The sequence below is a fragment of the Helianthus annuus genome, chromosome 2 (genome assembly GCF_002127325.2).
Source record: "Helianthus annuus cultivar XRQ/B chromosome 2, HanXRQr2.0-SUNRISE, whole genome shotgun sequence".
Classification (NCBI taxonomy): domain Eukaryota; kingdom Viridiplantae; phylum Streptophyta; class Magnoliopsida; order Asterales; family Asteraceae; genus Helianthus; species Helianthus annuus.
The window spans coordinates 128,524,084-128,596,172 of NC_035434.2; the positions used below are offsets into that span (position 1 = coordinate 128,524,084).

Sequence of the window (72,089 nt, forward strand, 5' to 3'; positions counted from 1 at the left end):
TATGATGGTATATTTGTGATGTTTGATGTGTTGATAACTTGATCATACAGGTTATTGATAAGTTGATCATACAGGTTAGGATCAAAATGTGCCTAGTTATGACAGGTTAGGATCATAGTTGTGATGTTTGATGTTTTGATACATGTGCAGTTATTGATCATAGTTGATGTTTGATGTTTTGATAACAAAATTCACAGTTATGACAGTACATGATCTTTACATGATCAAAATGTGCCTAGTTATGACAGTTACATGATCTTTCAACTCAAAATGTGCAGTAGTGAGTGTGCTTAATCAGTGAATGTGATAACAGATTCTAGTGCAGCAGGAAATGGTTGTTAGTGCAACATACCTGAATGTGTTAGTACAGCATACATGATCAGATTGTTAGTGAATGTGCAGCAGGAAATGGTTGTTAGTGCAGCATACATGATCAGATTGTTAGTGAATGTGCAGCAGGAAATGGTTGTTAGTGCAGCATACTTGAATGTGTTAGTACAACATACATGATCAGATTGTTAGTGAAGTGCAGCAGGAAATGGTTGTTAGTGCAGCATACATGAATGTGTTAGTGCAGCATACCTGAACACATTGTTAGTGCAACATACATGATCAGATATGCTTGATTTGGACAGGTATGCTTGATTTTGAACAGGTATGCTATGCTTGATTTCAGAAATCATAATTAGGTTAGATGATTTAAGAAATAAAACAAAATCACAGTGAATTGATTCAGAATTAGGTGTTTATATGATTAAAATCACATTACGTGTTCAAAAATCACAGATTTTTGATTATATAATCATAGATCAGGTTTTTGATTTTGGCGGGAAGGGTTTTGGAAGTTGCAGGGGGTAATGTTGTGTATTAACACAGAGTACAGGGGGTAATAAGAAAGGAAAATTAGTAATTTACCAGTGGGGAGTAATTGTGCGACTTAACAGGAATGTTGGGGGGTAAAATGGAAGGGTAATATAGTAATTTCAACTTAGAGTTAACAGATCTGTTATTGACTTTGACGCCGGGGGGTAATTGTGCGACATAAGGTTGAACAGTGGGGGGGGGGGGTAAAATTGCAATTATTTCCTTAGGGGGTAGACATGCCAATGACCCCTAACCTCAGGGGGTAAAATTGCAGTTTACTCTAATAATAATAATAATAATAATAATAATAATAATAATAATAATAATAATAATAATAATAATAATAATAATAATAATAATAATAATAATAATAATAATGATTTGGCAAAATTACCTATTTACCCTTTGACTCAACCCTTGTTATGTTGACTGTTAAGCAAAATTGACTCCGAGGGGTAAGGTTGCGACATAACCCCAAACAGTGGGGGGTAAGAATGCAATTACTTTCTTAGGGGGTAGACATGCCAATGCCCCCTAACCTTAGGAGGTAAAATTGCAGTTTACTCTGAAATAAATAATAGTCAATGATTCTAATCTTATATAATTAGTTGAGACGAGAATAACAAATCTGGAGATTATTGCCTACTTTCATGGTATCAGAATCCGGAGATCCTCCCTCCTAAAAAGTAAAAACATAATAAAAAGAAACAAAATTTTGAATAATATTTGGTTGATAGAGTGATTAAGATAAATGAAACCAATTTTTAAATAATTATATTCGATTGAGTAGGGATGATAAGAAAAACGAAACGATGTTTTTGAATTTGAATAATATTAAAAAATATTTGAATGGGTAGTTTACATATCTTCCACAATAATATATGGATCTGTGTATATATCTTCATATACGTCCATATATACATACCTGTAGGGACAAGCCTTCCTCTCCAAATTGGCATCTACAATGGCTGAAGCTATGGACTTTAAACAATCAATCAGGGATCAAACCCACGTCTCAACGACACTCGCAGCCCACCTTCTCTCCAAAAAGCACGACTCTAACGTTGTTTTCTCTCCAGTTTCGATTCATGCCGTCCTCAGTTTACTAGCCCAGGGTACCACAGGTCGAACACGCGACCAACTCCTCGCTTTCCTCAAAACAAATACTACCCATAACCTCAACTCTCTTTATTCACAGTATGTGTCCTCTATCTTTGGGGACAGTAGCTCCACTGATGGACCTCGGTTGTCCTCTATCTTTGGGGACAGTAGCTCCAGTGATGGACCTCGGTTGTCTATTGCAAACGGGGTTTGGGTTGACAAAACCCTTTCTCTGAAGCCTTCTTTCAAGCAAGTTGTCGACGACGTTTATAAAGCCGTTTGCAAACAAGTTGATTTCCAAACGAAGGTCAGTCCTAACTTTTTTTTTTCTTTTTTCGTTTTTCTATCAGAACGTAGATAGTTAATTATCCGATACAGTATATTTTGTTTATGGTATATATTAACCAAGTCCAAGTTTTGTGCAACTTTTAGTGGGTAAGTTTTAGATGATGTTTTCTTGGTTTACCTCAATGAATGATCATGATAGTGTCGTTTCAAAGATTGCTCACTATATAATGTTCTATGGATGATTCCTATAATTAGTGTGATATAATTAATCTTTGTTTTTGATTATCGAAGGCTGCTGAGGTAGTCGATGAAGTGAATTTGTGGGCTGAAAGGCAAACAAATGGCCTTATCAAAGAACTCCTTCATGCTGATGAAGTAAGCAGTCTCACAAGACTCATCTTTGCAAATGCCCTCTACTTCAAGGGAACATGGAGGGACCCCTTTGACCGAGAAGCGACAATAGAATCCGATTTTCACCTCCTCGGTGGAAACAAAGTTCAAGTTCCCTTCATGACCGACAACGAATTCAAATTTGTGTGTGAATATGATGATTTCAAAGTACTAGGTCTTCCCTATTTACGAGGTCAAGAAAGACGTGAGTTCACAATGTACTTTTTCCTACCCAATGCAAAAGACGGCCTTCAATCTTTAGTACAGAAAATTGGTTCCACATCTGACTTTTTAGATAGTCACATTCGAGGTCAACAAGTAGAAGTCGGACGCTTTTTGCTACCAAAATTTAAGATCGAATTCAGGTTTAAAGTTTGTGATATGTTGATGGAATTAGGGCTCGTATTGCCATTCACGGGTGAAGATGGTTTGACTGAAATGGCTGATTCGTCTGCTGGTGAAAGGCTTCATGTTTCGAGCATTCACCAAAAATCTTTTATGGAGGTGAATGAAGAAGGTACAGAAGCAGCGGCCGTTACATATGAGCAGTGTTATGGTTGTGCGTCGGATGAAGAGGAGCCCAGGAGGGTGGATTTCGTAGCGGATCATCCGTTTTTATTTGTGATAAGAGAAGATGTGACAGGGGTTGTGTTGTTTGTGGGACAGGTAATTAACCCGAGTGTTGGTTAAAACATATTATCATGAAGATGTGACAGGGGTTGTGTTCTTAATAAGCCATTTCTATTTGTGTTTGCTATTGACTTTTGTATCATCTGGTTTTTGCACTCCTCAAACACACTTATAAAATAAGGCTAAAACTATTGGGACACCAAGGCTGTCTATTTGCACACTTAATGCACACTTAAGGTTTATATACGCTGCGTATAGAGCTATACGCAGCGTATAGGTTGCATGAAATTCAGCGCCTGGCTCAGCAATCACAGGCACAGACAACTTGGGTTTATATACGTTGCGTATAGCTCTATACACAACATATATAACCATCAAAATTTTGTTTGGATATTTTGGTGTATTTGTGTTGTAAATTCTCACCCGGTTCCAATGCTAAATCGCTTAAAATATAAATCGTTAATGTTATACAGTTAATATTATGTACCGTTATTTTTTTTTTTGAAAAACGTATATACGGTTCGAATATATTATATTGTTATCGTTTAAATTAAATTATTATACCACGTCTAGTGCGGTTCGAATACTATAAACGTTTAAATATCATACCGTATTATTTTTAAATACTCGTGTAGGGTTCGAATATATTATACCGTTTGAATATTATATCGTTTAAATTAAAATACTATACCAAGTATGGGTGCAGTTCGAATACTATAACATTAAATATTATACGGTTAAATATTTTGAAGTATTCGGGTACGGTTCGAATATATTATACCGTTTCAATACTATTCCGTTTAAATTAAATTATTCTACCAAGTCTCGGTGTGGTTCGAATATTACATCGTTTAAGATTTTTATACCGTTAATTTTATTAAATTACTCGGGTATGGTTCAAATATATTACTGTGTTTCCATACTATACCGTTTCAATTAAAAAATTATACTAGTTTTATATTTTTTTTAACGTTAATTATTTTGAAATACCCGGGTACACCGTTCCCATAGTATACCGTTTAAATTAAAATACTATATCTTTTGTTATGTATGACGTAGCACGATCTCTCCCCATAGGGCGAGCTACATAAACCGGATCATCCAAAATATCAAACTCAACGTCCAAATCATTTAAATTAAAATGGGAACGTGCATCCAAACCTACGTCAATGGACGATACGCTCTTCGGCCATTTGGGTTGTGGCTCCCGCATGTTCACAGACGGGACAAGATGCCACTTTGTGCTTTTCCTTAAAATTTGTCACGGTTGATCCTTGTTTAAACATGCAGCCTTTATCTTGTTTGTAGGTTTTGTGCGCCTTAATATGCAAATCAAATCATTTGCACCACGCTCGGTTGACCGCCGCATTGGTTGATGAGGTTGTTAAAGATGGCATTAAAGGCAGAAACTTTTCTATGTATTTCCCTTCATTTTCCGGAAATTTGATCTGAATTGCGATAAGGATCGTGTTCTATGATATTGTGAAAGGCAGAAACATAAATAATATATTAAGAATATAATATATAAAAAATGTAACATATTAAAAAATAATAAATAAAAATGTAATATATTAAAAAACATAACATATTAAAAAACATAATACAAATATGAAATTCTAAATAATACCGGTCGTCGGATCCTCCTAGATGTCCACTTAAGCCCGAGCCAAAGTGTTCTCCTCCACAGATGTCCACTACTCCGCTATTCCTTCAACGGGTGGGGCATAGTCTGCCTTCTTTCTATGCTTTCTTTTTGTTTTACTTGCGATTAACCTGGTTGTTTTGATTGTACCATGTCGGGTTGAGTTTCGGGTATGGCGGTTTGTGAACCTTGGGTGTTTAGTTAGTATTGGTAATAAAATTTCAATGCTATGGTTTGTGGTGACTCAAACTCAGGATCTGCACTCGGCCGAGAGTAGGTAGTTATTGGGTTGAGAGTTTAATGTGTTGGGAGTATTCGGTATGCTTTAGCATGGGTTGTTCGTGTCTATGTTGCCCCAAGTAAATTTGATTTTATAAAAATATGTGGAGTTTTATAAAATGTACAAAGTGATGGAGATAAAAGAGAGTTGGAAGTGGGTGTTTGGTTTGAAAAAAATAATAAATGGTATAGAGGTTATATATAAATTTTGAATTGAGAATTAATTAATTAATTAATTTTACTTTGAACACTGTCATGACCATTGGCCATGAAACCCACCACACAAACCCTCCCGCATGTCATGAACTCTCTCTTGCCTCCCCTTTCTCACCCCTTCCGCCGATGCTCCCCGCTCCTCCATGCCGGGTGGCAGGGGTGTTAAACGATAGCATGTGGTCTAATCGAAATCAAAGAAGAGGGGGATAACAATATTGAGAATTAGCACTGAGGTAAATGTATGACTTCAATTATTGTCATAATTGTAAATTTAATATTATGGGACCGGGTATGTAAGTATATCTAATCTAAAAAAGTAGCATGAGGGTATAACATTTGGTTGGTGGTTATCAAAATGTAATATATAACTAGTAGAAATTCTCACGCTTTGCGGCGGACGTTTAGTTCGTCATAATCTAAAGCAATTACATAAATTACTAATTGTTGTTAAGTTAAATTTAAGTTTAACATTAAAAAGAAAAGAATCATTAAATCCTTTAGAATCATTAAAATCATTAAAATCCTTTAAAAACTCATATTCAGAAACATAAAAGTTCTTAACCTTCCTAGAGCATGACTTGTGGTGGCCAATGTATAGAAAAAGAATTTTGTTGTTGCCACTGAATGACAACCCTTCTTATTGACTCTCTATTATCAACTCCCTCAACTCTATTTTTTTCAACTAATAAAGTCTGATGATAATAGTGTAAATAGCACTTTAAATCTGACCAATTTGTATACTATTCCTAAGACATCTCATGTTTTGTTATTATATAGAATATATTATTTATTATTATACTAGTTTAGTTTCCCATATGACACACGGGTATAACAAATAATATTTATATAAAGTTAAAAGCTATAACTAAATAAGATAACATATTAGTGTAAATAAGTGAGAAATCTATACAATATATTAGAATTCACAAAACATATAAAAAATTCATGAATCTCTAAATATCTCCTTACATACAACATTGACTATTTTATTTGTAATATTGTGGACTCTATAAGCATTGTCGGTAGTATATTGTCGTCTCTATAAGCATTGTTGGTAGTACAAACTGCAAGATAATAAAAATGGTTAGAGCGTTAGAAACAAAAAAGTTCCAAAACACGTTAATAGCATACATATCTAAGGTAATATATATCATACCATTTACAATGTCATATAAATGAGTTATTTCATTCTAACGGTCATCGCCTACATAAGAATTAGCCATTTTTATAGGTTTGTTATTTCATGTGTGTTTTATATTTTAATAAAAATAAACTGTGGATAATAAAAAAAACTTGGATTACTATTAATGTGAAATATTTCCTTTTAAATGTTTTTTATGATATTTATCCTGGATAAAACATAAATATGTAAATAATTTAAAAACAAGTAAACAAAAAATATTTTTTCATTCGCATGAATGGTAAATAGGAATCACGCTAACAAATCATCTATGTTTGGATTAAATTCATATGTTTAAACTATTATTTCTAGTTTTTTTTCTATATATTCGTAACATAAAATTATTTTTTATCATTTTTATTTGGATTTTGCAAAATAATATTTAGATTAGATTAAATTCATAGGTTTAAACTATTATTTTCTGTTTTTGCAATATATTATTTATTATTATATTTACAAGTTAAAATTATTCTATGATTTGGTAAGTTAAGTTAAGTATTTTATAAAACTTAATTTAAAGAAACCAAATTTAAGACAATATTTGCTTTGTGTTCATTGCGTAGGGGATTAAGAAGAATAAACACAATTTAAAAAATACTAAAAAGTTGATAATTTAGAATGAGTAGGGCTATTAATAAATAGATTAGAATCACCCCTTTCACCATTTCATCTTGATAATTTCTTCTTTTTCTTCCAAGTCCATCAATGGCTCCTATTTTCAGCCCTTCTATTTTCAACAAGAGTAGCATGGTAATTTGTTTTTTAAAATTTCAAAAAAATACGAGGGTTTGGCATTGCACTAAGAAAGCATTTTTTTTTTAAATAAATTGAAAAAAGCCTTATTAAAAAAGTAAAAAATAGACTGAGTGTTGCACAAGAACCCGAACTTTGATAAGTATTTTAAAAAGTATGGTAAATTTATTTAACTAGAATTGAGACCCGTCGCAATGCGGCGGGGATTCTTTAGTTATGACTAAGTCAATTTAGGACCCGCAGGTTATGTTAAACCTGTCAAACGGGGAAAAATAGACGATGTAAAAACGTTCACCCACACCCGCACGTTGCGTCATGTTAACTCGCAAAATTTAGAATGAAACGGAAAAAAGTTAAACCAAAGACGCATGCTGCGATGCGTTAAGTCACAAAATTTAGAACCAAGCAAAAAGCGAAAAATTTGCGGAAAATGAAAACTGTAAAGGAACAAAGTTGAAAGTAAAAAAAGTTGTGAGGAAAGATTGCAAAAGATAAAAAAAATTGGGTTAAAAGTAAAAAGACAAATAGTTTTGGGTTAAAAGTAATTTATGAAATACTTTTGGTTGAAAAGTAAAAAAAATCAATTTTTTTTTGGAAACCTCCAAAGCCAAGATTACGACAACCATATGCATAACGGTTTTTTCTTTGGAAAACCCCCAAAGCACACGCCGCGTTGCGGCGGGGCGTAAAACGGTGTCAAATAGAACTAATGTCACACAACGGTTATCGACCACCAACACTGACTCGACCTAGGCTCTGCGTGTTGTGACGAACCTGTCAAACATGAAAAAATAGAGGTAAAAATGTTGAACCACACATGTACGTTGCGTCGTATTAACTTACAAAATTTGAAACAAAACATAAAAAAGTTGAACCACACTTGTACGTTGCGTCGTATTAACTCGAAAAATTAAGAACTATAAATAAACCGAAAATTTGCCAAAGATGAAAAAGTAAAAGTGACAAAAGTTGTGAAGTTAAATTGCAAATAATGAAAAGTTTTGGGTTAAAGTTAAAAAAACAAATTATGTAGTGTTAAAATTATAAAAGGTAAAAACCTTTGGGTTAAAAGTTATGAAAAGTTTGGTTTAAAGTTAAAAAAAACAAATTATGTAGGGTTAAAATTACAAAAGGTAAAAACCTTTAGGTTAAAATTAAAAAACTCTTAAAGCACATGTTACAAGTAGTTATACACAAAAAGTTTGCTTATTTATATATACTAGAATTATTACCCGCCGCATTGCGGCGGGGATTCATTAGTTATATATCATATTAGATGAAAGTAAAATGTTTCTTATATAACCGTGAACCTGTGTGTAAAACAATAGAAAAGAATAACCAAGTTGATCTCTGACTCACGCGTTGCCACAGACCTATCAAACGGGGGAAAATAGACGCGCTGCAACAGGCCTGTCAAAGGGGAAAAGACAGATGAAAAAACGTTGAACCCCACACGCACGTTGCGGCGTTAAAACTCGGAAATTTAGAACGATACGTTAAACGGAAAACTTGCGAAAGATGAAAAGTATAAGGGACTAAAGTTGAAAATTAAAAAGTGTTGGGGTTAAATTACAAATGATGTAAAGCTTTGGGTTAAAAGTAAAAAAAAACTTAAAGGGGTTAAATTGCAAAAGATATAAACTTTTGAATTATAAGTGAAAAAATCAAACTTATCAAAGGGTTTAAATAACCAAAGAATGAAACTTTGGACTCAAATTGACCAAGATTGAAACTTTAGGGTTAGAAAGGAAAAATCCAATTTTTTTTGAAAACCTCCCAAAACCAATGGTACAACTTCCATATGCACATAAATGTTGCTTATTTATAGTTTATAATTTATAATAGGTTGGGTATCAAGAAACACAATTATAAAAGTAAAGTCATAATAAAAAGAAACAAAATTTTGATAAAAAAAGTATCTTTAAATCGTTTAAAAAAGTATGAGATAAAAATTAAAAACATAACAAAAACAAGAGTTAATTACACAAATGGACCATGTGGTTTATAGCTAGTTTTGCCTTTGGATACTAACTTTTTTTAACACATTCAGGTTTTAAGGTTTTAATTTTGTAACACCTTTGGTTACTCAAACCAAAATTAGTTAATTTTATCAATATAATATAATGACTAAAATACCCTTCCATTTTTTAAATTTTATCAATGTAACACCTAATTTTATTTAAGTTTAAATCAATTTTACAAAAAAATTTTTGAATTAAAATTATTTTTGTATATAACAATTTTAAAATTGTTCTCACTGCTACACAGAGTTTTCGAGTTGAACCACCACCTTCACTATCCACCATCTTCTCCGTCTTCACTGACACTCTCCATCACCTTGATCATCTCCGCCATTATAACGACCACCGTTTCAACCTCGACATCACATCATCTCCCGTTCATTGACATCACATCGTCCACCATTTTCGTTAATCCTCCGTTCTCCATCATCATCATCAGCTTCTGCATTTAATCTACCATCCTCCACTGTCACACAGAGCTCCACGACAACCACCGTCTCGTTCACAACACTTTACCATCGTTGTCCATCATCAGTTGATCATCATACATCACACACCTCCACCATCGTTAACCTCAGTTAACCTCAGTACGTTGAGTTTTCGGGTTCGAGTTTCCGAATTCTGAGTTTACAAGCTAAGTCTGTTTTCGGTTTTCGGGATAAGCTCTACTCCGATCACTGTGCACCTTTCGTTTCACCAACGTACTCTCATCACCATTCAACATGAATCATCATCATCCTCGTTCACCTTCACAGCCACGAAGACCTCCGTCAATCACCATTTCGCTAAACTAACACTACCGCTACACCTCCGTTCACCGGTTAGAAACCTGCAACACATCATCGTCATCCTCACCTCTGACGGCCACTTTCTATCTCCGATACCCAGAATTGCTGCTCATAACCACCAGCTCCTCTCCGTCCATTAACAACCATCATCCCCGTCGAACCACTTCCAACCTACGCCGTCGAACTACTTCCAACCTATGCCGGCCACCACGTAATCAATGCTTGTAGGGTTTATTTAATAATCACCGTTTCGAAACATATAGCTAGTCAAAACATTTTAAAATTGTCATAGACAAAAATAATTTTAATTCAAAATTCTTTGTGAAATTGATTTATACTTAAATAAAATTAGGTGTTAGTATCAAAAAGTGTTACACTAATAAAATTTAAAAAAATAAAAAAAGGGTATTTTAGTCATTATATTGATAAATTTAACTCATTTTTGTGTTAATACCCAAAGGTGTTACAAAATTAAAACTATAAAATGTAAATCTGTTAAAAAAAAGTTAGTACCCATATATGAAACTAGCTATAAACCATATGGTATATCTGTGTAACTAACTCTAAAAAGAAACAAAATTTTGAATAATAATTGTTTGATAGAGTGATTAAGATAAATGAACACAATTTTTATTCGATTGAGTAGGGATGAAAAGAATAAGGAAACGATGTTTTTGAATTTGAATAATACTAAAAAAATATTTGAATGGATAGTATACATATCTTCCACCATAATATATATCTTCATATACGTCCATATATACATACCTGTAGGGACGACTGGACGAGCCTTCCTCTCCGAATTGGCATCTACAATGGCTGACTCTACGGATTTTCAACAATCAATTAGGGATCAAACCCACGTCTCAACCACACTCGCTGCCCACCTTCTCTCCAAAAAGCACGACTCCAACGTTGTTTTCTCTCCAGTTTCGATTCATGCCGTCCTCAGTTTACTAGCCCAGGGTACCACAGGTCCAACACGTGACCAACTCCTTGCTTTCCTCAAAACAAATACTACCCATAACCTCAACTCTCTTTATTCACAGTATGTGTCCTCTATCTTTGGGGACAGTTGCTCCAGTGATGGACCTCGGTTGTCTTTTGCAAACGGGGTTTGGATTGACAAAACCCTTTCTTTCAAACCTTCTTTCAAGCAAGTTGTCGACGACGTTTATAAAGCCCTTTGCAAACAAGTCGATTTCCAAACGAAGGTCAGTCTAACTTTTTTTTTTCTTTTTTGGTTCTTCTATCAGAACGCAGATAGTTTATTATCCGATACAGTATAGTTTGTGCAAGTTTTAGTAGGTAAGTTTCTAGGTTTGCGTCAATGATTGATCATGATTAGGGGTGAGCATAAAACCGATTTAACCGAATCCTAACCGAAATAACTGAAAAATCTGAACCGAAATAGCCGAAGGTTCAGTTATTTATATTTATGATAACCGTATGTTGCGGTTCAGTTATGGTTATTCTTATTTTAGTAACCGAAAATAACTGAACCGAACCGAATGTTTTAAACATGTCCGAATCCATAGAAGCATAGGTTTTTAAGTTAGTGCTTAAATGTTGAACCATGACCCAATCCATATGTTTTTTTTTTTTTTGTGAAGTGTTTAAGTCTTTTAACCATGGCCCAACCTCACTGAATTTAAAACTCTAGCCACTTTGTGTTCGTATGTATGCTTCCACATAACACGTGTCTACATTGAAGCCCAACTTTAGAAACAATGTGGTAGTGAAATATAGTTGACGAGCTTTAATTGTGTATATATATTTTTTTTTGCGAATTAAATTTGTATGACTCACATATTTAAAGCCCAACTTTAGAAACAATGAAAAATCCGACCAATAACGGAACCGAAACCGCATTAACCGCCAATAACCGAAACAACATTAACCGAAACCGAACAATTTTGATTTTTTGATAACCGAAGTGTGCGGATATGGTTTTGGTTTTGGTTTTGGTTTTAGGCAATAACCAAACCGAACCGCAACATGCTCACCCCTAATCATGATAGTGTGGTTTCAAATATTGCTCACTAATTAAATATTCTATGGATGATTCCTATAATTAGTGTGATATAATTAATCTTTGGTTTTGATATGGCTGAAATATTATTTATTGATTATCGAAGGCTGCGGAGGTAGTCGATGAAGTGAATTTGTGGGCTGAAAAGCAAACAAATGGCCTTATCAAAGAACTTCTTCCTGTTAATGGAGTAAGCAGTTTCACCAGGCTCATCTTTGCAAATGCCATCTACTTCAAGGGAACATGGAGGGACCCGTTTAACCCAGAAACGACAAAAGAATCCGATTTTCACCTCCTTGGTGGAAACAAAGTTCAAGTTCCCTTCATGACCAACAATGAATTCAAATTTGTGTGTGAATATGATGATTTCAAAGTACTAGGTCTTCCCTATTTACAAGGTGAAGAAAGACGTCAGTTCACGATGTACTTTTTCCTCCCAGATGCAAAAGACGGCCTTCAATATTTAGTACAGAAAATTGGTTCCACATCTGACTTTTTAGATAGTCACATTCGAGGTCAAAAAGTAAAAGTTGGGCGGCTTTTGCTACCAAAATTTAAGATCGAATTCAGGTTTAAAGCTTGTGATATGTTGAAGGAATTAGGGCTTGTATTGCCTTTCACGGGCGAAGATGGTTTGACTGAAATGGCCGATTCGCATGCTGGTGAAAGGCTTCATGTTTCGAGCATTCACCATAAATCTTTTATGGAGGTGAATGAAGAAGGTACAGAAGCAGCGGCTGTTACATACGAGGAGGTGTGCGGTTTTGCGTTCAATGAAGAGAAACCCAGGACGGTGGATTTTGTGGCGGATCACCCGTTTTTGTTTGTTATAAGAGAAGATGTGACAGGGGTTGTCTTGTTTATGGGACAGGTAATTGACCCAAGTGTTTTGATTTAAACGGTTGTTGAAATCTTTATTATCATGAATAGATTGTCTTTTGTTTTTTTTGTTGGACTCTTAAGCCATTTCTTTTTGTGTTTGCTATTGATTTTTGTACTAAAAGACTATTGCATCTTAAGCCATATATTTAATTCAAAATAGTGATTGTTGCTGCTCGTTGCGACGGAAATGGTGGATGTGGTTAAATCTCATCTATACATCATTGCTGCTACGTTACTTGATAGATCCATCCAACTGAACCCAAACTCAAGGAGCAGTCATAAATAATTATTTTGTAGATGTTTTTTTATTCTGATTTTTATTAAAGTATTATGAATTTACATTGAGATAGTTGGTAAACGGGCAACACGCTGCGCCGCTACCCCTTTTTGAATAGCAAAACTAAGCCTTTTAAAAACTACGTCCATAGATCTCGGGGTCATAACATTACTATGCATGACCCTTTGAACTCGACTAAGTAGTTCCACAGCCTCTGGCGCCAGAAAACCAAAAATATCAAAAGCAAATGGGAAATTGGTTATGAAGTCGGTTATGGTTCAGTTTCAGTTAATTTCGGTTATTAATAAAATTTTTTTTAACTAAAACTAACCATGTTGGAGTTAACTTGCAACTTTTTTATAAGAGAACCAAGACTTCATTTTTTGTTAAACCACCGATATGAGATCTCTTTTAATAAAATAAACTATGTACTCAGTGTTATACAGAAGATTCATACGATCATATAACACCTCAAAACTTCTTCAAAATAAGGGCATCTACGTCAACATCGTTTTGTTATTAACATACTTTTTATCTTAGTAAAAAAAAACCTCTACATGGTTATCGTAAAACATAAATCCACTATATCGAATTATAAGCTTAACATTACAAGTTCGGTTCGGTTTCGCTTATATCGGTTAACCAAAGCTTCATAACCGTAACCATAACCGATTGGTCGGTTAATCAATGCTTCATTGCCATAACCATCGGTTATGCTGGTTATCGGTTAAAATCGGTTCGGTTATATCGGTTATGGTTCGTTTATCGGTTATGACGAATAATTTGCTCACCCCTACATGTAATTATGAGTAGAATCAGTTTAAATTAGGGCTGTTCACGAGCCGAGCCGAACCGAGCGGACCTTTGCTCGTGCTTGGCTCGTTTACAAACCGAACCGAGCGGAGCGGCTCATTTAAAACCGAGCATCAAATCAAGCGAGCATTTTTCGAGCAGCAAAAATTCCGAGCGAGCGTCGAGCGAAGTTCGAGCGATTTGGACAACCGTGTCGCCCAATTTAAATTTACTGAAAGAGATAGTGACAATGTTGGGTCTCAAGTTTTTATGTCTTTAAAAACATGCACATTTCATGGCATAAAAATTTTCTTGTGAATAACAATATTGTGGCTGACGAGGCGATGATCATATTGCACGAACAATTATGTTGAGAGTCGGAGACGATCGACTTAGGGTAACGACATGAAACATTGAGGCGATGAACAAGCTGTCGTTTATCGGTTTAGGGTTTAACTTTTAGTTTTGATTTTATTTTTTTTATTAGTGTGGTTGAGCTAGTACGTATAGACATAGTTGTAAATTTGTATATAGTTAACCAAAATCTAATAGATTGGTACATATAAAACTATAAATTTAATTTATATTTAAGTATATATGTATGTGTAAGTGTGTGTATATTTTATATTTGTGTATATATATGTGTGTATATACATGATTATAGATGTATGTGTATATGTATATGTATATGTATATGTATATGTATATGTATATGTATATGTATATGTATATGTATATGTGTATATATACTAATTAAAATAATAATTCGAGCCGAACCGAGTCGAGCGAACCTTTGCTCATGCTTGGCTCGTTTACAAACCGAACCGAGCAGAGCGGCTCGTTTACAACCGAGCGTCAAATCGAACGAGCATTTTCCGAGCAATTTCCGAACGAGCGTCGAGCGAGCGACGAGCGGCGAGCGATTTGAACAGCCCTAGTTTAAATAATCTTGAGTTTAATGTAAATATTTAAAATCATTGTTAATAAATTTCAATGAAGGAGTATTTTAATTGCTTTATTAAATATATAAATGTCAATGATTACAAAAAAAAAGTTGAATCACGTATATTATATTTTTTTTACAAGAGAATAAATTTTTATTCAATTTTCCACAAAAAACTTGCCAAATTACATCAAAATAGAAGGTAGACGGGCAACAAGCTGCGCCGCCACCCATTTCTGAATTGCAAACCTTAACCTTCCAAAGACAAACCCCTGCCCGCCTGGGGTTGAACAATTGCTGTGGATAACCCGTTGGACCCTGGTCAAAAATCGGATAGCTTCTGGCGCTAGGGAGCCAAATGTATCAAAGGCAAAAGGGACAAAGACATGTTGATTCTCTGTGCAAGCTTTAGCGTGTTTATCCACTTTCTTTGATTCTGCCTTTCTTGCTGCTTGTCCAGCTACAAACCTGTTTTCCCTTAAACCAACCAAGGGGAAACTCCCGTAAGGTCCACACAAGCATGTTTCCCCCCAGCCCAGCCAAAGACAAGCAGACCCGCTAGTCGCAGAGTAGATCTCCCTTCCATAGGGTCCGTGAGAAAATTCACAGGAGCCTCTTTCTTAGCAGAAATCCCAGCTCTTCTTAGTATGTCCCACAAAGCATCCCGAACCCAGTCATGCCGATATTTGAATCCAGGGAGATCTTTACAATGAACTGCGTGTTCCCCATATTTATCCATACAAGCTTTACGACATATCGGGCAGGTTTCATCTTCCGGGTACATAGGGATCATCAACCGATATTTGAGAATGGCTCTGTATTCTACTGCAGACATGCATTGTCCCAACCCCTCAATCGGGATGACGGTCAAGAAATCCTGAGCATGGGGACCCTTCAGGCACTCAAACACCGCCTTCTGGCGGGATGACAAATCAAAAACTTCTCCTAGGCTTTGAGCGATTTTGCTAAACAGAGCATTCGCCAAAGTTTTTTGTGGCTTCGAGGGGGCGGTGTCCTTATTAGAGAAACCGCTAATATCCAAGTCTGGGAGAGAGACATTTAAACGTTCAAGCGCCTGCTGATAATCCGAGTCAAGCCCGACGACCCCACTATTTCGAAGGATATGATCCTGTATATTATATTGAATCCAACCAAAGTTTTTAAACCTTTAGCACCAACTGAACCCTTACATAATTTAGTCATCTTGAACCCTGGTTTCTCGACTTCATAAATCATAATCGATGTAGCATTTATCACAACTGTAAGTCTGTAACCACCGACCCATCGGGCTTGAGCTCAAGGCTGAAAGTGGGCAGCTAAGTGATGCGGAAAGATTGGATCACATCAGCAGTAAAAAGAGGCTCCTGGAGATTAATTTGGTTAAGCGGTTTGATCTTGTGCAAAAGACGAGGGTTAAATGGGTCATGGAAGGGGACAAGAACAACAAATTATTTCACGGTATGATCAAGAGTAACGAGGCGAGGTCAAGAATTAATGGTCTCTCGACTAATGGTATGTGGGAATCAGGTCTAGAGAGAATTAAACCAGAAGTTTTCAACTTTTTTGCTGACAAATTCAAAGAGCATGATGTCAAGAGACCAACGTTGGTGGATCTGTGGCTGAATTCTTTGTTTGGTGAAGACAGATTGGCTTTGGAGTGTACTTTCTCTAATGAGGAGGTTAAAAACGCCGTTAGGGCCTGTGGCAACGACAAGGCGCCTGGACCCAACAACTTCACTTTTAAGTTTCTTAAAGCCTTTTGGGACATTTTAAAGAGTAAATTACAAAAATCGTCCTTTATGTTTACACTGGATTGCAAAGTATGTCCTTTATCTTTAAAGTTGACGGGATTTATACTTTATGTTTGCAAAACCTTGCACACGATGTCCTTTAGCCATAACTCAGTTAAATTTTAATGCTAAATCAAGGAATATTGGTAATTTTACTTATATATATATATAGGAAAAGTGTAAAATACAATATGGCTAAATGTACATCACGTAGGACAAAGTGCGTGATTATGTGTATAACGTGCGTGATTAATGTTTTCCAACATGCGTGATTTGGGTTTTTTAGTTTATAACGTGCGTGATTTTCAAATGAACGTGCGTGATTTTCAAATGAACGTGCGTAATTATCTGTCGTGCGTGATGTACGTTAAGCCATATTATACGTTAACTGGCCTCTCTCTCTCTCTATATATATATATATACACTAATTACTTTCTCTCTATCCCTCATATCTCTCTCCTCCTTAACTCTTTCTCTTAGCCACACCATCATACCACCACTACCACCACTGCACCTCCACCCTTGCTGCACAACCCCCCCCCCCACGCCCAGTCACCGCCATCCCCTAACCCCAACCTACATATTCAGATTGGAATAAGCTAAACCAAACACCCTCGAAATGGGGTTTTGGGGAAGTTGAAAGCTCAGACGAGACAACATGAGAGGAGGCAGTAGAGGGAAGGGTTGGGTGTTAACCCCCTCTGCAGCCCATGATCTCTAATTTCCCCTAAATATTCAACACCCCTTCTTCCAGATTACATCTGGGATTGAACTCGGATCTTCTGATATTCATATCGGTTGTTGTCTTGAATGGGGATTGTGCTTGTTGACTGTCTTACTCTGCTTCTTTTCTTTTACCGAATACCACCGATCTATACTCCGGTACTCCGGTAGCCGTCATCTTCTCTGCCTGGAAGTCACACTCACACAAACATGGCTCCCTGTAAAGTCCTATGCTGGTATTCTCTCTCTTTTCTAGAGTTCCGTACATTATGTACATTATGTACAACACGCATCGAAACTTGTACTCCGTGTCTCCGTCCCCAGCCACTGCCTTATCTCTCGGAGTCCAGGTGAATTCTAACAACATATCCATTTCATCCTTCTGCGTAATGATTTCATTCTTAAAGTTATCGTAAATATTGCAAGTTAGGAGCATAGGGTTCCATTCGAGGCTGAGTTGTTATGTCTATTGGATCCGTAAATTAAGAGCATAAGGTTTGAGCTGTCTTTTCTGTTGGATCCACCGAGGATAGTTGTGTATGTTCAGAGGAAGAAGAGGCTGAAAGTAAACCTATTTTGCCTTTCATCTTTTCGTTTTTGAATGAATGTTTTAATTTTTTTTTGTTTTATTTATTAAATATATTTAAATAAATAAGTAAAATTACCAATATGCCCCGATTTAACATTAAAATTTAACTGAGTTAGGGCTAAAGGACATAGTGTGCAAGGTTTGGCAAACATAAAGTATGAATCCCGTCAAATTTAAAGACAAAGAACATACTTTGCAATCCAGTGTAAACATAAAGGACGATTTTTGTAATTTACTCTATTTTAAAGTTTAACTTTTAGGAGAGGTACTGAAGTGGGTGTGTGTGTGTGTGTGTTTTCGTTCGAGCTTTTTAGGTTAGGGGTTAACATTTCCTACTTTTTAGATGGGCTTTAGATTGTGATTATTATCATATGTGTATGTATCTGTTGCCCTAGGGTGTTATATATGTTTTATTATGCTATGGTACCCTGTCACCACGTATTTTATGACCGGTAGATTTATATTCCTAAATGTCTAGTTTAGATTGTTTGCATGCAGTTTGGTTTTGATCCGGGGGTCGTTTTTGGAAGCAGCCTCTCTATCCATATGTGTGAAAGCACCGGATCGATGACGAACATCAAACATTGCACTTGATACAAGACATGAAGAACAAAATAGGGTAGATGAAGAAGAAGATGCAAGACAAACTCATTCATTTCAATACAATCATCACAGATTACATACCAAACGAGTATACATCATCTTCTACAAGCTGGTTTAGATCACAAAGATCTAAACCCTAGCTTTCTCTCACTAACACATAGTCTCTCTCTCTCTAGAATTCACACCAGGAGAATCAAGTTAGGAGAGGAGCACCAAGCTTTCAAGAGTTGCCCTAATCTACACAATACACACATATATATAGGCTAGGGACTAAACCCGGACAAAACACATTGTCCGGGATACAAAACAATACAATAACCGAAACACTAGAAAGTCGTCCGAATGCCTTCAGCAATTGATAATCTTCATTATGATAGACTTTAACTTGGAGTTCTGCTTTGGTTGACACAGAACGGATAAGCGACAGTTACCCGGCTGGAACTGCACTTACAGTCTCCCCCTTAACTATTGCATCAGTTCTGTGTGGCATCGATAATCTTCAATCACCGGATACTGCACTTACAGACTCCCCCTTGACTGATGATATCATGCATGCTTTCAACTTTAGCTGAGACTTGATCTTTTAGGTAGAGCACAGCGATCTTCAACCCTTCTAATTAAAGACTTGCTGACGATCACTTAAGGCCGCTTTGAGAAACCCGAAGAATCCAACATCAAACACTGTAGATCCTCCCCCTCAAACTACTCCCGAATCAAATTAACGCGAACCGACCTACAACCACATGTAGGAATATCGCTCGATACATTAATCTTCAAACCTAACCGGTAGCAGAAAGAAACATTGGATTTCCAATGCCCAACCTTGAACACTTCAAACTTCACAAAGACATGAAGCTCAGTTCGATAAGTTAATAACCAACTGAACTTTGTAAAAGTACATCCACCATCTTAATCAGAGTCTTCAACCGAGTGTCTGAAATCATTTCATCTCGAATCTTCAAGATCCAATCTCGTATCTTCACAAATCCACCAATTACCCGATGACTTTTGTCTCTGATCTCCCCCTCAATCTAAGAACCCCTATTTCGAGAATCCGATCAGTCACCCACTTGGAAGAGGTACCAAGAAGACTAATCTTCTCTACTCTAACCGGCATACGATAAAGGCATGACCTTCAACTACTTGCCAAACGAACAATTTGCTTCATCACGTCAACACTTGATTGAACCTCGAACAAACTTGACAAAACTCAATCTTACACGAGCTCTAACTTGCTTCATGTTTTAAACACTTCGCCACTGGTAAGATTAACACTAAGTTAATCTCAAAGATAGTAAACATGAACTTGTTTCGATGTAGCACTACGAGCTTTTGGTTTACAAAGAAAATAGGAATTTCAAAATTTTTACTCCCCCTTTTTCTTTGTAAACAATACAAAAATCCAAGCAAGTTGTATTCTCTTCACCTCCTCACTTGATCCGGACAACATAAGTACCATAAAACTTTTCGATAATCTGAAACCGACTTCAAGTTTCCAAACTACACATAATTCTGACTCTTAGTTAGTTATCCGGTACCCCAGGTAACCCGGAATAACTAGAAAAACTCGGAATATGCACAACTTGAAACTTCCGAACAACACAACCTTCTAAGTTCAGCTAAAAATCCGGTACCCCAGGTAACCCGGAATTCTAGAAAATTCGGAACTCGTAAAACCCGAAAGCTCTTGAAACCTTGAATCAGATCATCGGAATAGTACTTAGAGTACAAAGAAATTCAGAACAAGCAAAGAAATCCAAAAAACCCATAAATGAACAAAGTCACCCAAAATCCATAAAGTCACCGAATCTGGAAAGCCCATATTTCCATTACTAATACCATTCTTGGACTGAGTAATGCAACTAGTTCCAACTGAAACATTCTGAAACGTTCTGGCGTGGTTGCTGTAAAATGACGATGTGAATTCTTGAGTCGTCGACGGAAACCTAGTTGTCGGAACTACCATATATCACGGTCATCGTCTCCTCCGTTCACCATATCAGAACCACTTTTAACTATCATCAACGACCACCAGAAATGAACCAACACCCCACCGATAGGATTCTACTGCCGTTGACGTAAATGACACTTGAAAAACCTTTTCACGATATTCAAAACCCGGACATCAGTTGAATTGCTGAAGCTCGGAGAAACAGCGAAACGCGGAACGATTTATTGATTTGAAAACTCTGATCGGTTTAATCACAACAGTCTGAGTTTAGTGTTTGGATCTGCTACAAAAGGACTTCAAACTCGGAAGTTTCAAAACACAAAACCTCCGACCTCGGAACTATATAAAAGGTCGGACCATTAATAAGTCGGACAAGCATGAACAAAAGTCGGACCATTAAAGGTTTCAAAAGTCGGACAAGCATGAACAACAAACGGAACATCAGGAAAGCTGTGACTAACAACGTATGTTGGTCCAAAGCTGTGACTAACAACGAGTTTTAAAGTCAGGAAAGCTCGGACAGAACCTCAGAAAACTTGGAACATCAGGAAAGTGTGACTATGCATAACTGTTTAAAACTCGGAACTAAAGAAACGATGAAAACTAGGATCACGAAGAAACTAATAACAATGTTACTAAAGCTCGGAAACAATGTTGAACTGTTTAAAAGTCGGAACAATGCTCAACTGTTTAAAAGTCGGAACAATCCTGAACTGCTTAAGAGTCGGACCATTAACATGAACTCAGAACTGTTTAAAAAAATCGGACCATTAACTCGGAATTGTTTAAAACAGGAAATAAAACTCGGACTTGACTGTTGAATGATTAAACTCGGACTTGACTGTTAACGAACAAAATGCACAAGTGATTCAGAGTTTTGAAACTCGGACAAAAATTAATGTTGAAGATTAACAACACAAAACTCGGACCCTTTATCTTTGTGAACTCGGACATTTATGTTGAAGATTAACAACACAAAACTCGGACCCTTAATATTAAACTAGGAAACTCGGACAGGGTCGGAAAATGACATTCGGAGAGAAGCTGGTTTGATTAAAAAAGCTCGGACTCAATAAGGAAGACAAAATTCGGACTAACAGAATGTTTTAAAACCTGGACCTACTTGTATCTGCGAAACATGAAGAAGAAACTCGGACCTATTTGATTAACACAAATATTAAAACTCTGACCAAAACTCGGACCAACATTTGATTAGAAACTTGATTAACACAAATAGCAAAACTCTGACCAAAACTCGGACTACATTTGATTATTTAAGAACTCGGAACAAGTAAAAGTCGAAACATTCATGTTAAAACTCGGAATAACATGAACAGAAAGTTAAAACTCGGAACATTTATGCTCTTTATAACTCGGAACACTTATGCTCTTTAAAACTCGGAATTTTATGCTCTTTAGAACTCGGACATTATCACCACTAAGAAGAGTTCGGAACACCGAGTTAAAAAACTTATCACCAAATCAAACCTTTGACCCTTCCGAACTTACGGAGGAAAGAAAGAATTGATTTTCAAAGATTTTAACATGAACACGCAAAAGCACTCCTTTCATGATGGATCAAAAAGGTAAAAATTCAAATCTTCTTCATCTTCTTCCTAAACACAACCAAGTTTCGCGCCAAGAACATATACTAAAATCATACAAACAAGTAACACTATTTGTCTAATCAACCAATTTGAAACACACATACACACAAACTTTCAACCAAACAAAGCTCAAAAACACCTCAATCAATCAATTTCCTTCAAGATTCATGAACCCCAACATCAAGAACACCAAGTTCTTGAAGCTAAACACAAAACCCCCAAATTTTCTACAAAACCCTAACTTCAAAATGCTTTAAAAACATCAACTAATATCAGCAATTTGGAAGAATACACAAAGATTCAAGCATGGATTTATCAAGAAACATAAACACTAAGTTCAATCCAAGCCCTAGAATTCAAAATTCTTACCAAATGTGAAACCATGGAGATGTAGAAGTCAAAGATTACATACCTTGAAGAAGAAGACTTAATGTTCTAATCACAAAGACAAAAGATTTTTCAAGATGAATGTAGAGGTATAGAGGTGAAGGAGAAAGGGTGAACTAGGTTTGGAGGAAGGAAAATCCTCTGAGGTTTGAAAAAGAGAACAGTGAAAGAGATAACAAAAAAATCGGACAAGGTCTTATGGGTTTAAAAATCGGACCCTCACGGTTTGAGTTACAAAACCCGGTCACGGTTTTTGTACTTAAAAAACGGAACAAGGAGATAAAACTCGGACCTCATTAAAAATTGGACCCCTTTTATTAAAAGTTGGACCCTTTTTTTTTATTAAATCGAAAACTCGGACCAAGTAAGGTTATATGTTGAGAAGTTGGACCTAATATCAAAGGTCGGTCCACAATTTCTTTCAAATATCAGACCAAGTTAGGTTTTAATTTCCACTTATACCCTAAACTTCTCTCAACTCAACCTTTCAAAATGTGAAGTTTTTCAAAGAACAATTCTTTCCCTTGAGATGAAACAAAATATCACTGCTTGGTACAAAATTTTATCAACTTCCTCACCTGATGAAATTTCTCACACACTTAGATGAATCTCACACGACCGATTTTTCAAGAGAAAAATTTATTTTAAACTTTCCAAACTAGATATTTGATACTTTATTAAATAATTTTCACAACCCTAGAGTATTTTTAATAAGACAACTCGCACATAGAAACAAGAAACCAAAATCTTTTTGTGGTTTTTCAATTTTTGACTGAAAAGGAAATTAAACCTAGAACGTATTTACCCTAATTATCTTTTTGTGAAATCGGAGCAAAGGAATCATATCGGTTTTACTGTCAGTACCCAACACAAGAACTATAGCATTTAGCTTTAATCTTTTAGAATGATGTTGACAGTTCAAGACGTTCAGCGGTATTGTGGTCCACTTAAGTTTTAGCACGCTTTCGAACACTGTTTTCGAGATATGGAATTAAGTGTATTAATAGCTGACAGTAACTATGTTTACCCACCTTAGAATATACTCCCGTATCAAGGTATGCGCGAGAGATCATCTTACTGGTGAGTATACCATTTATCATCTGTTTTAGATGTATAAGCTAATGTGAGATACTCACTTATTTGGGATTGAAAACAAGTCCTTTGTGATAGAATCACTTATTGAGGAGGAACTTGAATTTCATATGCAAAGGGCACAGGAGCAAGTCCGTGAACAGGTTAGTACCATCGTACAGACAAAGAGACGAACTTGACTCCCGCATAATTTTGTGGGACATGTGATTGTTTATCACTTATTTGGGTCGAATGCATCAAGAATTAAGGATATTTACACGTATGTATGGTATCATGGAAGATCTAGACTTGCGTCCCCGTTATTTTCGGTAAAAGAAACAACCATGATACCCAGATGATAAACAACATAAAGACCACGTATCTCAGAACCTCGGCAATCTATCAAACGAAATTACGGTACCAAGACCATATATCCGAGAGATGTGCCACACAAGTTACGCAGTTCATTATGTTTATATACCAAAGACAGGTTCTTATTTACGCGTAAAACCTACCGAAGCAACGTATAATGAAGCTGTCATAGTTAACGGTTAATTTTATGCATATAACCATAGTCCTACACCAGATACGACTAACCAATGTACTATCATTTCCCTTATATCTCAACACGACTTCATTTTAGATTTTTCATATGTTTTTGTATTTTTCTGAAAACTATCCTACAACTAAGTAAAATATTTTTGGAGTTTTTCAATTTTTCGAAAGCGGTAAGAATTGTACAGAAAAGATAAAATAAAGTTTCTATGCGAGTTTAGAAAGCATTTTACTCTGGGTTGATCATGCCAATCATTCGGACCAGATTTTCAAATCTAGCCCGATCGAATGTTTTCGTAAACAGGTCGGCAAGATTATCCAAGGTGTCTACCCTAACCACTTCTATTAACCCCTTCTCAGCACAGTCGCGAATAAAATGATGCCTAACATCTATGTGTTTAGTGCGTTAGTGATTAACTGGATTGTTTGTTATAGAAATGGCAGAGTTGTTATCGACAAGGATAGGAGTTCGAGTAAAATTCAAACCGTAGTCCCTCATTTGCTGCTGAATCCACAAAACCTGAGCACAACAGCTTGAAGCAGCAATGTACTCAGCCTCGCACGTGGATAGAGAAACGACAACTTGCTTTTTACATTGCCAAGAGACAAGACGATTCCCAAGAAGTTGTGCGCCGCCAGAGGTTGACTTTCTGTTCATCCGGCACCCTCCGAAATCTGCGTCAGCATAAGCCATCAAATCCAGACCACCTTCAGCTGGATACCACAATCCAAGCTTAGGCGTCCCTTTCAGATATCTGAAAATACGCTTGACTGCTTTCAAGTGAGACTCCTTCGGAGTTGATTGGTACCTAGCACACAAACAAACAGAGAACATAATATCTGGTCGTGACGCAGTAAGATACATCAGTGAACCTATCATTGCTCGATATAGAGTCGGATCCACTTCAGGATCTTTCACATCATCGGGTGAAAGCTTGAGATTTGTCGGGAGAGGCGTGTCATACGGTAAGCTATCTTCCAATCCAAATCTTTTGAGAATCTCGTGGACATACTTTGTCTGATGCACGTACGTCCCGGTTTTTCCTTGACTCACTTGAAGACCTAAAAAGAAGGATAACTCGCCCATCGCGCTCATTTCAAATTTTGACTTCATCACAGCCTCAAACTCACGACACAATTCTTCATTTGAAGAACCAAAAATTATGTCATCAACATAAATTTACACGATCAGAAAATCTCCCCCTTTCTTCAAAATGAACAGTGTGGAGTCGATTGCACCACGCGAGAACCCATGCTCCAAAAGATGCTTTGACAACGTCTCATATCATGCTCGAGGGGCCTGATGGAGACCGTAGAGAGCCTTGTCCAACAGATAGACCTTGTTGTCTAACCCTGGAGCTTCGAAACCCGGTGGTTGGGACACATACACAGTTTCATGCAATTTTCCGTAAAGGAAGGCGCTTTTCACATCCAACTGATAGACTTTGATACGCATGTGTGCAGCAAAGGCTAGAAACAAACAAATAGCTTCCAGTCTTGCCACCGGTGCATAAACTTCGGTATAATCAATCCCTTCCTCCTGATTGAAACCTTGAACAACCAACTGTGCTTTGTTTCTGACAACGACACCCTTATCGTCTTTCTTGCACTTGAAAACCCATTTCGTGTTGATTGCATGCTGGCCCTTTGGAAGATCGACCAAATTCCACACTTTTAACTTGTCGAACTGAGCTAACTCTTCTTGCATCGCCTCACACCAAGAATTATCCTTCAGAGCCATTTGATAGTTCTTCGGCTCTATTTGAGAGATAAAACATTCATGCAGGCTAAGATTGTAGATTTCCTCTTTCTTGATAGCAGAGAACAGACATTGCATCTCTGAAATACTTCTTCGCGTTTGTACTCCCGCATTTGGATTCCCAATAATATTATCAACAGGATGATGGATATTTGTTCTTGGAACTGGGATTGCCGGAGCTTGAAGATTGTTTCCCAAATTTGATTGAATCTCCCCCTCAGCATTTGCATTACTACTAGAAGCTTGACCATTACCAGAAGACGCATTAACATTTGGATATGCTGAAAAGTCAACGTATAGATCTCCACTTGTAGTTTGAGCTGCTGCATTGGGGATCTGCTCAGCAACAACATCATTTACGATCGAAGAATCAACGACTGGAACATTCGAAGACACATTAGTGGGAATACTTGCTCTCCAGCTCGCATCCACTTCATCTTTGTTCACAAGATGTGTGTATACAACCTCCGAATCTTCTTCTGAAACATCAGGAAGATCAAATGAATCAAACAATTTATCATAATCATAACCGCTTTTGGGACCGAATTCGGACGGTGGAGGATCAAAACTCAAAGGAGTTATATCAAACACGATCTCCACTGTTCGCTTCTTGATGTTATAAATGCGTTTGTTTGGAGTTCCCTTGGCGTATCCCAAAAAAAAACCCCACTTCACCAACTTCTCCCATTTTAGGAGTATCTTTGGTGCGTTTGATAACACATTTAATCCCAAAAGGTTGAAAACCAGATAAGTTCGGTTTCCTGTTTTCAAGCAATTCATAACACGTTTTATCTTCTCTTTTGACAGTAAGCACATGGTTTAACACATAATATGCAGTGTTTACCGCCTCGGCCCAGAAGAAAATCGGCAATTTTGATTCAGAAAGCATAGTGCGGGCCGCCTCAATCAGGGTACGATTCTTCCGTTCTACAACTCCGTTCTGTTGAGGAACATATGGAGCGCTGAACTGATGAATTATTCCCATTTCCCGACATAACTCATCCATATAATGATTTTTAAACTCAGTGTCGTTGTCACTTCGGATTTTCTTAATAGGAAGTGAATAATTTTTCTCAAGTTGTTTGAATAAGTCTCTTAAAATACTAGCAGTTTGATCCTTTGTTTTTAAGAAAAATACCCAAGAGTAACGTGAGAAATCGTCAGTGACAACTAAGCAATAAGACATCCCACCAATGCTAGCAACATGGATCGGGCCGAAAAGATCCATGTGAAGCAATTCAAGTGGTTTTTGGATTGAGTTAACTGTTTTCGGTTTATGAGGCTTTCGTTTGATTTTTCCTTTTTCACATGATTCACATTTGTTGTGCATATTGAAACTACGTAAAGGAACCCCCAACACTAAGTTGTTTTTCACTAAGTGGTTCATTTTCCGCAGATGCACGTGGCCCATTCTCCTATGCCAGAGATACGATTGATCTTCAGTCGCCTTTGAAAGTAGACAAGTCACTGGAGCAGACGAGTTAACCAACGGGCGCATGTCCATGACATATGTGTTATTCACCCTTGGAGCCCTCATGACGATCCAATCTTCAGGAACAACAAATCCCGGACGCAAAACGAAGCAAGCTTTATCAGTGAAAAGCATCGTGTACTTGTTATCACAGATTTGAGAAACCGACATCAAGTTATGCTTCAGTTCTTCAACGTAGTTCACTTTATGCAGTGTGATTTTTCCATTTGACACAGAGCCGGTGATATAACCACCCTTTTCACCGGCAAAATTCACATAACCACCACGTATTTGTTTAAAATTGTTCAATAACTCTTTATTTCCTGTCATGTGTCTGGAACAGCCACTATCGATATACCAAATATAGATAGCCTTCTTCAGCTGCTCCTACACTCCCCAACAAGAAAATTTAGTTAGAGTGTGGGACCCAAGCCATGATGGTCTTGGGTCGTCCTGATTCGTCAACATAAGAAAACTCTTTGAAATATCCATCATCGCCTCTGTGTCCACCATTTCCATTTCGGAAATTGTTGGAATCAGTCCCCGCAAATCGTGGATTATACGGAGTTGACGATCTGTTGGTATAACCAGAGTTTCCATACCCTCGGCTTCCATAGTTTTGGTAACTGTAATTTTGATTCTTGGGTGGCTCAAAATTCCTACCAAATCTAGGAGCATCTTCGTGTCTTGAGAATGATCATGGATGATTATCCGAATGCGGTCTTTGATTTGGAAATCGGGGGGGGGGGGGGGGGGGTGACGCATTTCGATCATTCACGAATCTGTTCTGTGCATGAGGTCTAACATAGTTGTTGTTCGGACCTCCAGAGCGTTGGTCATTCTCAACTACTTGGAAAGTAACATGATTTTGTCGTCTGTGAGGGGTTTTCTCACGAGTATCATGTCTTTGAGATGTATTTTCCAATCTGTCCCCACGGTTAATAACAACGGGTTTCTCCTCTTGATCATGATTTTGTTGTGATTTAACATTTGGTTTGACAACTGGTTTTACTTCTTGTTTAATCACCTTGTTTTTCTCAACCTTCTGATTTTTACCATTTTTCTTTTCAACATTAACTGCTTCATTTTGTGGCTTTTCAACAAAAGGTTTCTTTTGATCAGGATCGACAAGAGATTTACCCCTGTCATCTGGACAGTCTGCTGCTAACTGTCCTTTCCCACGACACTTGTAGCATTTGCGAATTTTCGCAGCATTCTTTGGACGTTCCTCATGAGTGGTCGAAGATGATGAGTCGTTGGTGGAATTTTTCAAAATTTGGTTCACAAACTGAGAGTTGGAACCAGTTTTGATCTTTACTTCTTCTTTGATAAAATCCTCCCCTTTAACAAACTCAGTTTTAGGGATATTTTTCAAAGCCTTTTTAGATTTCCCACGTGACTTTGGTTTTGAGTTCACATTTTGAACTTGATTAAGCATTTCCAAAATCTTATTGCTTATCAAATGTTCAATGTTTTCAGATTTACTTCATTTTTCTTTAAAACTCCACTCATCTTCGACTGATCTGAGTCAGTAACTTCATCTGGCTTAGATTCTGACTCACTTTGCGGTTCAACCGTCAGAGGAGTCTTTGGCACAAAATTTGCCAATTCAGGGTCAATGCTTGGCATTGATGTATAGTTATGGTTTACCGGTGGAGGCACCTTAGTATAACCAATGCCGAACATTTCTTCCTCAGATTCTTTGAGACGTTTGCTGTTAATACAGAAATTCATCACTTCGGATGAATCCCTGAACTTTTCAATCTTTCGTTGCAAATCTAAAATCAGATTATCTTTTTCCAAAATGATTTTGTTCTTTTCCAAAACACAATTTTGATTCATTTCAAGTTCAGATTTTAATTCCTGATTTTTAAGATTTCCCTGAGCCACAAGTCTCTCAAATTCAGAGATATCATTTTTCAGCGCCTTTATCTTAATTCGGTGTTCTTTATTCGAATTAGACAAAACAACAATGAGTTCTCTGGATTTTTCTAAATCTGCAATTAAGTTTGTGTTATGAAGTGCATATCTATCAATCTTAGTCACAAACTCAACACATCTAGCACATCGCTTATCTACAGAAGATGATTTTACCTCAATGCCAGCCATGAATGCACAAGCCTCGTTTTCTACGGAGTTTTCTTCCAACCTTTTAGCTTCTGCATCCGCAAACTGCTGCATTTCAGCTGTGGAGATGTTGAATTCAAAGCGTTCTCCCTGTTCTCCATCTTCTGTCTTGTTAGACTTTTCAACAGTCTCTTCAATCGAGGGATCTTCATTTTCAGCAACATTCCCCGAGTCCAATTCTTCCCCAATAACCTCAGCTACAACTGCAAGTTCCTCAATGCTAGTCTCTTCGACAATCTCCTCACACACTTCTTCGTTCACAATTTCAGCTATAAATGCTTGCGACACAATAGCTCCCGAAATGTCTTCCAAAGCACAACCCCAGTCATAAGGCTCAGTCACATTCTGTAGAGGTTGAGCCACCATAGCATTGTTTGTTGAAGGTGTAAGATTTTCAGACCCACTTGAACGAGCACTTGAGTTAGAGGTAGCAGTTGATGCATTGTTGTGAGGTCTTGAATTATTTCCTCGTGAGTTGTTGTCTCTATCAGATCTTTCCATTTTCGGCTTTCGACAATCACGTGCGAAATGCCCATAGATACCGCAGTTGTAACATTTTACTTTGGACATGTCGACTCCCATTCGAGTCTTTGTCTGACCTCCTATGAACTTCCTACCCGTCTTCAACAGAAACTTCTTCGCTCTACGGACTAACAGTGCCATATTGAGTTGTAGATCAAGTTCTTCCATTTCGTCTTGATCTATCTGATCAAAGTCCTCATCGAGACTTGACGGTTCAACGAGCTTTCCAAGACAGAAGTTCTCGTAGGCAGTCATGAAGGACGCCAACAGACTCATATTTTCTTCAATCATCTTCAAACAGCTTGCATCTATCTTGGGAATGTTCAAACTTGTTCCTTGAGATTTCTGAGCTCCACTAGAAGAGTACATCCCTTGATTTGAATTGGTTGTTCCACCTGAACTGTCATTGTTGCTTATGAAGGCGTGTTCACTTGCAGAACCTTCATTCTCCGAATACAAAGCAACACCAACTCCACCATTACTACCCTTCTCCTTTGGTTTTGAAATCAGATGCTTGATCTTCCATATTCCAAGCATAACCCCTCAGTTTCTGAACAACTTCTTTCAATGAGAGCTCCTCATAGAGAACACCCTCTCTAATCAATGCGGTGTACATATTCCATTCTCTGGAAAGACAATTCCGAAACTTCTCAACCTTCTCAAATTCAGTGTAGATACCCTCTTGACTTCTATCAAGTTCGCTCAGCAGATGATAAAATCGGTTCACTGTGTCATCAAATGATTCATTTCTTAAAGCCTTGAACACAACGAATTGAGTCTTCAAACGTTCGAGACGTCGCTTTTTGTACATTTCGTTTCCTTCATAGCGCTGGATCATATTATCCCACAACTCCTTCGAGTTACTTCTTTTACGGAACGTATGAAGTATAGATTGCGACATTGCCATCGTTATCATTGACATAGCTTTCTCTTCACAGTCAAAAAATCTCTTTTGGTCGTCAGTGAGTGCCAAATACGTATCAATCGTCAACGTACGTACTGGAGTAGCTCCACATCCTTTAACAATACACAACCAGATTTTGATGTCTTTTGCTCGTACATACCTTTCAAAACGCTCCTTCCACTCAGGAAAATCAATCTCGTTTATCAACAAAGGAGGTTTGTCGCTACTTCCTACCTCAGCATTGTGCTTGAGGTTTTGCACCATTGCAGTCAGATTGTTGTTTGCCATCTCAGAAAACAACAGTAGGCTTCCAAGCAAGAACAGTGTTACTGAAAAGATTTTCTAAGTCTAAACTCGGAGAGAAAACACGGAGTGAAATGTCTGAGCTTTAATCAAAGTGTGAAACCCGGATCACAAAACAGAAATAAAACACAAACAGAAGACTCGGACACTACACTGTTAGCAATTTAAACCCAGACCACCTACTAAAGGATGAAAAAAAAATCGGATTCCTAAGAAAACACAAAGTTCGGACACTTAAGAAGACACAAAGTTCGGACTCCTAAGAAAGCATAAAATTCGGACAACTAAGACACAAAACTTGGACTACTAACCTAAGGAAAATTCGGACTCAAGGATAAGGAGAACCAAAAACTCGGACTGGACAATCTAATAAATAAAAAGGTAAAGTTCGGACTAATAAAGATACTAAATAGAAATTCGGACTAAGAATATATAAAAAATTTGGACTTCAAGTTTAAAAGTCGGACTCTACAACTCAGACCTAAAGACAAAATAAAAGGCCAAACAAAAAAACTCGGACCAAGGTTATAAAACAAAATAAAAGGCTAAAAAACTCGGACCAAGGTTATAAATTCAGACTATAAAACTTCAACGAAAGCTCAGACTCAAACCTAATAACACTCGGACCTAATAAAACTAAATAAAAAAAAAGCTCAGACTCAAATGAACTAAGTTAAAAGTTCGGACAAAGAGATCTAACCTAGGGCATATAAAATTCAGACAAAATAAAAGTAAAAACTCAGACTACTAATAAACTAAAAGGTCACACCTACTAATAAACTAAAAATAAACTCAGACTAAGAAGATTATAAAAATTCGGACACTAGAAAAAACTTGAGGATATAAAATTCGGACTAACACTAAATTCGGACAATAAAAAAAAGTAATAAACTCGGACTCAAAATAAGAAAATTATAGAATTCGGACACTAAAAAGAACCAGAAACTCGGACCTCCTAAGGTTAAAAGTCGGACTATCTAAAAATCAAGCTAAAATTCGGACCAACTTTAACACCTAGAAAAAAATTCGAACTCTATGATAATGAAAATATCGGACAGACCAAATCTAAAACTCAGACTAAACTTCGGACTAACTAAAAATTCGGACAAGGATTTCTCAAAACTCAGAGGAACCAATCTCCGGACTATCTCCCCAATGTGACTTCACACTAGTTCAACAATACCCCGGAGACACAAACACAGAATGTAAACTACGGACAAGGCTTCCAAAGATCAAACTCAGAATCTTTTTCGACCTTCAAACTCTGTATGAACAAGAGCCAAAAACCCCTGTAAAACCCAGATGAAGAATAACACTAAAAATCACTAAACTACTCAAAATCCATCATCAAATCACTAGATATGAATGAAGAATCATGAATAAAACACAAAAACTCACTAAACTCTCACTAAACCCTATCAAAGTATGAACTTTTCTCACCAAAACCTTCAAACTAAGAACACCTACAGTAGTATGAGCACACTGCTCTGATACCACTTGTGGTTCCGAGTTATGTGTGGTTCCGAGTTTGTGTAAAACTTTTGTTTTAACTCCGAATTTTTTATGTGTGATTCCGAGTTATCAGAAGTTTTCAACAGGTTACAGTTGTTCCGAAGTTTCAAAAGATTACTGTTGGTCCGAGTTTCAAAAGTTTATTTACAGTACCGAGTTGAAATTAAAAGGTTCAGAGTTTCTTCTCTTCTATGTTTCCGAGTTTTCTCTCTTAACATTACGTTGTTCCAAGGTTCCGAGTTTCTCCGAGTTTTAACAGTGACAGTGATTGTTGACTGTTGATCCGAGGTTGCTTTTTAAACTTCAAGTTTTATGTCCAAGGTTCTTTGGTCTCCGAGGTTGAGTTTATCGTTTATATGGTCCGAGGTTTTTCAAGCAGTTTGTTTAAGTAATGGGTCCGAGATTTTCAAGCAGTTTGTTCAAGTCATGGTCCGAGTTTTTACAAAAGTTTTTTTTAATGTTTCCGAGTTTTTGGAGTGTCCGAGTTTTTAATGAGTTTTACAAAATCATGGGTCCGAGTTTTTACAAACAGTGTTCCGAGTTTTTAAACTGTTCAAAACAAGAGATATAGAGTTTTAAACTGTTCGTCATTATGTCCGGCTGTTAACTTCTGTGTCTCTCACTCGGGGTTTCTTTTCAACTGTTTGGGACTGTCTGAGTTTCAACTCACAGTCTAAGGTCACTTTTATATATATATTAACTGTGTGTTTTACCTATGTGACAGCAATTTTTGCTTTTGCCAGAAGTTGAATATTGACGTTTACTATGTGTAAACTGCATACTGCAATTATAACTAATGCATGTGTTTCGTTTTTGTTTTGTTTTCAACAGAAATGGCAGAACAACCTCGTCCAATTCGTGAATTTTATCGTAATCATAATCAAATTGCCTTGCTAAACGAAAAAGTTCGTGGTGGAGCCGAATATACTGATATTATACGTTTTCTTCGAAATTCAAGAATTGGTTTCGCGATTTCCGAGAATATTCACCAAGTGCAAGCGTATATTGATGATTTTTGGCGTACGGCTCGGATTGTTGATGATTCTATCGAAGCTACTGTTTCTGGAAGCTCTATTGTTATCACGGAGGCAGTTATTCATACGGCTCTACGTTTTGGTGATTTAGATCATGGAAACGCGTGCTATGTGCGGCAAATACGTGAACGTGGGGTTAGATCTTTCGGTTACGTTGCTTCTTTTACCATGAAGGAGATCTTGAAGGGATTGATTATTGGGCAGTGGAGATACTTCTTTCATGTGTTGATGCAGTGTCTGTCTGCACAAAAATCGGGAACTGATACGATGGGTCATGATCTTCTTTCTGCGATGATTGGATTAACTTACAACCAGCCGTACAATTTCTCACTGATGATTCTCCAAGCTCTCAAACACCAGATTGGTCTGAAGGCAAATGATAAGCGTTTGATGATTCTGTATCCTCGTTTCCTTTGTCTTATTTTTCGACATTTGTTGCCGAATCTTTCGTTCGAAGGAACTTTACCTGCCTACGCTCAAGCACCAATGCCTATTCGTATTTTCACTGACTGTGCCAGAGTTAACGAGTCCAAAAGGACTAATGCTCATCCTGTTACGACTTCCTTGTGTGGTGCTATTCTTCAGGGAAACTACAATCCAGATCATGATCCGAATTGGTTAAACATTAGAAGTGGTGTTGATCAAATATTTGCTGGAGGTATGCAAGCACTTGTTGAAAATGCTCAAGAGCACGTGGTTGTTCAACCTCAGGTTGATCTTCAACAACCACCAGCTAATCCTCCGGAACCGGAACCGGAACCTGAACCCGTTCAAGATCCAGTGATTTCTGAACCAGTTGTTGTTGCTTCTATGCAAGAAGCTGTGTCTGTTCAAGCTCCAGTTTCTACGTCTTCGGCAACAGGGGTTGCTGTAGAAACTGATGATGTGATTTTAGAGCTTGATGCTGCTTTAGATGCGGGTCCGTCCTCCCGTACAGTTGACAAAGGGAAACGTCCTATGGAAGAAGTTATTGTGGATGAATCCATTGATGATATGCCATCCGAAAAGCAATACCTTAGTTTAGTAATGAAAGAACTTCAAAATCGTCTTTCACCCTCCGAGAGAGAAAAGCTAGAGTTATTTCGAGCTAACGTTGCTTCTCTCGGTCCCTCTTCCGAGTGGAGTATACGTTTAGCCAGTTGGAATGATAAAGCCAACGATTTGGATTCAATTGTTTTTAGCTCGTCCTCTTCTGATGATGATGATGAAGATCGTCGCCGTCCTGCTACTGGTGTTGTTCGTGTGCCAGTTCCTCTCAGGACGTATAAGCGACAACGTGTTGCTGTTTCGGCTCTTCAGTCGTCGAGTCCGATGGTTGCTTCGGTCATGGTTACATCCAGCTCTGCTCCATCAGACTCCAGAGGTCTTCTTAATATGGAGTTATCGGTAACTCTCCCGTCACTATCTTCCTCTCTTCCATTCACTTCCTGTGTGGAAGCTACCAATATGGTTACTTCTCCTCAACCAGTAGTGCTGATGATGTCGTCTCCGATTCCTGTAGTACCGCTATTTGAGTCGTTATCATCTCAAACGGGTACGGGCAATTTGTTTGCCCTATCAGGAAGTTCTTCTTTGCAAGCTCCAGAGACACGGCGAGCAGGTCCGAAGGTCGCTTTCGGTCGAAGACCGCCGACAGTGCGATCGAAGAAAGGATCTCTGCGTCCTCCAGTGATACCATCCTCAGGTCCTAGGCCATCCAGTGCACAGCCGTCTGGCTCAAGACCTCCTGCCCCTAGATCTTCTACAGTTTCTGCTTCGAGACCATCAAGTTCAGGTCAAGAACAGAACTTTCAGGAGTTTGTTCGTGGCAAGTTTCAGGAAGCAGCCAAGGTCATGGTTCTACACAAGAATCAGATCTCTAAGCAGCCGAAAGAAATTGCTTTCTTGAAGAAAAGGGATGCAGAACGAGACCAGCAGATGGCTCAGCTTTTTCGTCTAACCAAGGATCAGAGTGTTCAGTTGGGTAAGTTCCTAACTCAAGATGCATCAACGTCTGCTCGACAACAGACCTTGGTTAGTACTACGGATCGGCTTCTCGGGATTGTGACAGATCTCGTATCACTCCTTGCTTCTCAGGGGGAGATTTCGGCTTCGGATTTTCAGGTTCAGGCTAAGTGCAAGATGGATGAACTAAAGAAAATTAGAGACGATCTTGACAAGGACAAGGATCCCAACGCGTCGAAGCAGGGGGAGCAGTCAAGGAGCGCACGTGCTCCTGAAGCTGCAATCCCGGCTCATGTTAAGGGGGAGTCCTCAGGTGCAGCTGCAGGGGGAGATAAAGGCCCTGTAGAGGCTGATGCAGGTGCCATTTCTGATTCTGAGTTAGATCCTGCTGCTGAATTGGTTTTGGGAGCTGGTGAAGTGGTTGAGGAAATGGTTGAAGATTGGCGAACCGACGACGACTTGGCTGGTAAGTTCAGTTTCATTGAGACTGCGAAAGGCAAGAGCATCGAGTACGACTCCTTACCGGTCAACAACGATGTTATCGGAAGCTTTGTGTTTGGCTGTGAAATGCCCGAAGAAATCTGTAATCCTATACGAATTCCCGAAGAAGTCAGTATAGCAGCTCGAAAATGGTTTAGAAATCTTCCAGATGATACTCAAAGGAAGAGGTACTTATCCACAAAAGGTGAGTACTCGGGACAGATTCGAAGTTGGGATTTCGATGAGCAGCACGACCTGGTAATGATCAAAAGGACAGATGGGGTTCAGTACTTCAGGCCAAGGGCTAAAGATCTTCAGACTCTTCTAGCACGTGATCTTCATCACATTGCTCAACTCGATCTCAACAACCATACAAATGTTGCTAGTATCAGAGGATTGATTCCTCATCTCGTTGCTGAGAGTCGAGAGAGTAAGTGGAAGATGTTCAAGCCAGCAGTCGGTCGAGGAGTTAAGTACTTAAACAAGTTCACCGGTAAAGAAGAATGGAAGATGGTTTATCCCCCAGCGAGTTGCCTTCGTAAAATACCTATGCGAAAGTTCGATCTCGATAAATTCGACAAAATAGGTTATTGGTATCTCCATGGGAAGACTGGAGAAGCTGTGATTACTGAAAAGAATGTGTTGGTTGAGATTGCTAAAATTTTGGATCCAATTTGGCTTGCCAACCTTAGAGAAGCACATCCGAAGAAGCTTCGGCGCCTGCCTCTAAAGTACAATGAAGAAGATCGTGTTCTAGCGGACCAGTTCATCAAGGTGGTTCAGTTCTGTGTGAAGAACAAGGTCTGGGCAGGAAGCCGCTTCACGAAGAGAGTATGAAGATCTCAAGAGCAATGAAGACCATGCACTGATCAAGGGGGAGTTTGTTAATGCACTTTAGGTGATAAGTGCATGTCTCCCAAGTTATAGGGTCTTTATTGTACATATGTTGAAATTAGTCCCAAGTTTATCCTAGGGACATTTTGTCCAAGTTTTAGGATGGTTTCTTTAGTCAGAGTTTTTGTATGGACTTAGGTCAGAGTTTGTTTGTGTAGCTTTTGTCTGAGTTTTGTCTAGGCAAAAGGTCTGAGCTTTGTGCTACATGTTTTGTCCGGGCTTTCTAGTTAGTCTTGAAAGTCCGGGCTTTGCCTTGTATATATACTTTAATGTGGAATAGACAAGGTAACGATTCTGTGTGAAATTCTGTGCACCTAACCCTAATCATTGTGTTTTGTCTGGTGGATGCTTTGTGTGAGTGACGTCATTCATATTCATCTTCTTCATCAAGAATACTCAGTGTATTCTTGATTTCTCTCTCAAATCCTTGAATACTAGTGTTTCATCTGCAGTGGTTAATCATCAGGTGGATTCCGCACACCTGTTGGTGGCTTTAGCTGAGTGAGATCTTGGATTAGGAGGCCTTACAATATGGATAGAGGAAAGGTTTGTCTACATCTCACCCTCCCTAGACCCCACCAATAAGCTATTGGTGGGATTTACTGGGTATGGTTATTGCTGTTGTTGTTGTTGTTGTTATAATACTCTGCGGAAAATAGGCCCAGATTTTTCTTTTTGTTAATATTACCTAATAAAGGTTAATATTCCTAAAATCTATTAATCCACATAATCGGATTAATAAAACAATTACAAACACACTTTTAGAAAATTTCGCCATGACCCGTTTGCATCACGACCAATCCTTACGAAAATAATACCTGCTTATTAACCAAGGTTTTTATAAAACAAATATAACCCACAACTACATTGACATACTAGCACTTGGCTAAAATAAACATTGAAGTTAAACTCTAAAATGCAAATAACTAAGTCAATTTGACCCAATAAGAAAACCCATATTACTTAGTGAACAAGGCATCACTAAATCTTCACATCGTTGACCCGCTTCAAAAACTTGATCACTTTCGCCTTCCTACCACCCGAATCTGTCATATAACATTACCATACTGTTAGCCTCAACCGAGAAATTATATATTCCTACGGTAAGCATAATTATGACTAATATATATAGATTGAACCGAATTATTAGTGAATGACTTGTGAGATGTTTTCTTCTTTCATGATTCTGGTTCAAATCACCCCGTTGATTTTCAAGACGTATCACCTACATTGAAAACACCAAAACATTAGCTTTTGTTAAGTAAGGACTCATAATATGATTTTGTATCAAACATAACAGAGTATTCAATGCTCATAATGCCCAACGAAACAATATCGAGCCACCACTTCATTATCTCGAGTCACGCATTTTGTGACTTTCTCCATTCTAATATGGATGCCCCTCTTTTTTATATCTCATGTATGTCCCTGCTAATATAGAATCAAGGAAACTTCAAAGTAAACCATTATCGAATTGATTCGGTCAATATAAATAAAATGGTAAACTACCACATATCTATGTTGTAATTCATTAGACAATATATACGATTATCAACAATCATTATTATCTAACATACTCTTAATAATTCATACATGTATTCATAACATACTCCAATACGTTATATAGTTTTCACGACACAAGTGTCATTCATTCATAAGCACTACTAAATGAACACATGTTTTTGCACATGCAGGTTACAACACCCATGACTTTTTAATTTCGCATACACATCCATATTCAAGGAATCACTCATCTCAACTCTTGTAATATATATAGCTACATAGAGTTTAAAACAACAACATAATCACATCCCATTGGTTCATTATAAATTCCCTAAGATTATGCAAGTACTATAAAATTTATGTTTTTCACTCAGCTTTATGCAGCTGTAGTAATTCAGTATTTTCCCATATTTATAGTGAGTATTTCACTTCAAACGAAAATTATTATTAATGGTGACTCCGAGACCTTTCCGTGTATATAAAATACGCCCCGAACGGACATTCGGTTGATTTTCTATGAATTTTTAAAGACTAGCAAAAATCTGGAAATAAGCTGAATTTTTAGCATTTGGGTATCTCGACCCATTAACAATTTGTACTCTTTCTTGATGGGTTAAAACCCCCAAAACATTGCTAAAACAATACGTTATTGTTAAGTTAAACCATATTCAATAAGTTTCATTAAACCACCTTGACTATAAGAAATTTAAGCCAACAATAAGACTATTTAAATCAATGTGACTCCAAACATACTCGAGTCACTCACCTTTGCCCGTAGGAATGTTGTTGCTTTATGACCCGTTGGACCCGTTGCCATCTAAACATTATGCCACCTATCTTGACAACAAATCAAACTTGCGAATCATTAGAAGACGTAACATGGGCATTTATCTCATAATACCTAGTTACTTATCCTCCCCATCATCAAACATGTGTTCTAAATCATTCTTTTACCCCAAACTTGTTAATTGGTTTATCAACATCCGTTTGACCCGTTATAACGCATTTGTGTTTAGTCATAACATACCGGTCATTTTCACAATAATTTCATCGACTAACCAATGTGTATAAGTTTGGGTTATAATCCAACCCAATTAACTCATTCACTTAAGTGACCCGTTTGGATGATCAAGTGAAAAAAACATTTACATATGTACTTTATGTTAATCTCATTCACCATTAGATTCACCAAAGCTTTATGTTTACAAAACACTAAGTTATTGTTAGCAAATCATTAGAAATCAAGTAAACATGGCAAAACTTTCAAAATCTCACTTTTATTTTGGTTTAGGCATTTAATCAAACACCTTGCGGGCATAAACTATATTCCACCATTTTTACGCTTATATGAACTCTCATGCACCCAATTCATCATTAAAGATGTCTACTTTCTTTGTAATTCTCAAATAGTATCATCTTTTATGTTTTTAAACAAAATCATCATTGTTTTAGGATCGTTAGTTTCTACTCAGATTTTGGTCAGCAACTTCACACATGGTTTTCATACATCTCTACCCTAATCACCAAATCTTGAATTTTAACCCAAATCATAACATGTAACATGAATCCATAACTCAAAAGTTACAATCAATCAGTTTAGCATAAAGACTATGGTTGTTCAACACCAAAATTACACACAATTAACCCTAATTTCGTGGTTTGAACAAAAAGCATGAAGAACACTACTTTGAATTTCATCAAACAACATATGAAATCACTTACTAGAGCCTTAGAATCAAGCAAAGAAGCCATAATCGAGACTTCAACCCTCCAATTTCGTGATCCTCGTGTGAAATCAGTCTCCTTCTCCTTCTTCCTTGTCCTACGTCGCACAGGGGTGACCTCCTGGTCACGCCCTTTTCTTTTTCCCTTTCTTTTTTTTTTGTTTTTATTTATCTAAGGTTCTAGCATATTCACTTTTGGCCCTTATGTTTTGGTTAGTTATCTAGTTTGATCAAAGCATTATTTTCACTAATAGATAACTAATATTTTAACTAGGTTCAATATACCTAGTTACAATACTTCATGTTAATATCATAATGAAACATGATAACCGAAATTTAGTATTTTTGGGGTGTTATAAAATACTATTTCCACCAATACAAACTTACTTGAAAGATTATATATATTTTAATACCATGAAAAATAGGGATGTTACAAGTCTACCCCCTTAAACAGGTTTCGTCCTCGAAACCGAATTATATTCTACATTAGGATATTACCCTAATAGTTTAATCACCATCCCACTTGTTTGCGCCTTTAAGCTTAAGTAAGGAGTTATTCTATTATTCAACTATCATTAAACTAAAGGTGTCAATTAAATGGATTTCACATTTAAAATTTACTTACGTGTACGATCAAGTAGAGCATTCATCCATGCTCGTTTGAGTCCCGTTGCATACCACCTATGCAACTCTCACACGCCTTCCATCTTTCCACCTGTAGCATCTCTATTTAAACGTATTTAAAACACATGTTCATATTAAACACGAGTTCTAACATGAACCCCTTCCTTTATATGAGGTTATTCAACCTCTAGTCCATACTTATTTCAATCATGGTAACACCTCTTAATTCCTTTATCATTAATTAACTTTTTGTTCACATCTTATTCCACCTCCAAGTATTTATACGTTTTGAAAACGATTACTAATTATTTTACATCCACATGTCGTGAAAGTAACTTTTCAACCATTACCCAATTACTTAACATTGGTTTTACATGTTACAAATTATGGGAATTAAATCTTACTTGACACTCCTGAGGTACTTATCCTTATTATCATTTCCATGAAGTCCTTAGACATCAATGTTATTACCCCATGATGTCCGGACACTTCAGGTATACACCCGTGAAGTTCGTATACTTCAAGTTATCATCTACCACTACTATTATTACAATTTATCATTCTAATTTCTCTCTTTTTAGTTGCATAATTCATTCACATAGGATCTTAACACCCTTATCATTCACATAATTAGACATATTTATGTATTATCTTCTCCTTCATTAAAAAAATATCTATATGGGCTCATACGTACTTACCTACATTCATATTCCCATATTAATTGCCCGGATGGTCCCTGTGGTTTCACGTTTTTTCATGTTTAGTCCCCATCTTTTGAAAATAGCAGGTATGCTCCCTATGGTTTGTTACTTTGTTACTCGGATAGTCCCCTGAGTAGATGTCAGTTAGTTTGGAAATAGCAGGTATGCTCCCTATGGTTTGCATTTGGTTACTCGGATAGTCCCCTGAGTAAATGTCAGGGGACTATCCGAGTAACAAAATGACAAACCATAGGGAGCATACCTGCTATTTCCGAATGGTGGGGACTAAACGTGAAAAAACGTGAAACCATAGGGACTAACCGAGCAATTAACTCTACAATTTATAAACAACTAAACACTTTTCCATACTTGCGTACTTAATAAGTAGAGGCCCTTCGTGTGTACTTACAAGTATGCTCACTGCACTTCTGTGTACTTAATACGTATACATGTCTCACAACCATTAACACTTGTAATTTAATTATTTGCCTTAGATTATGAGATATTTAAACCCTAATATTATTCGTGAAGTCCTTCACTTCACTTTACTTCTCTTGGAGTCCTTACACTCCAAGTATTATCTGTGATGTCCACATATCATCCCGTGGACAATCACCATTCATTCCATGATGTTCGTAGATATATACTTTATGTCACTTTTATTACATTCGTTAAAATTGTCGTTACTGACTAAAACCAAGTTTTAGTTCAACGTTTTTTTAACTTGTGTCAATTACTCGCATCAAGGAATTGACGACCAATTGCTTTCTCTTTACCAATTTTATTTTACGTGGGGAATCGTAACTGATTCCCACGCCTTAACACAATTGACCAACACGCCCTTTTTAATTTTACCCTGTAGGCTATTTCTTTAGGCATTTCTTTTTATCCGTGACCCGAAGGTCACATTGGTCCTGTAGACCCTTGCCTTTAATTATAACCAGAAGGTCATGATGATCCCGTAGACCACCCTTTACCCGTGTAATCCATTAAATGTATTTGGTGTCACACATCCATTTTATGTTTTGAAAATTATTTATTTTCATGTTTGAAATCTTTTAGGGTCTCGTGAACCTCTAGATCATTCGTTCTTCTTATTGTTATTTTCTTTTGTCGGCCCGTCATGGCCCTTTATACCATTCATTCTCATTTTTCCTTTGTCACATAAGGCCCTTTAGACAGTGAGTGCCAAAATTAATATTCTTTCTCCTTCCCACCAAGCATGGGCATTTAGGTCATCAATACAATTTCTATTCTTTTCCAATCATAGCCCATGACTATGTTTGATCATTATAGGAAATACCTCCATTCTATGATTCCGTGGGTCATTTATACCTTGGTTTACATGCGAATCCATCATTCATGGCCTTATAGACCATGAATGAGGATTATCATCATCGTTTCTTTCTTTTCCCTTTTTATCTTTTCTACGATCATTGTCCACGACTATGATCGTTTTCCACTTGGGCAATACCTCCATTTCTCACGCTCCCATTACCCGGTTTGCGTTTACGTTTACTTGACCCATTATGATGTTTAAGCACTTAAGCTTAAACCATCCACATTCTTTTCATGGGATTATTCCATTTCCATTAACCTCGTCCTTACTACATTGGACGTATATGCGTTTATTATAAGAAGTTCATGGTATCATGTGTTTACTAGTTACTTGGCCAAGGTAAGCAGTCAACACATGGTACGTATGACCTTATTATAACTAACACATTACTCCTATATAAGTAAATCCTTAGTTCATGTTCGTGTCTCCGATTTTGTTTGGTAATACCACTTTTTATTGTTATTTATCAATTATTAGTTTAACCCATTTTCGTCTCAAAACATGTAGAATGTTTTCATTTTATAAAACTTTTATGCAATCGCATTCATCAATGTAATCGTTACTTTTCCTCAGTAAGATCTTACTAAGAATATCTACTTGGATGGTCACCCTCGTCCGAGTTTCTAAATCAGAAGTCTTTTGTACTTTAATTATTCACAATTGTGAATGATGCATATTACCCGCCCAATTTCTCTTGGGAGCATCACCCTGGATGGGTATCTCATCCAGTTTTCCCAAGCCTTAATTCCGTATACAACCATCATTAATTACTTGAATGTTGCATACTATTATTCATATAATAAATTAAAGTGTGCACCTGGGTGATACTCGCTCTGATGAGCTTTCATTGCCGTTCGTCCTTTATTCGGTATCATCACTTGGCTTAGGTCCTTGATGAGCATGCCCTACTTCATACTTCCGACCCTTCTACCATCACGTCGTCTGGTGGATCATAAAATTCCTGCCATCTTCAGATGCGAGAAATCATACCACTGAAATATTCACAAAATATTAGTAACATTACAATTTAATAAGATCCTGTACGATAATACAAGGCATTCTATATTACTCGTTAAAACGAGTAGCTCGTTATCAATACCGGTAAGTTAGTTAGGCCTTAGGCTGCCTTAACCGTCTTTGGCTTCGTGATCAAGTCTCGGGTCAACTTTCATCTCCCCATAAGAGCACTAAGGTTGAGTTTGAATACCACTTCATATTCAATTCTCTCAACCCACGGCTCTGATACCAACTTGTAACGCCCGACTTGTTAAAAACAATATTATAATACTTTGTGGAAACTAGGCCCAGATTTTTCTTTTTGTTAATATTACCTAATAAAGGTTAATATTCCTAAAATCTATTAATCCACATAATCGGATTAATAAAACAATTACAAACACACTTTTAGAAAATTTCGCCATGACCCGTTTGCATCACGACCAATCCTTACGAAAATAATACCTGCTTATTAACCAAGGTTTTTAAAAAACAAATATAACCCACTACTACATTAACATACTAGCACTTGGCTAAAATAAACATTGAAGTTAAACTCTAAAATGCAAATAACTAAGTCAATTTGACCCAATAAGAAAACCCATATTACTTAGTGAACAAGGCATCACTAAATCTTCACATCATTGACCCGCTTCAAAAACTTGATCACTTTCGCCTTCCTACCACCCGAATCTGTCATATAACATTACCATATTATTAGCCTCAACCGGGAAATTATATATTCCTACGGTAAGCATAATTATGACTAATATATATAGATTGAACCGAATTATTAGTGAATGACTTGTGAGATGTTTTCTTCTTTCATGATTCTGGTCCAAGTCACCCCGTTGATTTTCATGTCGTATCACCTACATTGAAAACACCAAAACATTAGCTTTTGTTAAGTGAGGACTCATAATATGATTTTGTACCAAACATAACAAAGTATTCAATGCTCATAATGCCCAACGAAACAATATCGAGCCACCACTTCATTATCTCGTGTCACGCATTTTGTGACTTTCTCCATTCTAATATGGATGCCCCTTTTTTATATCTCATGTATGTCCCTGCTAATATAGAATCAAGGAAACTTCAAAGTAAACCATTATCGAATTGATTCAGTCAATACAAATAAAATGGTAAACTGCCACATATCTATGTTGTAATTCATTAGACAATATATACGATTATCAACAATCATTATTATCTAACATACTCTTAATAAGGGTAAGGATAGTGTAAAAAGGGCCTAAAGTGTGAAAAGTGTATTATAACACTATATATAACACTATATAACACCATATAAACACCGTATAACACTATGTAACACCATATAAAACAATATAACACTATGTAACACTATATAACAATATATAACACTATACATCTATCAGAGACATGCTATCAGACAAACTATAGTGTTATATTTGTTATATAATGTTATATAGTGTTACATAGCGTTATATGGTATTATATGGTGTTACATATTGTTATACGGTGTTTATATGGTGTTATATAGTATTATATATAGTGTTATAATACACTTCTCACACTTCTCACACTTTGGGCACTTTTTACAGGATCCTCTACCCTCTTAATAATTCATACATGTAATCATAACATACTCCAATACGTTATATAGTTTTTATGACACAGGTGTCATTCACTCATAAGCACTACTAAATGAACACATGTTTTTGCACATGCAGGTTACAACTGTCACACCCCTAATTTCCACGTGTCACCGGCGGGCCCGATGGGGGTATCGTGACGTAGTTGATATCGTCATAGTCAAACAACACAATATTTAAATGCACAACGGAAGCAAAAGATAGATTTATTTCAACCAAATAAAATTGTAATATCAAGTATCACAACAGTTGAAACAGATCCACAGGCAGATCAAAAGAAAAAGGAAACTTGTTCAACAGATTTTATTGCATCCAAGCTTGCGAGACTCTAAATGATGCTAAAGAGAGGCCAGCCTATTACGCGTAGTACCTGCACTTAACCTTTTTGGAAAAATACGTCAGTTTACACTGTTAAATACAATTTAACTGACTCATTTTGAAAAGGTTTAAAATTGATTTGAATGCACATGGCACAAAAAGATTTTTATAACTTGGGATAATTATTTGAATATAAACTTGTAAAAGATTTACATGTTTCTCATGCGTCCAGTAGCCCGGGTTGACACCGGGTTAAGGATCAATAGACACACCACATGGTATAGTCCCGCAGCGGTTAAACGCAAAACCGGCGGTTATAGCTTAATATTTATTTATGCACTAGCGGGTGTACGCCTACACCCGCATGCTTAGGTCGTGGCCATTTCGTAAAATGATGCCAAGGATATCCGGGACATGGTCATTAACCTCCCAAAGGCTTTAAGCAAACAAAACAATTTTTAACGGGACATTTCAATGATCTAATCTCCATTTGATTAAAGATTCAATGCCCGACCAAGCGGTATTTTATATACCGTACCCCAAGCCCATATAGGGAAAATAAGTTAAAAGTATTTACCTGAGTAAGTATAGTCACAATAAGCAAGTGCAAATAGCTTTTACTGGATCTCCTATTCTGGAACGAAGGTTTATAATAACCTATTAGAATCCTAACGGGTCTTTGATTTAGCCTAAGCTTAGACCGGTTAGTCTTAAAGAAAGATACGGTTCAAACGCATAATAAAGCGAAGACCGGTTTAGAATGTGGTTTTGACCCGACATGCTTGCATGCTTGTTTAATATGGGTAATTTAAACACATTCTGGATTTTGAGACAAAAACGATATGGTTTGACCCGTTTCGGCTACTATGTGTAAACTAGTTACATAAGCCGATCCGAACGCGGAAAGTGCGCAACGAGTAACCATATGAATCATATACAAGTTCCCTGAGTTAATATGCACTAAATATGTTGTGATATCAGTAAGATATCTTCTATTATGCCCAAAATGATTTTAAACTCAAACTATGCCTCATAAGGGCATTTTGGTCATTTTAAAGGGTATAAAAGAGTTTAATTTGTAATCTGAGTTACAGGTCTGATTTATATAGTAAATATACTTAATTTAACAAGTTATAACAGTAGGGTACCATATATATGTGAAATTTATTAATTATAACCATATTATGCACCGTAGGGGCATTTTGGTAATTTCACATAAGCCTAAAAAGTCAAAACTGGAAATCTAAGTTTAAAACCTTTGTTTACCGTTATAATATAAAAATTTACTAAATATATCAGTAGGTATCAAACCTTATATATATAGACTAGTTTTGATACATACTATGTCGTTAAAATGCTTAAAAATGCGATTTGGAGCCATTTCCGGGTTTTGTATAGAAAGCTGATATTTTTATAATTCTAGAAGGCTCAAAATAATTTATTTACTAAATTAGACCAGTAGAAAAATGTTTGAGGTCAAAAGGATCTATAAAACTCATTTTATAGCCCAAAAGGGCAAAACCGGCAATAACCAAATTAAGCTTAGAACTCTAAGTTATGCTCAGCCTAAAAATAAATAAAAATCTTCAAAAATCCCAAAATAATATTTTATATCAGTAGGTAAAAAGTTTGATATTAAAATTTGGGTTTAAATAGGCTATATGCTAATTACGCCATTTAATTACTAAGAAGGCTTCTAATTACGCTAATGAGCATAACTCTAAATCTAGACCTCAAACTGATGTCAAATTTTAGGTACAAGTTTATAAATTAGTAACCAAGGTGTCTACTCTTTTATATTTTCAAAAATCATAATTTAAGGTGGAAAGGGCATAATAGTCAACATTTAGGCAATTAACGGAAACTTGCATAATAATTAGACAACTATTGAACCAAGTCGTATAATCACAGAGGGTTATATTAACATGTAACTAGGTCCAAAAGAAGCTTTTAAGGCAATCCTAAACTTGGCTTAAACGGGTCAGAACTGAAAGTCAAAGTATAGGTCAAACTATGAGACTTTCAGTTCCAAACCGAGCCTAAACTGAAAATTGTCGAGTTGAACATGTTTAGACATGTTCTTACATTAATTACCAAGTTATATTAATGATAAAACAGGTTGTATGGATCCTACATTGCTAATTATGCATTAATTTGAAATAAAGCTTTCTGTTGACTTTTTGTAATTAGCTTTGACCCGACAATTGACATAGTTAGAGTGGGAATCTGAGAATACCCTTTTAAGGGTTTATTACCCACATAATTACCTACTTATAGGTATTTTTAATTCGAGATTTGACTAGATAATTATTGCTTAATCTCGAAGTCCAACCTTAATTATGACGGTTTGACTTTTAGCTAAATAATTAAGCTAAACTGAATTAAAGAGGATTAATGACACTTACAAGAGTCCTAAGTATGCTTAGTGATGCTAAGAAGGTTTGTTGCTGATCAGAGGAGCTACAGAAAGTGTCTTGAATGAAAATGAAATGAGCAAGTGAAAGTTGCAACATGAAGACACTTTATATAGTGAACAACATTGCATGATCTTCTTACACATAAGTCTAGGACTGAAACCAGATGTTTCCATGTGTCCCTAAAATGCCAAAATACCAGTTACAAGTCCCTGAATTCGAAAACCACCCAAGTAAGGCGGTGCAACAGGCTGAACAGGCAGCTGTCCAAAATCTGCAGCCAGCGACAGGCTTACGGACCGTAAGCTGAAGCCTTTGCGGTCCGTAAGCACCTTCTTGCGGACCGTAAGCCTATACGGATACGGTCCGTAACCGACCCTGGTCTGATGCGCCCAGGTATGCTTCTTGCGGACCGTAAGCCTGGACCCTTACGGTCCGTAACCGATGGTCTGGGGACAAAAATTTTGCAACTTTCAAGTCTTGGCCATGCAACTCTTACAAGTCAGAATCTCATGCTATCCTTTTCAGTTGAGGGTCCCTTTGCTCAGCCCTTGCATGCTTTGCATGCACTTACACTACTTTGGCTCCTTGTGCAAGGTTTTTGAAGTGTCGGAATATCAAGAATTCACCTTTGGATTCTTATGAAGGTTGGCCATACCTTATTAAACTAAATTCAACTTCTTTTGAACAAGAATTAAATCAGGATTTTGTAGTAACATTTTTAATAACCTAATTCCCATATAAAAATGGAATTTTATTTATTTAGAAACAACCGGCTAGATGTGTCAGATGTTCATCATAATGATTTAAGGATCTTGGGATTTATAACTTGGGTCGCTCAGAGGTATTTTAATAACATGTCGCCCTTTTTAAATCCTACCTTACATTTTTTATTCGATCCGGGTCCCTGACACGTTTGTTTTACATGACACGTGTCTTTATTTTATTGGGTATGATTTTACAAGGTGGTACATCCTCACCCCCTTAAAAGAAATCTCGACCTCGAGATTTACGGAAATAATTGAGGGTATTTTTCTTTCATTGTGGAATCTAACTCCCACGTATATTCGGGACCTCTACGGGTATCCCATTTCACCTTGACAATAGGCACAAGATTCCTTCGAAGCTTCTTTACATGTCGATCCTCAATCGACAAAGGTTTTTCCACAAATTTTAAGCTCTCATCTATGTGCACATCTGTCACACCCCGATTTCCACGTGTTTCACCGGTGGGTCCGGTGGGGGATTACCGTGATGTAGTTGGCAACAATATAGTCAAACCACACAATATTTAAATGCACAGCGGAAGCATAAAGATAGATTATATTTCAACCATCAATAGTAATATCCAAGTATCACGAATAGTCGAAATAAATCCACAGGGGATCAAAATAAAAATGGAAATATTGTTCAACAGATATTGGCATCCCAAGCTTGCGAGACTCTAACGATGCTAAGGAGTGGCCAACCTATTTCGTACAGAACCTGCATTTAATCTTTTTGGGGAAAATACGTCAGTTTACACTGGTAAATACATTCAACCGACACTTTTGTAAAATGTTTATTAAAATTAATTTGAATGCACAAGGCATAAACTCTTTATAACTTGGGATAATTTATCAATTAAATCTTGTAAAAGAATTACATGTTCACTATGCGTTTGGTCGCCCGGGTCGTGCCGGGTTTAAGGTTAATTGACACACCACATAGCATAAAACCGTGGCGGGAAAACCAACGGTTATACCTTTATAATTAAGGACACATTGTCGGGTGTACGCCTACACTCGCGTGTCAAGGTCGTGGACATTTCGTAAAATGCTGCCAAGGATATCCGGGACATGGTCATTAAGCTCCCAAAGGCGTAAAGCCAACAAAACCAATTTTTTTTAAATGGGTCACATTGATAATACCCAACTACTAATGAGTTGGGGTCAATTGTGTTGGTGCACTTGTGTCTGTACTTTGTCTGTATTTTGTAATGATATAAAACGATGTCTTTTGTTAGTCTTGTTTACGTCTTTTGTTGGTTTGTATATGTGTTTTGATGTAAGTTTGACCAAGTCAACCATCCTCCTGGTTTGACTTGGCCAAACAGTTAACACACGGTTTGTAAGTTGTTTGTGTCGAAGGATGAGTCATCGAAGGATTGTTTATATCCTTCGATGAGCTCGAAGGATAACCTTCGATGGATGTAGATGGACCTCGAAGGATATACCATCCTTCGAGGTATATGTGGATCCTTCGGTAGGTGTCTGGTCGATAGATGATCCTTCGATCAGTCTTTCTGATCCTTCGACCAGACAATCTGTTATGAGTATATATAGTCTTGTAATGGGTTCACTTCATAGTTAGACAGTGAGACAGATAGACAGTAAGACAGAAAGATAGAAAGTGTGTGTGTGAGTGAACTAAGTCTTGTAGAGAGCATTTTCAGTTTGGTCAAGGGCTGTAACCGTGTCCACTGAAATACAAGAGAAAACTTTGATATCTCGTGTGTCTACCTTTCTCTTTGTAGCTTGTGTTCTCATATAAACTACCGGTTTGCACTCTAGCTTGGATTCCGCACTTGCTAGTGTGTTAAACATAACAAGGATAAGGTTTAACCTCGACCTCCGGGGGACCTACAAGTGGTATCAGAGCCGTGGCTCTTTTCCTTGTTAAAAACCGAGTTTATACAAGAGTTTGGAGTGTTTGGACAAAAACTCACATGGTTTAGCACCCGTTTTTAGTGTTTTTCTCACATTTCTAGACGTAAAAACGTGTTCTAAACTAACCGGGTGTGTTGAAGGACGGGTTGGGTAACTTAAAAACTTGTTTTTAAGAAGTTTGGTCATTTCCGGCCAAAATTCCGGCTTACTCCGGTGACCGGTTTTCTGGATAAGAACCTTCTTTTTTAGGCAATATTTTATTGGTCAAATCTGAGTTGGTAGAAAGTATGGTCTGAACATACCTTCTGCCGAAAGTTCTCTACCAACCAATCACCTTTTCACCAACCTGTCACCTTTTGTCTGCTGTGTTCGTATAGATCGAAGGATATCCTTCGAAGTCGAAAGATTATCTTTCGATCAAAGGAGGTTCGACAGATAATCATCCTTCGAACATCCTTCGAAGTTTGTGACTTATCTTTCGATCCAAGGAATCTTTTCGAAGGATATATTGTTCGATCTACAGTTCTTATTCGAAAGATAAGGATCCTTCGTTTTGGAGAATCTTTCGAAATCATTGTTCGAAATTCAACAGTGATCTTTCGAACACTGTTGATCCTTCGAACAAGTATTGATCTTTCGATCCTAGTCTGTTTGAGTTTAACAAGTTTGTGTTTTTCAGGTCTTTCGATCAAGGATCTTTCGGCTGTCTGTTCTCATTCAAGATATTAACATAGTTTGTGAAAATTAAATTTAAAAAAAAGGAAAAACTTGTTTTTCAAATTTTAAATCAATTTTCACTTAATATATTAATTGTTATAAAATGGGAACAAATGGTCAGTGGGATCCAACCGCATGGACTCAAACAACTTTGACTCCACAATCATCAACTACGCAATCATCAGCCACGCAATCTGCGTCAGATTTCAACAAAACTGCATGGATGCAGGCTATTGCCCCACCTCAAGCTGCAATGATAACTGCAAATCAATGGGCATTGGTCACAAATCAAAGCAGCAGCATTCAAGCAATGATGCAGAACGACAGTGAAACTGGTACAAGCACAAAACCGCCAAAGCTAAATCACATCAATGATTGGGGATGGTGGAAAGAAAGGCTGAGAACTTATGTTCAGGGGCAAGGTCAAGATCTATGGATGTGCTTTTTCACCGCATTTGACAATGATTTGGAAGTTGCAGGATCTAATCCAGAAACTTACAGCACTATGTCTGATGATGATAAGAAGAAATTTGAGTTAGAAAAGAAAGCGTTCATGATTCTCACACAAGCTCTTCACAGAGACATTTACCACCGGTTTGTTTACTGCACGACTACTAAAAGCTTGTGGGATATGCTAACGTTACGATGTGACGGAAATGCTCAATCTAGAAAGATCAAGCAAGAATTACTGAAGAAAGAATTTGAAGGATTCACGTGTATGGAGAATGAGACTTTGGCAGAGTTATCTACAAGGTTCCATCACTTGTTGAGCGAGATGTTTGCTTTTAGAGTCACTGCCACTCCACAAGAAATGGTGAAGAGATTCGCTGATAGCTTACCAGCAAAGTGGAGCAGTTTTCTTGAAATTCTCAAAGAAAATGGTGTTCTAGACACAATCACCGTTTATGAGTTAATTCAAAAATTGGAGAACAAGGATGTAGAAGAAAAGCTTAAGGCAAAAAGAACACTAACTCCTCAAAATCCAGAGATGTACTATGGGATTGCAGGAGGTATCAGTGGAGAAAAACCAGCCTCTCAACACGCGAAGCTTCAAACAGCTTTCATCTCAAACACCGGACCTTCCACAACAAATCAGTTTGATCCTTCAGCATACACGATGATGTATTCAAGACCAGATTCTTCTTCTCAACAACAGTATGTGCAACCGACAGCTCAGCAATTCACACCACCGCCTTTCTTAGACCCAAGCAGAGCTCAGCAGCAACAACCGCAACAGCAAGGGTTTTACGGAAGCTCTTCAAACTTTCAAGCCACTTCCAATCCGAACACAGTCAGATTAGACACTTCCAACTTTTCCAAAGTCACTGTTGAAATAGCCAAGGAGCATATGGAGATGTTGAATACCTTGGTTAGTGCTTATTGTGGATTAGTCGCAGGTCAGATTGGGAATATCAATCTAACCAATGAAGATTATCAGCAAGTGGATAAAGAAGAGTTTGAAATGATGGATATCAAATGGGCTCTTGCTAGTGCAATTCGAAGAGCAAAGGAGTTTATGGAAAGGACGGGGAGAACCAACTTGGAAAGCAACAACAACACCAAGTATGGTTTTGATAAGAATGCTGTCACTTGCTTTAATTGTGGTGAAAAGGGTCACTTCAAGCGGGAGTGTCAGAAGCCACCTAAGAAAGGAAATCAGAATCCCTTCAGGAATCAAGGACAGCCACAACAGCAACAGAACAACAATTCTGTCAGATCAATAGTTCCTGTTGGAGGAAATGCATCTGGATCCACAAACACTAATCCCCACAGAGGATTGGTCGTTCAAGCTGATGAAATCTGCAACTGGAACCTTCAGCTCGGAGAAGGAGGAAATGGTGGAACAGCATGTTATGCTAAAGTGATTGAGAAGGTAATAGAACCCGTGTCTGCTGGTGAATCTTCAGAAGATGAAGATAGTTCGGGTTATAGTGGGAGCATGGATGGAGAATCACTTGATGCTGGTGATTTATCAAGTGATGCTTTAGATTTGGAAGTTGATGAGCTTTTGGCTGAAGCTTAAGCATTATGCAAGAGGAGATCTATTCTCTGCCAGAAATCTGCTGGAACTTCCGAGAAGCTTGCTCAGTTTTTCTCTGAAGATGGATCTTTTTCTTTTCATACAGCCTTTATGGCTCACGTAGAAGGTCAGACTTCTCAGGTATGTGATACTAATTCTGACTCTATTTCTGTTCCTATTGAATGTACAAAGTGTTTAAAATATGCAGAAAAGGAAAGTCAGTTTGAAATCACACACAAACACAATCAAGAATTGATTGTAGATCTTTCTAAAGCAACCGAAGCTAACTTGTTTTTAACCAGAAATGAAAAGGAATTTAAAGCAACAATTGCATCATTAAGACATGATGTTTCAGAATTACAAAAGGCTGTTTTGCGAAAACAACATGCTAACAATAATCTTATTGACACAATTGAAAAGCAAATGGTAGAGTTAGCAACAGCTCGATGTGAATGTGAGACAATTAAGCAGAAACTGGAAAGCTATTCCAATTCCCGCTATGTATTGGATCACATTATTGACGTTCAAAAGAAAAAGGGGGATGCAAAATGTATTGGATTCAAATCATGTCCTCCCCCAATGAATCACAATTACTCCAAATTGCCTGATGACGAGGATATGCCCCGTTTTGAACCTACTGTGCCACTTGGTCTAGATGACTTTGCAGCAGGCCTCGGGTTCACAACTGGTACATCATCCTCGGGTCAATCAGAATCTGAGAATGTGACAGATTCATCGTGTGCTAAGGAACAGAGTCCTCCAATTGTTGAGGATGCTGATTCTTCGGACGATGAATCTGAAGAAATTGTGAAACAACAGTCTAACTCGGTTACAACAGATATTCCTATCGAGAATCACATTCTGTGTGATCCACCAGTGAAACCGAGTAAGACTGAAATGTCAAAAGCAATGGAGTCCCTTGTAGTTAGCCCTGAAGGGAATAACTTGTTGTATACGCTCAAAGGAGATAGCAAAATCTACTCTAACGAAGATTTTCCAATTAAAAATGTAAATCAAGATTTAATTGAGCAAATTTTTGAAGGATGCACTGATAAGTTTTTGGGGAACAAAAGTGGCAAAGTTACCGTCACTCAATGTGATCCAATTCCGTGTGAACAAATTAGAAAACAATACGGAAACCAAAAACTACCAATTGAGCGAAAACAACAAGTGAACTCCGGAAAGGGTAAGGTACAGGGAAAGAAGGCTCAGAACAAGAGTGTTCAAGCACCTAAAGTTCAGCAGCCTAAGACTGAACAACCAAAGGTTAAACAACCTAAAGTTGAACAGTCTAAGGCTACTCAACCTAAGGCTGCACAACCTAAAATTCAACAATCAAGGGTTGAGCAACCTAAGGTTCAACAACAAAAAGTGCAAAACAAAAGAGCTCCTGTTAAGAGACAAGAACCAAAAATGAACTTTGTTGGATCCACTGGTTCAGACAAACTTGAAACATTTCAGGATAAATCTAACGTTGATTTTGTAAAACAAGTTAGAATTTTAAAACGAAATGATCAGAATAATTACACCCAACACACCAACGGATGTGATTTAGGTCCTAGTACGTCTAGATCACAAAGTTCATTGTCTGGTTCTCCGTCTGGTCATCAACATGTTTCTCTGAGGTTTGTAGAGCGGAGAACGTGTTTTGAGTGTGGCACAGTTGGGCATATTGTAAGATATTGCCCATACCTGCAAAAGCTGAAGTCAAAAACGAGTGCTCCCCAAGAAATCAATTACCAAAAACGACCAGTTTCCCCGAAACAAGACCCACGTATCTTGAAAGAAAGGGAAAAGAAGTTAAAGCAAAAGAATCAAAAGGTAATTGAAAAGGCCTTAAAATCAGAGGTCAAAGAAGAAAAACCTGTACGAGCAAAACCTGAAACTGTAAAACCAGTAAATGCTAAAACAATAAATTCAAATACTGGTAAAAGACAAACAGCTTGGAAGCAAAAGCAGGTAATTCAATCAGGGGGAGCACCACAGGTTCTTTTTCCTAATCATCAAGTGACTGAAATCACCTTCCTTGATGATCAAGGACGACCCAAGTCCACAAAGGCTTGGGTCCCCCTCTCAAACTGATAAGTTAGTTGCATGTGCAGGCGGCTCCAGGAGGAACTATTAATAGTCATTGGATTGTTGATAGTGGGGCTTCCAGGCACATGACGGGCGACTATCGTCTTCTTTTCGATGTGCGAAGTATAAGAGGAGGTTATGTCGCGTTTGCTGGAGACAAAGGAGGGTATATCACCGGCGAGGGAATGATCTCAAATGGAGTTGTGAGTTTCGACAAAATCAATTATGTGCAACAGTTGGATCACAATCTCCTGAGTGTTTCTCAGATCTGCGACAAGAAGTTCACCGTGCATTTTGATGATGCCGGTTGTTATGTGCTGAAGCCAGGATTCAAGATTCCCGAAGAATGGATTCTCTTATCAGCACCAAGAATTAATGATTTGTATGTCCTTGATATGAGCCAAGCAATAACTAAGTCCAAACAAGTTACTTGCTTTATTTCAAAAGCCACTGAAAAGGAGACGATCTCTTGGCACAGACGGATGGGTCATATTCACCTCAGAAAAATGAATCACCTTGTCAAAAACAATCTGGTGAGAGGTGTCAATGTGAAGAATTTTCAACTTCAAGATGTCTGTGTGCCGTGTCAGAAAGGGAAGCAGATCAAGAAATCACATCCATTGAAGAAGGTTAACACTGTAAACATGCCACTCGAACGTCTGCATATGGACCTTTTCGGCCCAGTCAAACACAAGAGTGTGCACGGGGAGGTTTTCTGCTTGGTAGTCACTGATGACTATTCAAGATTTTCATGGGTTGACTTCATGGTTCACAAGAGCGAGACTCCAGAAATTCTAAAGAATTTGATCACCTTGTTGGAAAATCTTTATAATCTAAAGGTGAGGCGAATTCGAAGCGACAACGGAACCGAGTTCAAAAACAGGGTTATGGATGAATTTTGCACTGCAAAAGGAATCCTTCATGAATACAGCTCTCGGTACACACCACAACAAAACGGAGTCGCTGAAAGAAAGAACAGAACCTTAATTGAGACTGTAAGAACCATGTTGGTTGAGTCTCAGCTTCCAGTTTGATTCTGGACTGAAGCTGTTGCCTCGGCTTGCTACACGTTAAACAGAGTTCTCACAGTGAAAAGACATGGCAAAACGTGCTTCGAACTCCTACACAAGAAGACTCCTGACTTGGAATATCTAGAACCTTTTGGTGCACCATGTACCATGATTGAGCCTGACGGGAAGTTTGGTGCCAAAGCTATCGAAGGTTACTTCCTTGGGTATGCTACTCCTAATCTGCGAGTATGGAACCTGACTACCAAGAAGATTGAAGAATGGGGTGAAGTAAGAGTTCAAAGATATTCTAATCCACCGAAGCCTTCTGGAGATCCATGGATGTTCGATTATGATGGTCTTTTCGACTCATTTAATCTGCCGACATTTGATGATGACAATGCAATTGCTCAAATGTTGTCTGAAAGCGAGAATGCGACTGGCTCTCAGTTAGCTCGCTCAATCATTGTTGACTCACAAGCAGCTTCTTCTGTCAACAATCTCGTTTCAAATGAGGTGTTTAATGATGCTGTCGACTACAATTTGTCATCGGAAGATGAGGAGTATGTTGATGCAAATGATGGTGAAGCACCGCGTCCGGTTCAAGGTACTTCAGAAGCAACGGATCCAGTGTCTGCGCAAATTGTCCAAGAAGAAAATGCATCATCTTCTACAACTCAACAGCTTCAGAATGATATCGGGAATTTAAATATCAATAACTTGAGGACCAATGTTGAAATTCCTCTAGTTCCTGAAACCCGAGTTCATAACATTCATCCTCAGCAGAATATTATAGGTGATGTTCTCAGTGGTGTAAGGACAAGGAATCAAATCAGAAATAATGAAAATGCTGGCTTGTATGCTGAGATACGAGAATCGGGACAACAAAATGATTGGTCTTTCGCCTGCTATGTTAGCCAAGAAGAGCCTAGATCTTGGAAGGAGGCATTGAAAGATGATTCCTGGGTGGAAGCCATGCAAGAAGAACTTCAGCAGTTCGAGAAGTTGGGCGTATGGAAATTGGTTGATAGGCCCGACCACTACAAGAAGATCGGAACTCGTTGGGTGTTTAAGTGCAAGAAGGACGACCGTGGGGTTGTTGTCCGAAACAAAGCAAGGTTAGTTGTTCAAGGCTTCAGTCAGATAGAAGGTATTGACTACAATGAAGTGTATGCACCTGTTGCACGTCTGGAGGCTATTAGAATCTTTCTAGCCTACGCATCCTTCAAGAAATTCAAGGTGTACCAGATGGATGTTAAAAGTGCATTTCTTCACGGAGTAGTCGAAGAGGAAGTATATGTCGAGCAACCACCGGGGTTTGAAGATCGATTACATCCTGACAGAGTTTTACTGCTTAACAAGGCGTTATATGGTCTTCATCAAGCGCCTCGAGCCTGGTATGAGACACTGTCTACCTACCTGCTGAACAACGGGTTTAGACGGGGTTTGATCGATTGTACCCTCTTCATCAAAGAAAAAGGTGAAGATCTTCTGTTGGTACAAGTGTATGTCGATGACATTATCTTTGGTTCTACTGATGATAAGTTATGTAAGGAATTTGAGAAGGTGATGCAAGATCGATTCGAGATGAGTGCGATGGGTGAAATGACGTTCTTCTTGGGTTTGCAAGTTAATCAGTCCGAATCTGGAACTTTTATCCATCAAACCAAGTACGTCGGAGACATCTTGAGCCGGTTCCAGATGTCCAATTCGAAGCCAATTTCTACTCCTCTTCCGTAGAATCACGGGATTACTCCGGATGAAAAAGGGGAAGCTGTGGACTCTTCACTTTATCGTGCTATGATTGGATCCTTAATGTATCTCACCGCATCAAGACCCGACATTATGTATCCAACGTGCCTTCTCGCCAGATACCAAGCAAATCCGAAGGTCTCTCACTATGCTGCTGTCAAAAGGATTTTTCGTTATCTGAAGGGTTGCCCTGACACCGGGTTATGGTACCCTAAGGATGATAACTTCGATCTCAAGGCTTACAGTGATTCTGATTTCGACGGCTGCAAGAAAGATGGCAAATCAACTACAGCAGGATGTCAGTTCTTAGGCAATCGCCTAGTCACTTGGCAGTGCAAGAAGCAGACATGTGTGGCTACGTCTACATGTGAAGCGGAATACATTGCTGCGTCTAGTTGCTGCTCCCAGGTTCTATGGATCCAACAACAGATGCGGGACTACGGTTGTGAATTCCTAACTACTCCTATTTATGTTGATAATGAAGCTGCTTTACAGATCACTAGAAATCCTGTACAGCACTCAAAAACGAAGCACATCGATATTAAATATCACTTCATACGTGATTGCTTTGAAAAGAGACTTATCGATGTGGTTCACATTCATACCGATCACCAACGTGCCGACCTTTTTACCAAAGCATTTGATAAATCAAGATTTGATTATTTACTTTTGGTAAACGGCATAAAGGTGCAGCAAGAGTAACCGACATCGGGAAATCGTTTTTGTAAATATTTTTCTAAAACCAAAAATCCAAAAATATGTTTTTACTTTATTTTATTTTTGAATTTTAGGGGGAGAAAGTTTCAAGAAAAATACAAAAACATTGAAAAACCACAAAAATACAAAAATATGTCTTTACTTATTTACTTTCTGCATTTAAGGGGGAGAAAATTCAGAAAAACACAAAAACAATAGAAAAACAAAAATGAGTTTCTTGGTAATATAAGAGAAAATGATATTACATCAGAGGTCGGTCGAAACATGTTTCTAGAAATCAAAAGAAAAGAAAATGATAAGTAGCTCTACTAATGATGTACCGGTAGACTCACGATCATTTTAAAGTATGCAGGAGATATAAACATAACGAACTGAAAACCGCGTGGGAACCGCTCATTGGCATATGGTCTTGGTACCGAAATTTCGTTTGATAGATTGCCGAGGTTCTGAGATATTCGGGGTTTATGCTGTTTATCATCTAGGTATCATGGTTGTTTCTATAAAAGACAAAGTCTAGTTCTTCCATGATACCATACATACGTGTACATATCTCATACTGCATTCGACCTCAATAAGTGATAAACAATCACATGTCCAATCAAATAAGTGATAAAATATCACATTTATCCGGGAGTCAAGTTCGTCTCTCTGCTGTACGAAAGTACTGACCTGTTCACGGACTTGCTCCTGTGCCCTCATGCATATGAAAATCAAGTTCCTCATCAATAAGTGATTTCATCACATAGGGCTTGGTTTTCAAATTCAAATAAGTGACTTGCTCACATTTTATATACGTTGAAAACGGATGATAAATGGTATACTCGCCAGTAAGATGAACTCTCGTGCATACCTTGATACGGGAATGTGTCGTGAGTGGATGAACACCGGTCGGTAAGTATAAATCATACCTTAAATGTATCTCAATGTATTATGATTACACTTGATCGCTGAGTTTAAGTGGATAACAATATCGGTAATTGTGGTAGAATACTTATCCGCTTCTGTAAAAGAATCTTAAAAGGAAATGTGTTTTGACAAAAGACCGCGAACTGATATGATTCTCTTCACCAGAAACTCGCAAAAATATTGTTGTGTTTGTACATATTTATTTACTGCTTAACTTTTATTGTCTTATTTTAAACAGTTTTGTCGTTTGGTGCAGATCAGCACGACATTAGCGGTGATGTCGTTTGATAACATTTAAAGGATATTAAAATTGCTGTCTCTTATCTTATTTTATCAAAATCCAAAAAGATTTTCAATTTAATCTTATTTTTGATTAACTGATGTTGGTGCTCGATCCGATACCTGGCAAGCCGAAATACTTCATAAAACTGACCTTTGCAGAACTTCATAACGGGCAATTTTTCAAAACGGTCATTTCTGAAAACTTTTAAGAATTTGAAGGGTTTGAATTGCAAATTCCCAAAATCCAAAGTGTTGGTGAAAATCTGATCCTTCGAGGAAGCAATGGCCCTCGAAAGATCAGATGGTCAATGAAAGTCAATCCTCATGGTCGAAAGATGAATTGGTCAACGAAGGATTTGACCAATTAGATCCTTCGAGCTGATCAGACTTTTCAAAAGATGGATCAGGTCGAAAGATATCCTTCGAGGATTCCCACAAATATCTGGTATCTTTCGATCCAGATCCACAAATATCTGGTATCTTTCGATCCAGATCTGGATCCTTCGACCCAAAGTCTCATCTTTCGAAACACCTTTTCACCTTTCGAAAGGTTATCGATCCTTCGAGGCGGTTCGAATTTCGAGGTCAGAGTATAAAAGTGGGTCTTCTTCTTCATTTCAACATAACAGTTCAAAAGTTCATCACAAAAACCCTCTGATCTTACCAAAACTCTGCCAAAATCGAAACAAAGTTAAGATATCAGGATTACAATAACAATCACGGTAGGATAATCCTAATACTTTAACAAACAACAAAATGAACTCCTCATCTGATCATTTGTTTTTATTTTTCTTGTTCTCATATTTATGATAATGATGGGATGGTAGTTCATGATGTCAAGGGTTTTGGGTTTGGATTACTGTTTTGGGGATTTGTTTAAATCGGACACCAAATGTGATTTATATGTAATATGAGATTTTTATCTTGACTGATGTTAGTGTGTTCTTGGGGTTAATCGGCACCTGTGTTTGTGTTTAGTATCCGGGTCAGGATTAGTGTCCGGGGTTGGTTTTGAGGTTGATGTTGTTAAATGGTTTAATGTTGATGTTTAAAAGATTTGAAACACACTTAAAACAAACTTAAAACAATCATCGGAAAATAATCCGATGAACAGTGCCGCCGGAAAACAACACGAAGGATGATGATTCTTAACCTCGAAAGATGGACTGCAAAATATCCTTCGAACTGAGACTCGAAGGATACTAAGCTTTTCGAAGGATTCATCCTTCGATTGATCAGATCTTTCGATTGACCAAGATATCTTTCAAAATTACTGATCTTTTGTAAGTTGATCCTTCGATAAGGCATTTCATCCTTCGAGGAAAATAACATCTTTCAATCAATATTGTCATCCTTCGAGTCAAGTGTCAATCCTTCGATGTCTAAATGGAATCCTTCGAGGAATCAACACTTAGAAATTTTCAAGAAACTGAAATTTTTCTAAGTGTGAAATCCTTGTTGACTGTTTGACAATTTTCTCATTACGTGTCTTTGCTTTTCATGAACAGAAATGGCACCGAAAGGGAAGAAGGAACGGGCAAAACCAACTAAGAAAGAAAAGTCTGAAGTTGAATCTATGTCCGAGCCAAGACACAACATGGCCGCGTATCTGCAACCGGAAGACAAAGTTAGTCCGGAATACAAGGGGATAATGGAGTATCTTCATCGAGCACGAATCAACTATGCAATTACTACACAACACACCGCTTACCAGTCCCAGATCAAGGTATTCTGGAATTCTGCTGTGGTTGAGACAGTGAATAATCAAGAAGTGATTAGAGGATTCGTTACTGAGAAACCCGTGGTGATCACCGAGAACACCATCAGAGCGCGTTTGCAATTGGGAGATCAACCAGAAGATTCGACTTCTATTGATTTACAGTGTCAGCGTGGTTTATTGATGAGGCTACGTTACAGCGACAATGTGCTAGCAAATCAAATAAACCAAGGGTTCATGCCGTTACGATACAAGTTTTTATTGCATATTCTTATTCACTGTCTGAGCAACAAACGGTCTGGATACGATTTGTCACCTATTGAATTGACGGGATTGTTTACGGCTTTAATTCTGAATAAGCCGTTCAACATATCACGTTACATCTTTGACAATCTGAAAGAGAATGCCCGCAGGCCACTTCCGTCAGCTAATCAACGGACGTCAACCAAGTTTTGGTTATATCCAAGATTCTTGCAAATGATGATAGATGATTAGATTCCGGATCTTCCCAAGGTTGAAGCAGATGTTCTACCAGTTAATCCGATGAACGAGCGTACATTGCTGATCTTCAAGTCTATGTCTAAGTACAAGGAATCCGATCCAGTCAGAAAGCTTATTGGTCACCTCGATGTTCCGACCTACGAGGCACCACAGAACAACAAGTGGCGTCGAGATGCAAGTGATTCTGATGACGAAGAGCCCAGGTTAATCGCGTTAGCTAACACACAACTCGGGGCTAAGCACGGAATTAAAGCATCGAGCAAGAAGTCTGCTGGAAGTTCCAGTGCTGCAACACATGTTGAAGTTGATGTAAATGTTGCTGCGGAAGAAGTTCAAGGAGTGTTCATCGAATCTGATGTCCGTAGTGATATTGGTGGTACTGTAGTTGGAGATACAGGTGGTAGTGCAGGTGGTGATGGTGGTACTGCAAGTCGGTCAGACGATGATACGACCGACAAAGGTAAAGGTAAGGTGGACGAGCCGAGGAAGTTGGTGGATGAAAGCAGTTCATCTTCTGATGATGAAGGAGGTTCTGGTAATGATGATTCGTCTTCTGAAGATGATAATCCTCCTCCACCAGATGCAAAAGGTTTATGATCAGCGCGGGAATTTTCGTGGCTTTGAACGTATAGAGAAACCGGTTAGAATCGCAGAATCTGACAAAGATGAGGATTATATTCCTGCTGCTCCTGGTTTGATTAGAAAGAGGAAAGCAAGAAGACAGGGTACTCGTACTTCAAAGAAATCAAAGGACGGATCAGGGTCAATGGGTGAAACTGCTGGTGATGCCCTATACCTGATTCGATCCAGCATTCAACGCCTCCAGAGCATCAGCTACCTCCTGTCAGTGATCAATTAACTACATCAAAGATGCTAGCGCTGGTCTCTTCTCCTCAGACGTCTTTTGGGACACGCACGGCGACTGTTGATCAACAGCCGCCTGCAACTCCTGTCTCAGGTACACACGTACGTCCTCCTCTTGTTATTACTGGTCCAACAGGTACTTACGGTCCATCTGTTCAGTCTGGCTCCTCAGGACCTGAGCCTTCACGGCCGACTCTAGTAGAAACATTGTCTAGTTTGTCTGAAGCTGAGAAAATTCACTTCCTGATCGAACAAATCAGTGAATTGGGTAACTTAGTCGTTCGGGATACTAGAAAGATTTTAGAGTATCGTGTACAGCGAACTCAGGATGTGGAGGCACACAACAAGTTAGTCTCAATTGTTAGTGCACAGAATCTTAAGATAAAAGAACAAGCTCTAGAGATTGAAAGGCTAAAAGAAGCAAACAGGGCTCGTGATAGGGAAGCTGAGATAATGAAAGGGCGGAGTGATGTGTTAGAGCATGAGGCAAAAGTGTTAAAGCAGAAGCATGAAGAGCTGTCGGAGCGCTATAAAAATCGTGATGATCGCTTAATAGAAGCCTTCAAGCCTGTTCATGCAAACTTCAAGAAAATTGATCACAAAGTAGGTACGCTTTGGAATGAAAGGTGCAAAGCATTTGGCATCGTTCCCTCAAAGCGTGGCGATGACAAAGACGATGATGCAGCAAATCCTGATCAACCAGCTGCCTCAGGTTCCGGTGCAACTGCATCCGGTGCTGCAGGTGGGTCTGGTACATCTCAAGATGCTCCTACTGCTCCTCCAACAGCTACTACTGGTCCGTCTGAGCAGACTGAAACGTTGGAAGCTTCAGCAGGGCTTGAACATGTTAGTCTTGAACCGGAAGCGTTTGCCGATCTCCCTGAATCCTCAATTGTTCAACAGTATCATCCAGTCACGGGTGAACTATTAGAAGAGGGAGAACATGTTACAGAGATGTCTGATGAACGTGTATTAGCTCTGAAGGAATTGGATGAAGTTGATTTGAAGATGATCGATGCTACTCCGTTAGTTCCAGACGAAACCGATTTCTCTACGATTGAAGAAATCTTCATCGGTTCGGATCCGGAACGTCCTGTTTATGTTGGTCAAGATAATGCGGAGTTTAATGCTCTTGATGATGAGTTTGTGGGAGCAAAGACAGCAGAATTTGCTAATCTTTCTTCAGATTCTCCTACAGCTCAAGAAAGCCGTGAGAAGACCGTGAACGAATGGCGAGCGGATTTCCTAGCTAGGAATCCTCCTCCGCTCCCTCCGTTGGATCAGGCCAACTACATGAATCTGGAAAAGAATCCGGCTCGGGGTCGTATTATCAGCTGGATGTTCATCAAGGAGCTTCACTGCATGGTTGTGAAGCGAGAATGCGGCCTTCAGTACTTCAGGACTCTTCTCAGCATTCTTTCACTTCCTTATTATGATGTTGCTGTTTTGGCTCAGCTGAATGTTATTAATCGAGTCGAAGACAAGATGGTGGATCTGTTCGCCTAGAAGATCAGGTTAGAACGAAGAAGGGGTTGGAAGGATCCGCTATACAAGCCGCAGTTTCCTCGATACGAGCAGATCAGGTTTACGCTTGATCCAGACACAAATACTGCTCGTTATCGTTTGGTTTATAATCCTCCAAAGTTGATGAAGAAGATACCGTTGTTGAAGATGAAGACAGATTTTCTGGGTAACTTTCGTTGCTGGGTTTATGATGCAGATACTGGAGAAGCGGTGATCGTATTCCAAGACAGTCAGGAGAACTTTCGAATGATAGATCCAATGTGGATTACTAACATGTCCAGGTCGGATATTATTGTTCTTAAGGATCACGAGATCAACTACTTGGTTAGGGATCGGGAACAAGCAATGAAGTTTCAGAAGATGGCTTTGTATTGCTTCAACCTACTTGTGAATGCGGGAAGTGCATGGTCAACGCATCACTTAACGGTTGAAAGGACGTCAGAGACGTGAAGACACGAAGATCGAGACAAAGCTACAGCCAAGGGGGAGTTTGTTGGTGCACTTGTGTCTGTACTTTGTCTGTATTTTGTAATGATATAAAACGATGTCTTTTGTTAGTCTTGTTTACGTCTTTTGTTGGTTTGTATATGTGTTTTGATGTAAGTTTGACCAAGTCAACCATCCTCCTGGTTTGACTTGGCCAAACAGTTAACACATGGTTTGTAAGTTGTTTGTGTCGAAGGATGAGTCATCGAAGGATTGTTTATATCCTTCGATGAGCTCGAAGGATAACCTTCGATGGATGTAGATGGACCTCGAAGGATATACCATCCTTCGAGGTATATGTGGATCCTTCGGTAGGTGTCTGGTCGATAGATGATCCTTCGATCAGTCTTTCTGATCCTTCGACCAGACAATCTGTTATGAGTATATATAGTCTTGTAATGGGTTCACTTCACAGTTAGACAGTGAGACAGATAGACAGTAAGACAGAAAGATAGAAAGTGTGTGTGTGAGTGAACTAAGTCTTGTAGAGAGCATTTTCAGTTTGGTCAAGGGCTGTAACCGTGTCCACTAAAATACAAGAGAAAACTTTGATATCTCGTGTGTCTACCTTTCTCTTTGTAGCTTGTGTTCTCATATAAACTACCGGTTTGCACTCTAGCTTGGATTCCGCACTTGCTAGTGTGTTAAACATAACAAGGATAAGGTTTAACCTCGACCTCCGGGGGACCTACAAATTGCCCGACCAAGCGGTATTTTAAATACCGTAACCCAAGCCCGTATAACGGAAAATAAGTTAAAAGTATTTACCTGAGCAAGTAATAACCTCAATCAAATAAATGCAAGTATCTTTTACCGGTCTCCTATTCTGGAACGAAGGTTTATAACAACCTATTAGAATCCTAACGGGTCTTTAATTTAGCCTTAGCTTAGACCGGTCAGTTTGAAAGGATATTTACGGTTTAATCGCGTGAAAGGAGAAAACCGGGAATGTAATGTGATTTGGACCCAACAAGTTTGAAGACTTGTTTTATATGGGTAACATAAACACACTCTGGATTTTGAGGTAAAAACGATACGGTTTGACCCGTTTCGGCTAGTTTATGTAAACTAGTTACATAAACCGAACCGTACGCGCAAATGGCGTAACGGGTAACCGTAAGAGTCCTACACAGGTTTCCTAAGTCAATATGCTTTAAAGAGGTTGTGGCATCAGTAGGATACCTTCCATAATGCCTGTAACGAGTTTAAATCCAATATATGCCCCGTAGGGGTATTTCGGTCATTTTAAAGATTATAAAAGAGGTTTCTAAGTTCTACAGGAAATCTGAGTTTTCCGAACAGTTTATAAAGTCCAAAATACTCTATTTATTATTTAAAATCAGCAGCAACTGGAATCGGGTCAAAATACCATGTAGAACTCAAGTTATGTCCGAAAAGGGTATATTCGGTATTTACCGAATCGATGCCATAACCGCAGGTTATGAGCAGGTTAAAAATAATTAAAAATCTTTAAAAATCTCAAAATATTATTTTACATCAGTGTGTAAAAGATTTGGTGTCGAAATTTGGGTTTAGATAGGCTTTATGCTAATTGCGCCGTTTAATTACTAAAGTTTCCGTAATTGCGCTATTTAGCATAACTCCCATTCTAGACCTCGGATTGACGTGAAATTTTAGGGACATGCTTTGGAATCAGTAACTAAGGTTATTGTCCTTTCACATATCCAAAATTCTCGTTTTAAAGTAAAAAGGGCGTTATGGTCAACTTTTAAGCATTTAACGGAAATGTGCAAAAGACTCGGACAAACGATGAACCGGTCACAGAGGGTTATACCATCATGTAACCTGGTCCTAAGAGAGTCCTAAGGCATATCTAAATTATACCATAACGGGTCAGAACTGAAGTCAAAGCAAAAGTCAAAGTTTTGCGACTTTCGGCTCCGAACCGGGTCAAAACAATAAATGGTCGGATCAAACAAGCTTAGACTAGTTAATATACTTATTATCCTGTTGTATGAGTGTTAAAACAGGTTACACGCCATCTACATTACTGATTATGCATAAAATCGCAATTTAGCATTCTGTTGACTTTTTCTACGCAAGTTTGACTCGACATTCGGACTAGTTAGAGTGGGAATCAGAGGGTGCCCTTTTAGGGGTTTAAAGCGCACATAATTACCAACATATAACTACCTTTGATTCGGCTAATCACTGGACCATTTGTGATTTACCGTTAAGTCAACCGTTAATTACGACGGTTTGACTTTTAAGCTATAACTAAGCAAAAACTCAAGTAAGAAAGGTTAAGGGTGCTTACCAAAGTCCTATGCACGACTAGGGATGGCTTGGTTCTGCTTTGGAGCTCCAGAAATCTTCACAAATGCAGATTGAAGGTGTGAAGAAAATGTTGCACATGAAGGCCTTTATATAGTGTTCATAAGGCACTAGATTGTTGACAACCAAGTCTACACCTGATCATTGATCATCAACAAGTGTCCCTAAGGGCCCTAAAGCATGTAGGGGGTGCCCATGCTGCAACATTAATGGATCTAAGTCGGTTAGAGTGGAAAAGGTAGGCATGGAGCAAAAAAATTCGACCAGACAGGCCCTCGCGTGACGCTAAGACCCCCCCCCCCCCTTTGGGCCTCGCGTCGCGCTAAGCCCTTCTGCACCAGATCTTCAATTTTCTGATTTTTACGCTTTGGTCCTTGGCTCTTCAAACTTTGATTGGCCATCATTTTCTTGCACATTGAGCCCTCCAAATTGATGTTTTGGGGCTTCAAGACTTATACCCATTTCGTTAAGTCCCCGGTTAACTTTATTGTTACCCGAAAAGTCCTAACTTTCAACGTTGACGCTTTAATCCCTCGCATACGAGTTTGATCACAACTTGCTCATACGATAACGAAACTCTATGAAATTTTTTTCAAGTATTCTAGTGAGCAAAATTAACCGTTACAAAGCTTCGGGTTTGTCAAAAGGTCATTCAGAGGTATAACTTAAACATGTTGACATATTTGACCCCTGTAGTTTGTAATTCCTCACTTTCTTCCACATTTCGTTCCGTATGATCCATGATTCATTCGTTTGAAGGTACGAGCATCATTTAGGGTTAATGTACGATATATTTATCCCTCGTTGACATTTTGAACCCTCGGATTCACATACTTTCAATGTTTGTCAACTTTAGTCCTTTATTTAGTATTTAACACCACGTGTAAACTTATGACACGTGTCAATACATTATTGGACGCAAAATTTCGAGGTGTTACATCCTCACCCCCTTAAAAGAAATCTCGACCTCGAGATTTATTGAAATAAATGAGGGTACTTTTCTTTCATCATGGATTCTACCTCCCACGTATACTCGGGACCTCTACGGGCATCCCATTTTACCTTCACTATAGGTATATACTTCCTGCGAAGCTTCTTAACCTGTCGATCCTCGATCGACACTGGTTTTTCAACGAACTTTAAGCTCTCGTCGATGTGTACATCTGTATGCGGTATAACCAGTGATTCATCAGCGAAACACTTCTTCAAGTTACAGATGTGGAACACATTGTGGATACCACTGAGCTCCTCCGGTAAGTTTAATTTGTAGGCAACCGATCCGACACGTTCGATTACCTCGAAAGGTCCAATATATCTCGGGCTTAACTTGCCTTTCTTACCGAATCGCATTACCCCCTTCCAGGGTGATACCTTAAGCAAAACCTTGTCGCCTACTTCGAAATTGAAAGGCTTACGCTTCAAATCTGCGTAGCTCTTCTACCTATCTCGGGCAGCTTTCAATCGATCGCGAATTTGGACAATCTTGTCTGTTGTTTCAAATATTATATCAGGTCCTGTCATCTGGACATCTCCAACTTCTGCCCAACAAACGGGCGTTATACACTTTCTACCATATATGGCTTCAAAAGGTGCAGCCTTAATGCTGGTATGGTAGCTGTTGTTATAGGAGAATTCGACTAATGGTAGGTGGTTATCCCAACTACCACCGAAGTCGATCGCACACGCACGAAGCAAGTCTTCCAATGTTTGAACTATACGCTCACTCTGTCCATCTGTCTGAGGGTGGTAAGCCGTACTGAAGTTCAAACGTGTGCCCAAAGATTGTTGGAAGCTTTTCCAAAAGTGTGACGTGTATCTGGTATCTCTATCAGAGATAATAGACACAGGCACGCCATGAAGGGCTACAATCTTGTCTACAAACAACTGGGCTAATATATCGGAGCTATGAGTCTCCTTTATGGGTAGGAAATGTGCTAACTTAGTCAGTCTATCAAGTATTACCCATATTGTATCGTTTCCCTTCTTTGTCTTTGGCAACTTGGTGATGAAATCCATCATCACCATTTCCCACTTCCATTCAGGAAGTTCAGGCTGTTGTAGCAAGCCTGACGGCTTTTGATGCTCAGCTTTCACTTGCGCACAAGTCAAGCACTTTGCTACGTAGGTGGCTATAGACTTCTTCAAGCCTATCCACCAAAAGTTTGCCTTCAAATCCTGGTACATTTTGTCAGCACCAGGATGAACGGAATATCGGGAACTATGGGCTTCCTGAAGGATAACGTCACGAAGACCTCCATAAACAGGAACCCATATCCTTCCATTCAATCTCAGAATTTCGTCTTTGCCATAAGATAACTGCTCTTCAGTTACCCCTAGCTTTTCGTTTGGATAGTTAGCTTCTAACACAGCTTCTTTCTGTGCAGCTAACAATCGTTCATTCAGGCCGTTCTTGATTTCAATGCTCTTGGCATTGATCCTTATTGGTTTCACTCTTTCTTTCCTGCTCAAGGCATCTGCGACTACGTTGGCCTTGCCTATATGGTATCTTATGTCACAGTCATATTCAATCCAACGTCGCTGCCTCATATTCAAATCTTTCTGATTGAACAGGTGCTGGAGGCTCTTGTGATCAGAATAGATCACAAATTTAATGCCATATAAATAGTGTCTCCAGAGCTTTAGTGCAAATACAATGGCACCCAACTCCAAGTCGTGGGTGGTGTAATTCTTCTCATGCACCTTTAATTGTCGTGATGCATAGGCAATCACCTTGCCCCTCTGCATAAGCACACAACCCATACCGGTGTGCGATGCATCACAATATATGACAAATTCTTCCATTCCGTATGGCAAAGTCAACACAGGAGCATTGCTTAGCTTCTGTTTGAGGATGTCGAAAGCTTCTTGCTGCTTAGGGCCCCAATTAAACTTTATACACTTCCTAGTTAAGGAAGTTAGGGGTGCAGCAATCCTTGAGAAATTTTCGATGAAGCGTCTGTAGTATCCTGCTAGACCTAGGAAACTGCGAATCTCCGTAGGCGTCTTCGGCTCCTGCCAATTCATGACGGCTTCAACTTTGGCGGGATCCACTTGGATACCACGCTCACTGACTACATGTCCAAGGAATTGGACTTCTCGTAACCAAAATTCACATTTAGAGAATTTGGCATAAAGCTTTTCTTGATGTAGCAATTTAAGAATACATCTAAGGTGCTTTTCGTGGTCAGCTTGGCTCTTCGAGTAGATAAGGATGTCATCGATGAAGACAATGACAAATTTATCCAAATAAGGCTTGCAAACGCGATTCATGAGATCCATGAATGCGGCAGGTGCATTGGTGAGCCCAAAAGGCATCACTAGGAACTCGAAATGACCATAACGAGTCCTGAAAGCAGTCTTGTGCACATCTTCGTCCTTAACCTTCAATTGATGGTAGCCTGACCTCAGATCAATCTTGGAAAAGTAGCTCGCTCCTTGCAACTGATCGAACAGATCGTCGATCCTGGGCAAAGGATATCTATTCTTGATAGTAACTTTATTCAGCTCACGGTAATCGATGCATAGACGCATCGACCCATCTTTCTTCTTGATGAACAGGATTGGCGCTCCCCAAGGAGATGAACTTGGTCTAACAAAACCTTTGGCTAGCAGATCATCTAGCTGCGTCCTCAATTCTTTCATTTCTGTGGGTGCCAATCTATATGGCTCTCTTGCGATAGGCGCTGCTCCTGGAATGATGTCGATACTGAATTCCACTTGCCTATCTGGTGGCAAACCAGGCAGTTCTTCTGGTAAAACTTCAGGATAGTCAGAGATGACTGGGATGTCTTCAATCTTGGGTTTCTCCTCCCCAATAGTCACCTGTGCCATATAAATGACACATCCTTTCTTCAAACATCTGGATGCCTTTAGTATAGACACTTGCGCAGGCAATCCATGTCGAGTATCTCCTTGGATGGTAAGTGGTTCTCCAGACGAAGTCTTGATTACCACTTGTTTCTTGTTGCATACAATCTGGGCTTGGTTATGCGATAACCAATCCATACCCAATACTAC

At 38.2% G+C, this 72,089-nt stretch overlaps 3 protein-coding genes and 1 long non-coding RNA gene across 5 annotated transcripts; 3 read left to right on the top strand and 1 right to left on the bottom strand.

The window, feature by feature from the left end:
* Positions 1-1,829: 1,829 nt before the first annotated feature.
* On the top strand, positions 1,830-3,450 carry LOC110905381 (serpin-ZX). The gene is made up of 2 exons (XM_022151175.1): positions 1,830-2,272; positions 2,545-3,450. The coding sequence occupies exons 1-2, from the start codon at positions 1,841-1,843 to the stop codon at positions 3,331-3,333; spliced, it is 1,221 nt and encodes a 406-aa protein (XP_022006867.1). The 5' UTR covers positions 1,830-1,840; the 3' UTR covers positions 3,334-3,450.
* A 7,462-nt stretch (positions 3,451-10,912) lies between these two features.
* On the top strand, positions 10,913-13,236 carry LOC110895493 (serpin-ZX). The gene is made up of 2 exons (XM_022142821.2): positions 10,913-11,366; positions 12,291-13,236. Exons 1-2 carry the CDS (start codon positions 10,968-10,970, stop codon positions 13,080-13,082), a joined length of 1,191 nt encoding a protein of 396 aa, XP_021998513.1. The 5' UTR covers positions 10,913-10,967; the 3' UTR covers positions 13,083-13,236.
* A 24,770-nt stretch (positions 13,237-38,006) lies between these two features.
* On the bottom strand, positions 38,007-40,651 carry LOC110905393. Of its 2 annotated transcripts, none has more exons than XR_002573089.2 (4): positions 40,530-40,651; positions 39,574-39,640; positions 38,444-38,529; positions 38,007-38,350 (listed from the first exon to the last, which is right to left on the bottom strand). It is a non-coding gene; the product is annotated as an uncharacterized LOC110905393 (long non-coding RNA). The 2 variants fall into 2 exon arrangements; XR_002573084.2 differs by having other exon boundaries at positions 39,574-39,644.
* Positions 40,652-62,945: 22,294 nt separating this feature from the next.
* LOC118485717 (protein qua-1-like) lies at positions 62,946-63,762 on the top strand. Its single transcript, XM_035982130.1, has 2 exons — positions 62,946-63,492; positions 63,536-63,762. Exons 1-2 carry the CDS (start codon positions 62,946-62,948, stop codon positions 63,760-63,762), a joined length of 774 nt encoding a protein of 257 aa, XP_035838023.1.
* Positions 63,763-72,089: the final 8,327 nt, after the last annotated feature.

Coding starts and splice junctions, on each gene's coding strand:
- LOC110895493 (XM_022142821.2), top strand. CDS start 10,968: ATGGCTGACTCTACGGATTTTCAACAATCAATTAGGGATCAAACCCAC. Junction 11,367..12,290: donor AAGTCGATTTCCAAACGAAG/GTCAGTCTAACT, acceptor TGATTATCGAAG/GCTGCGGAGGTAGTCGATGA.
- LOC118485717 (XM_035982130.1), top strand. CDS start 62,946: ATGAACGAGCGTACATTGCTGATCTTCAAGTCTATGTCTAAGTACAAG. Junction 63,493..63,535: donor TCCTCCACCAGATGCAAAAG/GTTTATGATCAG, acceptor TTGAACGTATAG/AGAAACCGGTTAGAATCGCA.
- LOC110905381 (XM_022151175.1), top strand. CDS start 1,841: ATGGACTTTAAACAATCAATCAGGGATCAAACCCACGTCTCAACGACA. Junction 2,273..2,544: donor AAGTTGATTTCCAAACGAAG/GTCAGTCCTAAC, acceptor TGATTATCGAAG/GCTGCTGAGGTAGTCGATGA.